This window comes from Ictalurus punctatus, chromosome 21, assembly GCF_001660625.3.
Source record: "Ictalurus punctatus breed USDA103 chromosome 21, Coco_2.0, whole genome shotgun sequence".
Taxonomy (NCBI): Eukaryota; Metazoa; Chordata; class Actinopteri; order Siluriformes; family Ictaluridae; genus Ictalurus; species Ictalurus punctatus.
Genome location: NC_030436.2, coordinates 900,894 through 972,982, shown reverse-complemented (window position 1 = coordinate 972,982; position 72,089 = coordinate 900,894). Strand labels below are relative to the sequence as shown.

At 39.0% G+C, this 72,089-nt stretch overlaps 1 protein-coding gene across 3 annotated transcripts; it reads left to right on the top strand.

Annotated features, from left to right (window-relative positions):
- The first annotated feature begins 31,557 nt into the window (after positions 1-31,557).
- On the top strand, positions 31,558-63,457 carry tmem51b (transmembrane protein 51b). Of its 3 annotated transcripts, XM_017451058.3 has the most exons (4): positions 31,558-31,941; positions 46,965-47,020; positions 56,227-56,672; positions 60,764-63,457. In XM_017451058.3, the coding sequence occupies exons 3-4, from the start codon at positions 56,290-56,292 to the stop codon at positions 61,194-61,196; spliced, it is 816 nt and encodes a 271-aa protein (XP_017306547.1). In that variant the 5' UTR covers positions 31,558-31,941; positions 46,965-47,020; positions 56,227-56,289; the 3' UTR covers positions 61,197-63,457. The 3 variants fall into 3 exon arrangements, with proteins under 3 accessions (XP_017306547.1, XP_017306548.1, XP_017306546.1); XM_017451059.3 differs by lacking the exon at positions 46,965-47,020 and having other exon boundaries at positions 31,559-31,700; XM_017451057.3 differs by lacking the exon at positions 46,965-47,020 and having other exon boundaries at positions 31,561-31,941.
- Positions 63,458-72,089: the final 8,632 nt, after the last annotated feature.

The window sequence follows — 72,089 nt, the reverse complement described above, 5'->3', positions numbered from 1 at the left end:
ACTTTAGCTATTCTGCTGCTTGATAATTACGTCAGCAGACAGAAATCTTTCTCGACACCTTCCATACAATGGCTCGAATACGTTTCTAACACACAGAACCTACCCATTCGACACGCACTGAACGAAGGTGAAGCCAGGTTTGGTAACTATTTTGTAGATGGTTACTGTGAAAATGGACAAATAAGTTTCTTGGTTGTTTTTATCACAGCTGTGAAAAGTGTTTTCCCTCAATGACCCCGCATCCTCTTAACTCATCCAAAGCTACCTTGGGTGATGTCCGTCAAAAATCAATGGAGAAAATTAAGAATTTCCAGACACTCACAATTTGCAAGTCACACTGATGTGGGAACATGAGTGGAATGAAAAGAAGAAAAGTGACAACCGCGTGCTAAACTTTCTAAAAGACTTTGACTTTCCTGAGCGTTTAAACCCATGAGATGCTCTTTACGGCGGTCGAACAAATGCGTTACATTTGCATTATGTAGCTCAGCCCGGTGAGAGAATCGATTATTTCGATTTTACCTTTCTTTACCCATTTGTAAATAAGACAAAGATGTACCCGATCGATCACCTGAAAGCACAAACACCAGAAGAACTTCATCTCCGGTCAGGGTTGTTTCCGGGAGAGAATCCGGTTGTGTATGTTCCGAAGAAGGAAAAAAACACTTTAAAATATCGACAACAAATGTCTTTTCAATTGAAAAAACCCTTCCGTTGCTGAATTAATTATACCGGTCTCCACCCCAAAGTATATATATATGTGTGTGTGTGTGTGTGTGTGTGTGTGTGTGTGTGTATACACACACAGTATCTGACAAAAGTGAGTACACCCCTCACAGTTTTGTAAATATATGATGATATCTTTTGATGTGACAACACTGAAGAAATGAAACTTTGCTACAATGTAAAGTAGTGAGTGTACAGCTTGTGTAACAGTGTAAATTTACCGTCCCCTCAAAATAACTCAACACACAGCCATTAATGTCTAAACCGCTGGCAACAAAAGTGAGTACACCCCTAAGTGAAAATGTTCAAACTTCCAGTGACCAGTATGAGGGAGTGTGAGAGCAATGGCACCAAATTTAACACACCTGCTCCCCATTCACACATTTTCACTTAGGGGTGTACTCACTTTTGTGAACCACCTCAACTGGCTCCTTTCAACGCAAAGGAGCAACGGCTCTAGTCTGAGTTCCTCTCGGATAACCGAGCTTCTCACCCTATCTCTAAGGGAGAGGCCACCCTCCTGAGAAAATACATTTCGGCCGCTTGTACCCGCGATCTAATTCTTTCTTCTTTCGGTCACTAGGGTAAAATCTTTCTTTTCTTTTCTTTTTTTTTTTTTTTTTAAAATCAGACATTACATCCTAGGCAAATGTTTATTTTAATATTTACAAATATATAGCTATAATTGCATCAGTCTTCACAATGTTTGACATTCAGTACGTTTACATGGACAACAGTATTCAGATATTAACCCGATAAAGACGATACTCTGATTAAGAAACCAGCATGTAAACAGTGATTATTGATGACCTTTATCTGACTAAGGTCATACTCGGAGTAAACAAATATCGAATTGATACATGTGGAGTATTCCTGTTTTAGTCGCATTATCGACGTGCATTATTGACTACATTTACGTGTACAGCAGTGATCTAATTTTTGACATTATTCTGATTAATACAGTACTGTGATTAAGGTGTTTACATGAGTCGTTTTTAGAATACTCCTTTCATGTTCCTGTTTTACGTGTTATAGAACAGAGATCGATTAAGGGCACACATCATTGCATCCCCACACCACCCCGTCTGACGTCCCTCCAGAATTTCACGTATCAACATACAGTTGGTCTTCGTTATGGGACCGTATACAGTTTTGGATGTTTTTAATTTTTAATTTTACGAAAGCTTCAAGTGCAGTTAATTATGTCATGCTGTACATGCAAATAGACAACTGCTTGAAGCCATGGGCTGTGTCCCAAACCGCGTACTTGCGTGTATTTCACTTACTATATAGTACGTAAGTACGTGGTTTGGGACGCAGCCATGCTCTCTTGTTTACCGTCAGACAGTTGAGTACGTGTGTGTACGTGTCCTGTCGCACAATGCGGTGAAAATTCACACACAATGTTAATGGTGTGATTAAAGTGTGTACTTTGTACCTTATACCTGTGTACCTTAGGTGTGTTTCTTCCGCCACACTGAGAAGTTGTTGACCGCGACCGATTTGGAAAACCGCTTCAAAGCAGAACTCAGCCCAGCAGGTAGTAACCAGAGGCAAAAAGAATAAAAATATCATACTGAATCACGTCACACAATCGATTGTCAGAGCACATTTGATGAAAACTGACTTTCTTCACTTCAATTCTCACTTTTTTCACCTTTTTATACTTTATCATCATGTTATAGATTTTAATGTAAACAGTCATATTTCGTATCATTTTATGTCAGGAACATGCATAGTATCATATTATGCCATAAATATGTTATACTTCATATTGTTATACGTCATCACGTCACTCAATTGATTGTACGCTGTCTCACTCCAAAAGTATTGGGATGCTATCTTGCTCTAAAATTGTTGGGACGCTGTCTAGCTCCAAAAGTACTGGAACACAGTCTATTTTCAAAAGTATTGGGACTCGTCAAGCTCCAAAAGTATTGGGACACTAGACTAGACACTACAAAGTGTCCCAGTACTTTGGAGCTAGACAGTGTTCCAATACTTTTGAAAGTAGACGGCTACATTCAAAAGTATTGGAGCACTGTCTAGCTCCAAAAGTATTGGGATACTCTCTGGCTCCAAAAGTATTGGAACACCGTCTAGCCGCAAAGTATTGGAAGCGGTCTAGCTTCAAAAGCATTGGGACTCTCTCTCGCTCCAAAAGTATTGGAACACAGTCTAGGTTCAAACGTGTTCAAAATATTTGAACTCATATGACTCATACTATCATATGATGTCATAAATATGTTATAATATGCAGCATAGTTTCAAACATGTTGGGACACTCTCTGGCTTCAAAAGTATTGAAACACTGTCTCTCTCAAAAAAGTATTGGGGCAAAGTCTAGTTTCAAAAGTATTGGAACGCTGTTTAGCTCCAAAAAGTATTGGGGTGCAGTCTAGTTTCAATATCTGAAAAATGTCATAGTATCATATGACGTCATAAATATGTTTTAAAATGTCATTCTGTCTTGTATGATGTCATTTGATGTCATAAAAATGGGATTAGCATCATATGTCATAAATATTTGAAAAATGTCATATTGGGGCACTGTCTAGTGCCAAAAGTATTGGAACACCATCTAGTTTAAAAAGTATTTGGGACACTCTCTAGCTTCAAAAGTATTGGAAATCTGTCTAGCTCTAAAAAGTATTGGGACACTAGACTAGACACTAGAAACTAGACTGTGTTTCAGTACTTTGGAGCTAGATGGTGTTCCAATACTTTTGAAAGCAGACTGCTACTTTCAAATGTATTGGGATGCTCTAGCTCCAAAAGCATTGGAACTCAGTTGAGTTTCAAAAGTATTGGGACACACTCTAGCTCCAAAAGCATTGGAACTCTGTCGAGTTTCAAAAGTATTGGGGCACTCTCTAGTTCCAAAAGCAAAGTATTGGGACACAGTGTGCTTTCAAAAGTACGGGATGCAGTCTAGTTTCAAACGTTTTGGGACACACTTAAGCTTCAAAAGTATTGGAACACTGTCTGGCTCCAAAATGTATTGGGACACTCTCTAGATCTAAAAGTATTGGAACACAGTCCTGTTTCAAAAGTATGGGATACAGTCTAGGTTCAAACGTGTTGGGACATTCTAGCTACAGAAGTATTGGTACACCATCTAGCTCTAAAGTAGCTCGGAAGTATTGGAAATCAGTGTAGCTCCAAAAGTATCGGGACACAGTCTGGTTTTGAAAGTATTGGAACACGGTCTAGCTCCAAAAGTATTGGGATGAAGTCTGGTTTCAAAAGTATTGGAACACGCTCTAGCTCAAAAAGTATTTGGAACACTGCCTGGCTCCAAAAAGTATTGGGATGCAGTCTAGTTTCAAAAGTATTGGAACTCACATGACGCATAGTATCATGATGTCAAATATTTGAAAAATGTCATAGTATATAATGTCATAAATGTTTCAAATGTTATTGTATCCTATACAATATCATAAAAATGTGAAAAACGTCATGTTATCATATGTCATAAATATGTGAAAAATATCATATTGGAGCACGTCACGCAATTGACGTGAAAAAACGCAATATGCGTTTGTTAGGAAAAACACTTTCCCTTGCTCCTGGCTTGAAACTCACTGTACAGCGATTTAAGCCAAGGGCGCGCACCCATGTGTCTGCACACAGAGGGGGAATGAAAAGACGCTTTTTCAGAGCACATTTGATGAAAAGTGACTTTCTGCCTTTCAAATCTCACATTTTTCCCCTTATCATACTTTGTCATATAAGGATTTTAATGTAAACAATCCTATTTCGTATAGTTTTACATCAGAAACCTGCAAAGTATCTAATTATGTGAAAACACGTCATATTGGAGCAAGTCAAGCAAATGATCATATGCGTTTGTTAGAAAAACTACTTTCACTTGCTCCCAAAGGCTTGAAACTGGCTATATAGTGATTTAAACCATAGGAGCGCACCCGTCCCTGATGAAAAAAAACCAGCTAAAATCAGCCTAAGCGGGTTGGCTGGTCTTAGCTGGTAGAGCAGGCTGGTTTTAGAGGGGTTTTGGCCACTTTTTTTTTTTTAAGCTGGTCAGGCTGGTCTTAGATGGTTGGGCTGGTCTTAGCTGGTCAGTGTTGGTCAAGCTGGTAATAGCCAACCAGACTTAACTGCTGATGTTGGCTGGGTAACATATGGACTAGTTCATTGTATTTTTTAAATAGATTTAAATAGATTTTAAACAGATTGACAGTCTGTTTGATTAACTGATCACACACTGCAAATTTTAGTGTTATATTCACACTCACAGTGTGAAAATTAACACTTATCCAGAGTTTATATGGGTCCACACTAAGTAGAGTTAAATTGACACTTTAAATAGTGTTATGTTTTCTACACTCACAGTGCTTTTTCAACACTATGAAAGTGTTCACTGTTAACACCATTGGTGTAGTTTTTTTTACTCCTCACAGGCTCCATTTACACTAAATTTGTCAACAGCTCAATACTAAGGGAGTTATTTTCAACACTAGTGTTCATACCCATACTGAGGTAATTAAATGTAATCTACACCCTTTCTGCCTAAAAATGCATACCTTTTAAAATGTGTGTACTCGTCAATAAAAGAACAGCTAACATATTAGTTGCTGCATCAAGTTGAACTTTTATTTTCAACACGGTATCTTAGATGTAACAAACCAGCATGAACTGAGGTACAATATATTCACCATCATCTGACCCATATGGACACTGTAGATCAAAAGGCCTGTAGAACTTCAAACTCCGGGCTTTTACAAGTTCACCCAAGTCACATATATGTACATTAAATGTATGGTGATGCTCTGAGAAATTTTCTGTGAAAAGTTTGTCCGCAAAACTGTCGGCTACAGCCACCCTGCACACGTAATAACTTAAACTTTAACGAAGGATAGAAACTGTGCGTGGCTCTCATGGCTATTTGCATGCAGACTTTGACAACAGAAATGCTAAAATTTAACCTAGTTCAAAAGCTTTGCACACAATTCCTTTACTCCGGGAGACTCACTGATAAGACCACCATCAATGTTGTAGATTGTCGTCTGCAGGAAGGTAAAGATGTTGACAAGGGCTTCCTCATACGACAGGTTGCACACATAGTGGACTTTGAAAAGTTCATCTATAGCACTCAAGGAGCTGGTTCCTGTGCAAAGGAGGAGGTGCTTATCCTCAACCATGTAGAATTTGTCAATCCTGACCTTGATCCTTCATAATGCCAGTAGATACGGCTGGCGGCCCTCCCCAGCACTGAGACGGCTTTCAATACTGGTGGATGACTAGGAAAAAAAACTAGAATAAAATGTGGGGCTTAGTGGTTAAGGCTCTGGGTTACTGATCACAAGGTCGGGGGTTCAAGCCCCAGCACTGCCAAGCTGCCACTGTTGGGCCCTTGAGCAAAGCCCTTAACCGTCTCCGCTCCAGGGGCGCTGTATCATGGCTGACCCTGCACTCTGACCCCGCACTCTGACCCCAACTTCCTGACATGCTGGGGTATATGAAAAAAATTATTTCACTGTTCTGTAATGTATATGTGACTAATAAAGACTCATTATCATTATTATAATGTGCAATGATGCAATCTGTAAAATGAAATTTTAGGGACATATTTGTCCCCTTTCCAACAAAAATATATGATGTTGATATCCATCTTTTCACACCGAGGACAACTGAGGGACTCGTACACGACTATTACAAAAGGTGCAAACATTCACTGATGCTCATGAATGCAACACAATACATTAAGAGCCAGGGCGATGTAAACCTTTGAACAGGATGATCGGTGTAAATTGTTATTTTATTTAAAGATCTTACTTACAGAGGACAAAATAACAATTTACACCAATCATCTTGTTCAAAAGTTTATACCCCACTGGCTCTTAATGTATTGTGTTGCCTTCTGGAAAGGGGTCAAATATGCAGAAATATGCAGAATAATAAAAGTAAACATCAACAGTCAAATGCAGGTTTAAAAAAATATGTCTTGGGTTGAGCTTTAAAAATGCCAAAGGTCTGAGGTTCCCCAAGTTCGATAGGAAGAGAGTTCCAAAGGGCAGGAGCATAGACAGAAGAAGCCCTGTCAGCCATATATTTTAAGCGGGTTTGTGGAACAGTAAAAATATTACACTGTGAGGAGCGCAGTCTGTGATTTGGGGTGTAAGGAATTAATAAAGAAAATAAGTAATGAGCCGCAGAGTTTTGTACATATTGCAGTTTATTGATTGTGGATTTAGACACTCCAGGTAAAATGGCATTACAGTAATTTTAGCATAGCACAGAAGTTTAGCATAGGGCGCAGTCTTACTATATTTCTGATATGAAAAAAGGATGTTTTAACAGTGCTCTGAACAAAAGAATCTAATGTAAGGCTGGTATCAAAAATGACTCCAAGGTTCCTCATCTTACTTTGAGTCTCTAGAACAGAGCCAACAAACAGAGACAGTGGAGCAGCTTTGAGAATATAATGATGGGAACCTATAAGCATAACTTCAGTTTTCCCGCTATCCAGGCACAGAAAATTATTATTCATCCATGTTTTCATCTCAGAAATACAGTCAGGAAAAAAAAAACCATCAAGGTTTTCACCAGGTTTTGAGTGAATGTAGATTTGGATATCGTCAGCATAAAAGTGATGATGGAGGCAGAGCGTTCGCAGCAGATGCCCAAGTGGAGATAGATAAATATTGAAGAGTAGAGGGCCTAAAACTGATCCCTGAGGAACACCAGTGAGCACAGAGCTAGTGTCATACCTGTAGCCACCCATAGAAATAAACTGGGAACTGTCAGTAAAATAGGATTTAAACCAGTTTAAAACTGTCCCAGACACACCAAAAACACTTTCAAGGCAGGTAAGGAAAAGACCGTGATCCACAGTATTGAAAGCAGCTCTAAGCAGCTCTTCTCTATCAAGAAGAATAAGAATGGAAGTAGCTCCAGAATCAGAGGCCATCAACAAGTCATTGGTAACTCTGACCAACGCCGTTTCAGTACTGTGAGATTTATGAAAACCTGACTGAAGGGGTTCAAAGAGGTTATTAATTGTAAGATGATTACACAGTTGAGAGGCAAGAAAATGCTAAAGTATTTTTGCCAAAAACGGAAGATTTGAGATGGGACGAAAATTGTTAAAATCATCCACGGCATCATTTTCCTTCTTTGGTACAGGTGTAACAGCAGCAGACTTTAGTACTGCTGGAACGACCCCAGTCTCCAACGATTCATTTATAATACCGAGGATAGCAGGGCACCAAACATCGAAGCATGATTTAAATAGGTTTGTTGGAATTGGATCAAGCAAGCAAGTGGTTGATTTCATGCTGGATTCCTCCCTTGTGAGAGCCTCAGAATCAAGCAGGGAGAAATGAGTGAAAGAAACACCAGTGAACCCAGATGGATGAAGGAGTGAAGAGGCAGAGTCAGGTGTGACAGGAATTTCTTTGTGAACATTATCAATCTTAGAATTAAAAAACTGAAGGAAAAAATGACATAGCTGCTGAGAAACAGGCAAAGTGGTAACAGCATTAACTTGAAGCAATCTGTTCACGATTTGGAACAAATGTCTGGGTTTAATGCTCTGTAATCACCGAGAAGATCCTTCCACGCTTGATTTTTTACGTTCCATTTTCCAACAAGCAGCCTTTCTAGAGCGCAGATAGTCATTATACCCGGGAACAGAGTGGGCGAATGTAACCTTACAGAACAATCAAGTAGCGACAGAAATTCCTTAACCACCACAGAATCACTCCGGTCCACATGAATGTTAAAATCTCCCACAATTAGAATTCTGTCAAACTTCATTCTCAACACTGACAGGAAGTCAGCAAACTCTGACATAAAAGCTGCATGTGTCTTAGCCTTAGGTCGTTTATAGACTGTAGCGATGATGGTAGATATAGGAGCAGAAATACTCAAGACCAGGCATTCAAATGATTGAAAGTGGGGAACGGACAGAGAGCTCATGCTGAACTTCAGATTGTAAACCACAAGATAACCTTGTGCCAGATAACCACAGGAGATCTAATACTCCAAAGCCCGCTGGAGTGATCTGGTTAAACAGGAGTCCATCATTTTCTTTATCCCAGGTTTCGGATAAAAACAACAAGTCCAGCTTTTTATCTGTAATAAAATCTGATAAAAGCAGCGCCTTGTTATTCACGGACTGCGAATTGAATAATGCGGCATAAACCAGGCTCTGAGGTGGAGACGACAATGGTTTAATCTCCACGCGGGGAACCGATATTAAATTACTGTGATCAACACCAGTATGAAGCCGTTTGTTGGTCTTACTTCGACAGCTAGGGACAAAGATGCTAGGAGATGATGACACAGCAAAACTGCGCCTCAAACCCTGATGGACATATGGTTTAGGACGTAGCAATACAGCATCTCGATAGAGTTTGTAAGAGTCTTTGGCTAGACACTAAGAGCTCTGTTTTAAAGTCAGAAGTTGGCATGTACTGTACCTTAAGCCCATGGTCATTAAGTGCACATTCACAGCCAGGCCAAGGCGTTGATACTCCGAAGCATACTGTGAGAACAAAGTTGTACAATCCAGAAACGCAGCTGGACCGAGGCATTGATTCCCCGCTGCACGCTGCAGGTTATTCCAGGTGGAACACAGAAGTAAAAACAACAGTCCAAAGTATAGAAAATGGCAACACCACATTGCAACTGTAGGGGCACTGAAAACAAAATAACTTAAATAACTCACTGTTATTTACAACAATATGACTTAAATAAACAAACAAAAAATGGTGACAGGAGCGGCAGCAAAACACACCAGCGTACCCTGTCAACTGGAACTGGAAAATCCTAACCTATACAAATTCCAGTAAGATCGCTGACAACAAATCACTGTTGTCCCTACCTTGTTGTGATGATTACTGGGGACCCCTCGTAAAGTCTGACAGCGATACAAGACAACACTGTGTTAAGGGAAGTGAGGAAAAATGTTCTACAAAATGAATACCTACAAAAGAAAGTCAGTCAGTAAGCAGAAGAATACACTCACATGGTATATCCTCCATCGGCTGCCAGTTCTGCAGCATCTCTGTGAACGAGCCGTGTGCTGCTGCTGGCGGTGGTGTAGCTGGTAAAGTGGTGGTGGGAACAGGGGTGAAATTGGTGTTTGGGGTGACTGTGGGGAAGTTAACAGTGGGGGCGGGTGGAAGAATTTGTTTGGGTGGTGTGGCACACATCCTCTGAATCGAACAAACAATGACCTGACCTCCAGGGGGGCAAATCCAGACACTCTTCTTTAAAAAAAGAAATTGATCAAAACTAAAATGTACACTTCTAAAATATTGACTATATTGCCAAATTCTTCACTGTTTCATAAAAAATACGTCTTTAAATACGGCCTCAAAGCATCAAGGAATAGTAATAGTGATGTGCGGGACAAATATCCGTCTGTTTTACGGCTTGGTGGTCTTTTCCCAGACACTTCTGCGTCTGACTGGAGGTCTGATCAGGTCCGGCCCTCTTTGGCCTTCCTTCATTCCTCCTGCCCTCTTCATAGCTGTCTGTAAAATACAGTTGCATTTAAAAATTATTCAGTCCCTTCGGGATCGCTTAATGAGAAACATTTAGTACGTTGCTAGACTCAGGTTAAGAATTGCACAAACGCTATAAGAAATACAGTGTTTAGCCAAACAACGGGTCCGTTATGCTGCCAAGTGGACAATATAATCTAATAACGGGACCACAGCATGCTGCATACTGTGTGGATTTTTTGACAGAACATATTAAATTAGCATTAGCTCCATACTCCAGAAAGTTCTAACCAAACATTCAGGAAAAAAAAAAGATGATCGGAACAAAAATTTTTTTTTAAAAAAAGGAGTAAAAGAGGAAAGGGAAGGAATAAACAAGGAGTTCATGTCTTAGTTGTAGAGTTATAAAAACTGTTTTTCAAAGTGTAGATTGTGAGAATCAGCGTTTGTCACGACAATGCCAAACGCTCTACGTCTCCCGACTGCTGTTATCCCGAAGAAAAACTGAGAGATCAAGGTTCTTCAGCCAAGCTTTCCCCCCTACCTTTTTATGCTACGCTAACAGCTCCCGTGAAGACGGCTACCACCTGACCGGTTCTGAGCTCTACGCTCCGAAACACCCAGAGAAATCAGCCTAGCGCTAGTTAATGACACTTCATTAGCACAGGCCTGGATGCTAATGGAGGCTTGAGGAACTGTGGCTGTATCATCATTTCTGCCCGATGATTAGTGCGTTAGCTTTCCTGAGGTAGCTATTCAAATCAATAAAAACAAAAAAACATCAGGATCTACTGCATGAATGAATACACAATTTGGGCACTTTGTCATGTCCTCCTGCCTCTTATACGCATCATCCGTGTTAGCTAAATTAGCTAGCCAGCTGCTAGTACACCATCTGATGTTATGTTCTCGTTGCCATCACACATGCCATTATAAAGATATAAAAAACATTTTCTTCCTGACATTTTAAACATCAAACAATACTGTAGACTGAAATTACTCAACTAAATTACTTACCTTCTTCAGCTGAAATGACTCCTCTTGAAGACGAAGAATTACTGCAGCCTCGAGGATCCTAACTGATTTAACCGCCAAAACTTTTGTCTTTTTTTCAGGTGGCTGAGCTACTCAATTCTAGCTGTGGCCCGACTGGGCCGTAATGAACTAGGGGAGAAAGTTGATACACACAGCTACAACGAGTATGGAGCTGCTGCAAGTACACCTGCTTTCAGCCGAGATTCACCCACATAGCAAAAACCGTCTGTCAGCCAGAAGTGGTGTGAACAGTCAGCAGGGCTCTAGGCAATTACCTTTTCACCGATGCCGACATTGAGCCGACAGTCGCGCATTTCTACCGGAATCGGCCCAAATGTGCTTGTTATCTGGGTAACCCCTCGACATAAAAATATTTACCGCTCTGACGCCACGCGTTTTACACCTGGGTGTGAACACTCCCATTGACAGACACTGGGGCGTTAAACGGAATGTATTTCGTGCTGCGAAAAACGTCCCGGTGTGAACGGGCCTTAAAGATTAACACATCCTACTGCACAGCCGGAACACCTTCTGCAGGGCTACACCTGCAATTGATGTTTCAGGACATGCTGTGATTTTACACCCCCCCAAGCATCAAAAATATAAAAGCACCTACTTAGAACACAAGAAAATGACCAGCTGCAGTTTCAGCATATTCGAAGATGCTATTTTCACACCCCCTAGCAAGATGGATAGCAATAGCACTGCTCAACAAAGTGCCATTTAAAAGGGATTAAATGAAGTATAGAACTGCTAGAGTGCAGTTGTGAATAGGTGATGTTGGGGATAAAAAAGTCAGCTCTTTTGCAAGTGACCCATCACTATTTAGCTGAGCACAGAGGGAGGTTTTGTGAATTGGTAGCATCGCTGTGAATGAGTTATCTCTAATAACAATTTTAAATTTAAATTACTCTTGCGCTGTGATTACACATGGCAAGGTGTAATCAGTTCAGAACCTCATGTGCAACTCATGGATGGACTAGTGGTTATCGCCATCTAGGGGTCATGAACTTGAAAGTCCCCAAACTAGAATGTTAGCTCTGTGTGTGTTGTGTGTGTGCATGGGGTGAACACTAAAGCCCTGTCTGAAATTGCTCCTTCACTTACTTTCACTTTTTACTATATGGCCTGTTAATGTAGAGCGCTAAATAAAATCACAGCATGGTCTGTACAATTTAAGGGTGCCTTTTGGGGGGTTGCCAGACAGTAAGAGTGCTGATTGCATGGATTTGTTATTTAAGCAGTTGTGAAACCAGTTATAAATCTAGCCATAAATGACCTTTTTTGACATTTCCACTGAAAGAAATGGGAATATGTATGATCCTGATGAGAGAGATGACAAAGTTCATCTCATCTCGCCGAGCTTCTGGGCAAACCACCCAAACCTGAATAGTTAAAACAGTCCAGCAAAGACTCAACATGAAAATAAACATTTGAAACAAAGTCAGAATGAAGGAACAGTTGGCAATTTAAATTCATTCATCAATGACATGGTCCAGCATCTCTTGATGAAACAAGTTTTCCAACCAATAACACCCCCTTTAAAAAATGGTCTAATAATCCACTGTCCATTGATTGAGTGCAATGAGCCTCGCTGAGTTGCCATGAGAAAATATAAATAATGAATAAATAAATAAAGTAGAATTTCAAGAATGGAAGGGAAAAGGAAAGGAGTAGTGCTAAAATGCAAAATGTTAAACACTTTGTTCCTGAGGAAAGCTGAGCATTTTAAGTGAAATAGCTAGTAGCATGTTCATTGTAATGGCTTCTGATGCTTGAGACTTGGACAGCTCCATTAAATAGAAGCCAGATAGGTCAGCTGGCATTTACCATCTGCATCATAGAGCATACAACCACAGGTTAGCCATAGTGATGAATGTGCCCATGGATTAGGCTTACAACATGTCTTGGAACAAGGAAACATACTTTGGCTCATTGATAAGCAAAATGAGATTTCTCTCTACTGATGCAACAATGTAACCTTGCTTTACTTCCACTAAGGGAAATTCCAAGCTTTGATGGAGATCCATTAAGTTACCATGAAAGTATGCACTCATTTGAGGAAGTGGTGGAAAAGAAAGCAAGCAGTTATGGAGATTGTTTGCATTTCCTGGAGCAGTACACCAGAGGGCGACCTAAGGAGCTTATCAGGAGTTGTCAACATATGATTCCTTCACAAGGTTATATAAAGGCAAAGGCTTTGCTCAAAGAACACTTTGTCAATGATGTAAAATTAGCTTCAGCTTATATGGATGAGGCGCTCTCATGGAAAGTCATACAATCTGAAGATGCTAAGGCTCTGCAAAATTATGGTCTCTTTCTCTGAAGTCGCTGCAACGTTATGCAGGACATTCACTACATGAATGAACTGAATCTTGCCACCAACATGCAAGCCATTCTGGCAAAGCTTCCTTAAAAGCTCTGAGATAAATGGCAAAAGGTGGCATATAGTCTACAGGAAAGATGCAATGACTCAGCTAAATGTCCAGATATTCCGGACTTCCTAGAAACACAAGCAAAGGTTGTCATGGATCCGATATTTGGAAACATTCAGGATGGTAAACCCAGAAGTAGTTTTGCTACCACCAGCACGGCAACTGGGGCAGGGGAACACAACAGGACCTCAGGCAACAAAACCTGTCCTTTTTGTGAAGGAGAACATACCTTGGATTCCTGTAATAAGCTTGTCAGAAAACCTCACAGAGAGAAAATGAACTTTTTATAGAAGAAGGGTATCTATTTTGGTTGTTTGGGTACAGGACACATCAGCAGTGATTGTAAAAGTCAAACTATCTGTAGGACATGCAGTCTCAAACACCCAAGTCTTCTACACATTCTTACTCATGAGAAGGGAGACATTGTGGACAAAGGTGACTTGGACTCAAAGCCAACAGGAGGCAGTGCTTTGGTCTCTCTTCAATTCAGTGGTCTTACTGGGGCTGGTAAAGATAATTGTGCATTGTCTATAGTTCTAATATGTGTGAAATCAAATAAAGGAAATCAAGTTGTGATTAGTGGAAAATTTGATATTATTCTGTACCTTTTAAGAAAACTTTATGTTCTTCTTTAACTCGTGTAACCCAATGTTTGAACTGTCTGTAACATTTTGTCCTTTTAGCAGTTTCAGCAGAAGAAATCAGCTCTTGTCACTTCATACTCTATATTGAAGGGACGGGGGACCAAAAGCTTTTGTCATTAAAAGGATTCAATCCTGTTATTGGTATTTTGACTTTTCTATACTAAATTATCCTAGACTAGATCAATAAAGTAAAAAATATCCAACATTACTTGGGGCTTCGTCCGGAGTTAGAATATACTTCGTTTTCTCCTCTCGCAGGATTTGGGGCTGAAACCGTGCAAGGGGGAGTCAAGGACTCCTGAATTATAAATTTCCTTTCTCAGTTTGCTGTATAGGAGGCCAGTCCTGCAGTGAGGGAGAAGCGACGGTGACCTAATCCTGAATCCAGATTTGGGACAGACACCTGACGGTCAGTTTTGTTTCCTTTGGGAGTCTGGAACTGCCTAGGAGTCAGGGGCTCCTTGTGAAACTGCAGTAAATGTCAGGGACCTGTAAAGTAAATGTTTACGAACCATTCTTCTTTGCTACTTTTTAAGACAGTCAGAGACTTGAGTTTGGGTCTTAAGAGAGAAATTGTAAGAAGATGGGTAACAGCATGAGTTCACGCCAGGAACTTTGGGGATTTGCAAAGCAAATGCAGATCAAATATGGGGACCATTCAGTCCGTTATCTAGAGAAGTGGAATAAGTATGGTCATTTACCCATTAGGGGAAGTTTTAAAATAGAAAAGTTAGGAAAAAAGAAAAAAGTTTCAGACTAAGAAGGCTAAAGAGAAAGTGGGGGTGGTCAATTTTTATGTTATGGAAGACTGAAGGAGAGATGATAAATAAGAAACGAGATAAAAGTAAGTTGAAGAGGGAACACATAGAAAGAAAAAATGCTGGTCATTATCACGGTCCGCTTTATTAGGAACACCTGTAAACGTGCACATTCATGCACATATCTAATCAGCCAATCATGTGGCAGCAGCGCAGTGCAAAAAATCAGGCCAACAGCTTAGGTAACTGCATGATAGTGCCGGTGTACAGGTGTTCCTAATAAAGTAGACGGTGAGTGTAAGTGTGTGTATATGAGTGTGTCACCTGTATTATGTGTGTGATCCATTAACAGTGTCGTCTTGATCAGACGTTCTCACGCTTGGTGTGTAAACTGCAGCACAATGGAATAGTGTGTGTCCTTACAGACTCCAGATGTATGTGTTTTCATCCACCTGGACAAAGCCCTGTGTCTTCAGCATCACACACACTTCATCCAGACTGTGGAGTCACAAAGTGTACATACATACATACATACATACATACACAATTGTTATAGGTATGATATCCAGACAGTATAGAAGTGTGTGTGTGTGTGTGTGTGTGTGCATGCGTGCGTGTGTGGATTGCTCTTGAGTGTGTTCACCAAGGCATAGGTGGGTAGTTTGTGTTTTCTCTGTGCTTTTCCTTCACACTTTATGACATAATGTTGCAAAATACACACAAAATCGTGCTTAATTCTGAAGCAAGTCAGTGAGGCCACAGGCTTAGTCCTAAACCTAGTGCGCACACGCACACACACACACACACACACACACACACACACACACACACACACACACACACACACACACGGTATTTGGTGAAAAAGCTACAAATAAATAATAAACTTAGGTAACACACTTTTGAATATTTGTTTGCATAAACGTGAAAAGGCTGTTCTCCACCAGAATCATGTCTATAGGCTCCTCCCTTTCCCCTGTCATTGGCTCTCTGGGTGGGAACTTCCTGTCATGCAGGCCATATAGCATGACCATCACCAAGGCCGTGAGGTCATCACGCTAAACATACAAAAATCCACTGTTCATTTTATACTCAATGATGATTATTAGCATTGTCCAAGAAAAATGCAAATTTACCAGTTGTTGAGCAGACTGGAAGCAGCTGTCAATCAACATGTCCTCCAACAGCACTGGGACTGGGATCAGATAAAAAGTGTCATTTAGTATTCAATAAAATTAGAATACAGTAAAATACTGGCAGCTGAGTTGCCAGCCACTTGTTCTAAGCCAAATGTTCCAAGAATATTTTTATGTTCGTAACGTTACAGTCTAACGCTATAAGGGGAATTAAATACTTCGGGATGTGACATCACACCACCTCATCTTTGATTCTTTTCCTATAAAAGTGAGCTTTGTTCCTTACATAATCACATTCTCTGATACCTGATAGTTGGGTTTGAGCTCAGCTTGAACTTGGATTCTTTCTAAGTAAGTCATTTTGCATAAAAAGTAACCACCAAATCCACTAATGAGGGCTGACAAAAAAAAGCATAAAAATGTAAAAGAAACAGGAATGAATCAGCAGCAGCTTCGTAACATGTACGCGACAGTGTTACACACTGACAAAAGGCTCTCAGTACATGTGGTTTCATATTATATGATATTATATTGTATTATATTATATTATACTGAGAAAGACAGAAACTAACTGCTTCTAGATCATGGTTGAAGTACTTCCTGTTTGTGACGGATGGTGATGATGAAACTCGTCACTCAACAAAATTTACAATCAAGTGACAGTGGTGTGAAAATATTCAAAAGTATTTTAAAAGCGTTTTAAAAGTGTTTTAAACTTATGCCTCTCAATGTATGGTTTAGAATCAACTTCACACCCTGATTTAGTATCAACATAAAGTTGTGTTCAGCATGAACACAACCTTTTTCTTTTCAAATGAACAAGATATGAGTACACAAACACATCACATAAACATATTGGTTTACATTGATGAAAAATTTGTATATATTAAAAAACACAAACAAAAACATTTGTATAAAAAACAAGGAGACGAGAAAAAATATAATACAAATATAAAAATACCTCAAAATTATATATATATAACTTTAATTTACTGTGTCTGTGTGTGTGATTAATTAAAGTACAAAATACCCCTTTATTATTAATATTAATAAATATACATTAATATGTTTTTATTCATTTACTTAAAATGGTAGACCAAAATCCAGAATCTCTCTACACAGTTTATATGGATACAGTATTTAAATATGATTTATTATTTATATATTATTGAAATATATATATATATATATATATATATATATATATATATATATATATATATAGAGAGAGAGAGAGAGAGAGAGAGAGAGAGAGAGAGAGAGAGAGAGAGAATATTATGTGAATAAATTATATATAAAAATTTTAAACAACTGCTACAATACTCGAGAAAGCCATCATTTTTACTTTCATCAATATAAAATAATATCTATAAGACTGAATGAGTAATTGATTCCGGGAGAAACAGCGCGTGCCACTATTGGATGTGACGTCACAGGTCAGGGCGACGGCTTTAAGGCTTTTGCTTGTTCGTAAATGTTTGTTTTCAAAGTTTTAGAATGTTTATTTTCGAACGTTTAGGAGGGTATATAAAGCGAGACTGAGCCATAGCACTTCAGTTCTAAATCTCTGTCTCTCTGGACTACACGTGCGATTTTCACTCTCTGACCGTTTTCTACACGGCGATCTGCAATCAACTCCTGAACCCAGTCTCCGCTACGATCATCCCGGCACCGAGTCTCCGCTACGATCATCCCGGCACCGAGTCTCCGCTACGATCATCCCGGCACCGAGTCCCCGCTACGATCATCCCGGCACCGAGTCTCCGCTACGATCATCCCGGCACCGAGTCTCCGCTACGATCATCCCGGCAGCACTTGCGGCGTCGCAGCGATGATCTTTAGGAGAAAAGAGTTGCCGCAGCTCCTGGAGGATGAGCCTGAGACTGGAGGGGGCGGACTGTCTGACAGCAACGGTAAGTTACCCCTTTTCCTTTCAGCATAACACACACTTCATTTCAGTTAAGCACAAGTGTTTTAAACACAGCCCTGGTAGGACACTGACGGTAGGATGAAGTGTCAGGACACCTGATTTGCTAGTGGTTGATTTAACGTTAGCAACGGTTTTTTTTTTTTAAAGGTTACATAGTTTACTAAAAGTTCACCAAGTTTTGATTCCTTTTTACAAAATGTGGAGATGTATCTCACTCTCTTCATCTCCCTTCACACAGGAACATGGACGGAAGAAACTCCGTCTGACCTGCTGCTTGCCAGTGAGCTCCATTACAACACCGTAGAGGTTAGTGACAATGAGGAGTCCTACAGTCCTGATCAGGTAGGTATCAATTGTTTTGCTGTGGAGGGTGTCCACCAGGGGAGGAGACAGAGGGAGCAGATGAGTGAGGACAACACCGAAGAGGCCCCTCCTAGAAGAAGACAGCGTTTGGAGCAAGACGACGATATCTATGAGGTGATTGACCTCACCAATTCGGAGAGGAGCTCATCCCCTTCAGGGCACTTATCCCCTACCTTGCCATTCTTACCAGCTGTAGAAGCTCCATCCAGCAGTGAGCATTTCTGGTGGATGGGTGTTGAAGAGGACAACGATGAAGAGGACCCTCCTAGAAGTAGACAACATGAGGAGCAAGAAGACACTGAAAATGATTTGGAAATTGATTTGATTTTTCACTTCTTGTCGTTAGTAGAATTACATTAGTTTTCTAGTTACACTTAACTAGTAGTATAGTACTAGCTAAGCTACCATGAGGTAAGCTCCAGCTCCAGTCTTAGGTCATCTCCAGTCATCTCCGGTCTCAATCCGGTTTCCTCCCCCAGTCCAAAGACATGCATGGTAGGCTGATTGGCATGTCCAAAGTGTCCGTAGTGTATGAATGGGTGTGTGATTGTGTATTTTATTGTGCCCTGCGATGGATTGGCACCCTGTCCAGGGTGTACCCCGCCTTGTGCCCCATGCTCCCTGGGATAGGCTCCAGGTTTAGAAGATGGATGGGTGGATGGATATATTAAATGTGTAGGCTAGACATGTTAGTTCTAAAATAGGGTATGTCTATTATTATTATGTTTATTAAATACAATAAACTTTTTATTAAAAATTGCATTTGTTAAATCTGAAATAATCAATAAACAATTATTTTTTTCATAAAAATATGTCTCAAGTGTCTCTTACATTATAAACACTTCTCATTGGTTTCTCATATAATTACAGAGTAGAAATACACCTTCAGTTGAAACGTTGGTGTTCAGAAGTAATTGCACTGTTTTCCTCCCACAAGTATTTAACAACATGGACATTGCTTAAATTCTAATAAGCAAAAATATTCCAACCTGTCAAATCTACATAATTAATAAGCTGGTATTATAACACAGAATAAACAGATAAATACAAAGGTGCAATTTTACTGTAGAAACAAGTTCATTCTCACACGTGATTGCAGAATGTTGGTGAATTTATTAGTTTACAGGTGAAACAGCAGATATCACAGAGATGCAGATAGACCGGAGTGTTTGAATATCCGGTTTCCATTTGATTTCTGTAACACTTAATAGGCTGTGAATATTATTTAACAGATACTGAAGGAAATCTGACTAAAAATGTACTCAGAAATTAAATGAAACAATTTCTGTGTATTCTGCTTCACATATAAGGTGTTTTTATCATCTTTAAAAGCAGCGTTGCAAAGTACAGGATATTACTTTTTAAATAAAAATATAAATATATTCTTTTAAAATAAAAAGGTCACGCAGTGACGTCGCGATCATCTCTTTGTCACTCGTCCTCACGTGATACGATTACGCAGGTCAGAGTTCATCAAATTTGAACTTTGAGTATGGTACGAAAATTCTACGCATGACCTTGCGTTTCCGGTCTGCTGTTTCCGGATGCGTTTGAATGGAAGTCAATGGAGCGCTAAAGCCTAGTGTGACCGCGGCTTTGAACGCGGGCTACGCGCTGAATGAAAGTGCACTTTCACACCCTGACAGGAGATGGCACTTATTGAAAAGCAGAAATACCCCGGTACACAAGGTGGCGCTGCAACTTTCCATTAGTGAAGAGAGCCAGCATTTACGTGTTTGCTAAAAGCATTTCACACACTTTTTGCGAAGTGTTTCAAGCACGCATGCAGTTTTGTGAAATGTAAGGTCTTTGGTGATTTGTTCACTGCAATAAATGCTTATTTAAAGCTAAATCTTTAAGATTCTAATCTTAATCTAAACAGTATACTCTTTTTAAATAAGCAATGATTTGAAATATATAAAAGTCACAGCAATAGCATTGACATACTTGGGGGGATGGGTACACCAGTGACACACGTGTGTCTTCACACAGAGGAGGAATGAAAACACGCTTTGTCAGAGCATATTTGACGAAAAGTGACTTTCTACCTTTCAAATTTCAAATTTTTTACCCTTATACTTTATTGTCATATAATGGATTTTAATGTAAACAGTCATATTACATATCACTTTACATCAGAAAATGACAAACATGTCAGACTATCTTATGTCATAATGTGAAAAATGTCAGAATGGAGCACATCATGCAATTGATTGTCAGAGCACTTTTTTTTAACCATAGAATTTTTATTGGAAAATCGCATTTTACATATTATAACACCCAATCCAACAACTCCCACCACACCCAGCCCCAACAAAATAATCACAGCCAAAACCAAAAGAAAGGGGGAAACAAAAAACAACAAACAAACAAAAAATAAATAAATAGATGAAAAGTAAGATAAATAGTATTTACTGTATACCTCTCCTCAATCCATCTCCAGGGTGCATATATCATTGAAGTAGGTAATAAATTGTTGCCATTTTCACAAAAATGATTCACCCCTGCCTCTGATGTTGTACTTGATTTTTTTCAAGTTTTAAAAAGAACATTAAGCCTATAAAGGGTGTACGGTGGCTTAGTGGTTAGCACGTTCGCCTCACACGTCCGGGGTTCGATTCCTGCCAGGGCCATGTGTGTGTGGAGTTTGCATGTTCTCCCCATGCTGCGGGGGTTTCCTCCGGGTACTCCGGTTTCCTCCCCCAGTCCAAAGACATGCATGGTAGGCTGATTGGCGTGTCTAAAGTGTCCGTAGTGTATGAATGGGTGTGTGAGTGTGTATGTGATTGTGCCCTGCGATGGACTGGCACCCTGTCCAGGGTGTACCCCGCCTTGTGCTCGATGCTCCCTGGCATAGGCTCCAGGTTCCCCGCGACCCTGAAGAAGACATCCAATTTGATTTTAAGAACGTTGGACATAGTTTCGAAGAAAGAGTTCCAAAAGTTCTGCAGTTTGGGACAGAGTGCAAACATATGACTGAGCATTGGGATATATTTTAGACAGTTTACTCCTAGAGAGGTGAGCTCTATGGACCACTTTAAATTGTATGAAACTAAGTCTAGCACAGGACGTGGCAGTACCTATATTATCTAGCGCTCTGCCCCAGTAATCATCCTCAAGCTCCAGGCCCAATTCCTCTTCCCAAGCACTAATGGTTTTGATATTGTAAGAATCATCCTGACCAGATCGTTGCATATACCGGTGAAATAATGCCACCCTTATGAGGATTCAGCTTGAACACCTCTTCCCATGCAGACTTTATAGGTAAGGAGAGAAAACCAGCGAATAGGGAGGAGACACAATGCCTAATTTGAAAGAAACGGAATAGCTGAGACGGAGGCAGACTGAATGACGAGGATAATTCAGAAAAGTTTGCAAACACATTATTAACGAAAAGATCCTCAAAGCATTTCAGACCCTTCTTTTCCCAAATAGAATGTGGAATCTGTAAAGGGGGGGGGGGGGGGGGGGGGCAGAGGTGGTTATTACATATTGGTGCCATGGTTGACTCCGAGATGGATTTAAAATGACAGCAAAACTGATAGAAATTTTTTAGAGAGGTAGATACTATTGGATTATCTGTGTGTTGTGAAAGGGGTATAGGAAGGGAGGAGAACACCATAGCAGAGAGGGAAGTTGAAATAAAAGACTCTGCTTCTAAGTGGCACCATGGGAGAGAGGGGGCCTGCACCCAGAGCACCAGTTTCTGAATATAAGCCACCCAATAATAATAATACATGGGTCACGTAATCCATGTAACGAAGGTTTAGGATGGATGCAATCACAGTTAAGAGCTTTATTGAAGAGAGGCAGGCAGATAAATCCAAATCATGAGACAATAGCATGGTCAAAATAACAGGCAAGGAGTCAGGCGATCAACATACAGACATAAACGAGGCGAGGCAAAGCAAGAATCGAAAACAAGTAACGAGAACTAGGTCAAAACCAGAATAAACAAACATGGAATCAAGGCTTGGAAATGACAGAGACAATGACAACTGCACATGTTACTTTGCAAGGACATTGTGAATGAGCAGTCTCTTTTATTGTGTGGTGTGATTGCGAGTGTGATTGGGAACAGGTGTGTCTGACCAGTGTTCCGGAGAAGGTGAACATGTGTGTGTGGGAAGTGTAGTCCATGGCAGCCATGTTTGTAGGCCACAGTGCATGATGGGAACTATAGTCACTGGTTTGCTGTGACATGACAACATGAAATTGGGCAATGAGAGGCCACCACTTAGTTAACTCTTTTGAAGTGAAAATTTGGAAACCCTGCTATGGCAAAAAGTAAGGGAGACAGAGGACATCCCTGGTGTGTACTGCTGGCTCAAATTTTGCCTATTACCTGAAGACACTTAACATAGAAACAGATACTCACATATTCAATTGGAGAAAGAAAAATAAGACACCAGCCGTGAGTGAGAAGAAGCAAGGGTCCAGCTTTATTTGTTCCGTTCCACCACACGAGATCCACACAGTTTGAGATGGATCTCAAAAACCAGAGCTGAAGCTCTTCTATTTATACGGTTTTCTTAGGGTCATGACCCAGACACCAATATGTTTGGAGTTAGCTGTCCCAAAACATCATTACGTATGTTAACCCTTATCTTGCAGGTGCAGCTTGGCTCCAAAATATATTTTGTTTTGTTTCACTCTTTAACAATAACCTGACCTTGTCTGTGTCACTGTGACTGGATTTTCGTCGAGAACGGACACTTTCAAACACACCATCTCAACATTATGAGTAAATTTTATGTTTGTTCTACATTTCTATTTTTGTTTATAGTGCTTGCATGTACATTACCCTATAAGAGTTTTTCATGAAACAGAATATGAAACAGATTAATTTCTGTTTTCTGCGTACACACCAGGCCTCTGTGTGTGTGTGTGTGTGTGTGTGTGTGTGTGTGTGTGTGTGTGTGTGTGTGTCTTAGGTGAACATCTGTTCATGCACTCCACCAGCCCAGTGAATTCTCAATAAGATTACATATCACTCATACTAGGTCTTCCTCGTGTTTATTTCATGTATATTTTATATACAACAGTACCCCGTGACGAAGTAAAATAGATTTAGCATCGTTGGTATATATGGAAGGTTGCGGTTCCACATGTAATAAACGGATCCATGATATCAGTCCATCCCCAAAGCCAAACTTCTTTAGCACCATAAAAAGATATTCCCATTCTACCCTATCAAACGCCTTTTCTGCTTCCAAAGAAATGACCACTTCAGAGGAGTTGCTGTTTTGTTTTGAATATAAAATTCTAAGAAGAGTATGAATATAAGAAAAGGAATGCCATCCTTTTATAAATCCGGTTTGCTCCTCTAAAATAATGCTAGGGAGAATCCCCTCTAAATGAGAGGCCAAAAGTTTGCCTGAAATCTTGACATCAACATTGAGGAGGCTAACAGTTACATAATTACATAATGTTGGGTCCTTCCCATCTTTAAGCAATAGAGTTATAGATGCTTGTCTCAATGTTTGTGGTAGCGTACCTACTTCTAAGGATTCCTCGAATACAGCCAGAAGTAATGGGGCCAATGTAACATGAAATTTCTTATAAAATTCAGCAGGAAACCCGTCCGGTGATTTCTTAGATTGCAATGAATTGATTGAGTTAGTGATCTCATCTAAGGTGATGGGGCTGTCAAGTTCAGATGCCAATAGAGGGTCAACTCTGGGAAAATCAATATTTCTAAGAAATGGTCCATGTTACCTGAATTGTCAGGAGCTCCAGCTGTGTATAAAGAGGAGTAAAAACGATTAAAAGTTGGATTAATTTCTACAGTCCAGTGGTTAATGCACCACTGGACTGCGTAATCTGAGTAATAGAGCGCGAAGCCGCTCGGCTATGCAGTTGGTGAGCCAACAACTGACCGACCTTATCCCCGTATTCATAATAATTGCTACATGTATGTAACAAAAGCCTCTCCGCCTCACCTGTCGATAACAACTCGAACTCTGCCTGTAAATTAAGCCTTTGTTTATGCAGCTCAGGGGTCGGGTTGAGAGCATATTGGTCTATAGCTCGAATATTATCAGATATCTCTTTTTTTCTTATCCTTACGTTTCTTATTGGCATGAGCAGAATAAGAGATTATCTGTCCCCTTAAGAAGGCCTTTAGAGTTTCCCAAAGTAAAGAGTAAGAGATTGAATCAGTTTGATTAGTAAGAAGAAAATCATCTATTAAAGTAGAAATGTACTTGCAAAATGCTGAATCGGATAAAAGTAGTGATTTAAGCCTCCATGGTGGACGAAAGGTGTGATGCGAAAGTAGAAGAATGCCAGGATTTAAAGGGGCGTAGTCTGAAATAACAGTTGGTAGATATTCAGAGTTTAAAACCCGAGATATTAGAAAGTTATTAATAAAATAGTAATCAATGCGAGAAAAAGATTTATATACGTGTGAAATCGTAGGATCAATGTAACCATTCTGAACCATAAACTCAGAATATCTTTGCCATTGCAGAGAGCCTTTGTAACAGCGCTAGATTTGTCCAAAAATGGGTCAATAACACAGTTTAAATCTCCCCCAAATATCAAGAGATGTGTATTCAAAGCAGAAATTTTTGACAACAAATTCAGAGCAAAAGGAGCGTTATCAAAATTCGGGGCATATACATTCACCAAAACTACTGGCGTTTGTGAAATTTTCCCTTCCACAATCACATATCTACCATTTACATCAGAAATAACGTTATCAGAAGAAAAGGACACAGTCTTACTTATCAGGATAGAAACTCCCCTGGACCTGGAATCAAAATTGGACTGGAACATATGTGATGTCCAGCGAGCCTGGAGTCTGCGTTGATCCCTGAGACGTAGATGAGTTTCCTGAAGAAATGCGACGCCAGGTTTTTGTAGTTTTAAATGTGTCAAAACCTTGGATCTTTTAATGGGGGGACCATTCAGACCTTTCAGATTCCAATTTAGGAATCTGATCGAGCTTCAGGTACTGTCCATCAATTTAGGTTGATACAGAATGAAGTATAGGGAGGTTGATATCAATAGGAAAGAAAGAAAAGAAAAAACAACAACAACAACAACACAGCGTCCCTCTCCACATCCCAACCCACCCTCCGCCACCGTACTCTGAACATCAATTAACTTCTTCTCTCCATTCCAACAATGGAGGCAGAACCCCACAACACTGTAACATGCGACACTTGTAAACCATGCCTATTCTTGTTGTGTGAAGTCACTCCCAAGTATAATAGGTACCACAATTACCATGTATCTCAGACAACCTATAGATTTACATGGAAACTGATATAGTTGCCCACACCCGAGTAGTTTTACAGTCACATGACAGGTATTAATAAATCGGTTAACTGTCATGTAGGCAGCTTAAGATGGAGGAAACCGTCCATTAAACCCTCATTGCGCTTTTTGGGGACAGTCGAATTGCAACCTCTCATCACTGAGGTCTATCCGAAAGCGAGCAGGGTATCTGAGAGAAGACCGCACATTTCTCTCACGCAAACTGTTTCTCACTGCAGCGAAGGCTGCCCTCCTCTTAGCGACGCTAGAGTTGAAGTCAGGAAAGATGAAGACCTTACGGCCGTGAAAAAAAGTTGACTCCAATTCCCGCGTCAAACAACTTTTTCTCTGTCGTGAAAATAGTGAAACCGCACAATCATCACTCTGGGCCTTTGATTCTCTCGCTGCTCCTCCGAGGGGGCAGGACCAATACGGTGCGCTCTATCCAATAGTGGAGCAGTTGGGAAGGCTTCTGATCCGAGGACATCCTGGAAAAATTGTGACATAAACATTACTGGATCACTCCCTTCTTCTCGTTGCGAAATACCGATGACCCGGAGATTGCCAGGTCCTCCACTTTAACGGCGAGTTGTTTGTTAGCCGGATTTAGCTTCAGCACCGTCTGTTCCAGTGCTACAATGCGGTCACTGTAATCGTTCAGGTGCTGGTCAAGCTCGTTAATACGTCGTCCTTGTGATTCAATGCTCGATTTAAAACTCAAAAGACGCAATAACTAGGGCCAGAGCAGAGTCAATAGCTGCTTTCACCTGTACTGCGATGGTAGATGTTAGCTCTGCGATCAAAGCGGTGCGGAGGCTTTCCAGGTCCATCGGTAGCTTGTCGCCGTGACTCACTGTCATGCTCGGTGAAGATTTAGGTTTCCGTAGTCTTTCAGAAGCCATAAGTCCTTTCTGGTTATAATTGTAACGTAAAAGTAATTGAAAAAGAACGCACCAAATGTCTTAGAAAAGATTCGGGTTGCCTGAAAAGCACTCTAGCTTCAAAAGTATTGGGACTCGCTCTAGATCAGAAAATATTGGGACTCTAGCTCCAAAAGTATTGAAACAATATTTAGTTCAAAAGTATTCGAACACTGTCTGGCTCCAAAAAGTATTGGAACACCATCTAGTTTGAAAAGCATTGGGGCACTCTCTAGCTCCAAAAGTATTGGGACCCTCTCTAGCTCTAAAAGTATTTGGACTCTCTCCCACTCCAAAAGTATTGGAACTCATATGACTCATAGTATCATATGATATCATAAATATTTGAAAAATGTCATAGTATCATATAAATATGTTTAAAATGTATAAATCATATAAATATGTTTAAAATGTCATTATATCATGTATGATGTCATAAAAATGTGAAAAAATGTCATAGTAACATATGATGTCATAAATATTTGAAAATGTCAAATTATCATATGATGTCATAAATATGGGAAAGTCACTGTCTAGCGCCAAAAGTATTGGAACTCTGTCTAGCTCCAAAAAGCATTGACTAGACACTAGAAACTACACTGTGTTCCAGTACTTTAGAGCTAGAGAGTGTTCCAATACTTTTGAAAGTAGACTGCTATGTTCAAAAGTATTGGAGCATTGTCTAGCTCCAAAAGTGTTGGGATGCTCTCCAGCTGCAAAAGTATTGGAACACAGTCAAGTTTCACAAGTATTGGGACACGGTCTAGCTTCAAAAATTTTGGAACACGGTCTAGCTTCAAAAGTATTGGCGCACTGTTTAGCTCCAAAAGTACTGGGCCACTCTCTGGCTCCAAAAGCATTGGAATGCAGTCGAGTTTAAAAAGTATTGGGATATGGTCTAGCTCCAAAAAATTTGGAAAGCGGTCTAGCTTCAAAAGTTTTGGGGCATGCTATAGCTCCAAAATTATCGGAACACAGTCTAGCTTCAAAAGTATTGGAAAACTGTCTTGCTCCAAAAAGTATTGGGACACAGTCTAGTTTCAAAACTATCGGAACTCATATGACTCATAGTATCATATGATGTCATACATATTTGAAAAATGTCATGGTATCATTTAATGTCATAAAAATGTAAAAGTATTATGTCAGCTTCAAAAGTATTGGGACACTCTAGCTCCAAAAGTGCTGGGACACGCTCTGGATCCAAAAGTATTGGAACATAGTCTGGTTTCAAAAGTATTGGGGCACTCTAACTCCAAAAGCGTTTGGGACTCTCTCTAGCTCTAAAAGTATTGGGACTCTATCTGGCTCCAACAGTATTGGAACACAGTCTTGTTTCAAAAGTATTGGGATGCAGTCCAGGTTCAAATGTGTTGGGACATGCTCTAGCTTCAAAAGTATTGGAACACTGTCCAGCTCCAAAATGCATTGGGACACAGTTTACTTTCAGAAGTATTGGAACAGTGCCTGGCTCCAAAAGTATTGGAATGCAGGTTGGTTCAAAAAGTATTGGTACACTTTCTTGCTTCAAAAGTATTGGAACACTGTCTGGCTCAAAAAGTATCAGGACACAGTCTGGTTTTGAAAGTATTGGGACACGCTCTAGCTTAAAAAGTATTGGAACACTCTCTAGCTCCAAAATGTATTGGGACGAAGTCTAGTTTCAAAAGTACTGGCACACTCTCTAGCTCCCAAAGTATTGGAAGACTGTCCAACTTCAAAAAGTATTGGAACACCGTCTGGCTCAAAAAGTATTGGAACACAGTCTCATTGGAAAAGTATTGGGACACTCTCTTGCTCCAAAAGTATTGGAACACCCTCCAGCTTCAAAAGTATTAGAACACTGTCTAGCTCAAAACAGTATTGGGATGCAGTCTAGTTTCAAAAGTATTGGAACTCATATGACTCATAGTATCATATGATGTCATAAATATTTGAAAAATGTCATAGTATCATCCATCCATCCATCCATCTTCTACCGCTTACTCCTTTTCAGGGTCACGGGGAACCTGGAGCCTATCCCAGGAAGCATCGGGCACAAGGCGGGGTACACCCTGGACAGGGTGCCAGGTCATAGTATCATATGATGTCATAAATATGTTTAAAATGTCATTGTATCCTATATGATGTCATAAAAATGTGAAAAACCTCATGTTATCATTTGATGTCATAAATATGTGAAAACTGTCACAGTATCATATGATGTCATAAATAGTTGAAAATGTCAAATTATCATATGATGTCATAAACATGTGAAAAATGTCATATTGGAGCATGTCACGTGATTGATTATATTCGTTTGTTAGGAAAAATGCTTTCCCTTGCTTCTGGCTTGAAACTCACTGTATAGCGATTTAAGCCAATGGTGTGCACCCGTGTGTCTGCACACACAGTAGGAATGAAAACACGCTTTGTCAAAGTACATTTGGCGAAAAGTGACTTTCTAAACTTCAAAACTCACCTTTTTCCCCTTTATCATACTGCATTTTCATATAATTGATTTTAATGTAATTAATCCTATTTTGTATCATTTTACGTCAGAAACCTGTATAGGATCATATTATGTGAAAAATGTCATATTGGAGCAGGTCCAGCAAATGATCATATGAGTTTGTTAGAAAAACAACTTTCCCTTGCTCCCAGCGGCTTGAAACTCGCTGTATATTGATTTAAGCCAAAGGAATGCACCTGTGAGTCTGCACACAGAGGAGGAATGAAAACACGCTTTGTCAGAGCGCATTTGATGAAAATGACTTTCTAAACTTCAATTCTCTCTTTTATCACTTTATCATACTTTATTATCATATAATGGATTTTAATGTAAACAATCCTATTTCATATCTATTATTCTATTCCTATATCGTGGCAACCGATAGTTCCAAACACTGAATAGTTCCAACAGTGAATCCCATGCATTTCAATGTTTCCCAAGCACAGTCACTGGTAAGACTATGAAATTATTTAATTTTTTTGACATTTTAATGCATTAAATGACCTCTCATGAGTCAGTCGTGGTATTTTATGTAGCCAGCTTTAGTTAATGTTTATCGTAGATAACAGATAGTTAGATTCTAATTGCAGTTAACTAGTCTGAGCAACACTTCACTAGCTACCATAACCAGATGTCAGTTGGCCAATCTATACCACAAATTAATTGCATTGGCATTCATTAAGATACAAAGTATATATTCAGTGATTACATTTGTTGTTAAAGTAAGACTGTATTACTGTATTTATTATATATATATATATATATATATATATATATATATATATATATATATATATATATATATAATAAATTATATTAATATTTAATACTATAATTTAATACTATAATATTATATTATAGTTTCAGCTCAGTGTACATAATAAACTGGCAGTTGGAATTGCAGCCCAACTTTGATTAGACTGACAAAACATTTATATGTGCACAAAAAGATTTTGTTGAGTGCAACCTCAAGAGAACATTACAGTGTACTTATTGGACCAACACCACTTATTTGGATGTTGGTATGTTGGTTTGGTATTTGGATGATATTTAATCTTACATCACCTTTTTCTCCTCTTTTAGGAGGTGATAGAGAAGTCTAAAGCCACATGCACCTCTACACACATCAGACTGGTCTGCCCTGTTTATGAAGAACATTAAAATTACCGGGGCTCATTAATACTTTCCTTTTTTTTCTCTTTTTTTTTTGCATCTAAATGCTGCACAGCCAACCATTGTAAGACCTTGATCTATAATAGTTATTATTATTATTATTATTTATATATATATATATATAACATTAGCATTATATTTATTGGTTTTTGGCATTGAAAGAACATAGTCATACATACAATAATATTTATAAATATTTATAAACACTCCCCTACCCCACCCTCAAGATTGAACATTCAGGGGGGAAAAAACCTAATAAATAATAATATATAATAATAAAAAGAAGAGATACAGTATTTTTTTTAAATAGACACTCATTTTATTGATCAATTTTACTAATTAATTTCAGCCTAATCACTTTCCAGGAATTGCATAAAAGTGGCCTGCTTTCTGCCATATTTCTCTCCCTGTAGGAGGTCGAATGAGTTTCTATGAAGATTGCCCATTCAAGGAAAAACTTATCTACCCTCTCCATGGATATATTATATAATAAAAAGTTTTGCTGAATGCAGTTGTTTGCCTTGTTAATTTTGCACTATTGACCAAATTTCTTTCTTGAATTAAATTGAGCAGTTACTTGCACTCGATATTCACTTGTTGTGCATGCTTATGTGAATAACATAACATTAGGATGTGTGTAATTATGACCATAGAACCAAGAGAAAATATTAATGTATACTGTAAATGTATTCTATGTTATGGGAGCAATCCCCTTTTCCTCCAAAAGTGAGCACAAAAGAAATGATTAATGCAGTCTCTGCATACCACTTTATCCTTTTCAGGATTACAGGGAACCTGGAGCATCAGGCACAAGGCAGGGTGCCAATCCATCACAATACAGACACACCAATCAACCATACATGTATTTGGACTAGAGGAAGAAACCAGAGTACCCGGAGGGAACCTCCACAGCATTAAGAACATGCAAACTCTGCACGCACAGTGGGAATCGAACCCCCATCCCTGAGGTATGAGGAAAACGTGCTAACCACTAAGCTACTATGCTCTCCCTCACGCCCCAGGGGGGAAAATGCTACTGCAAATGTAGTCAGCGTAGTAAACAAAGCACATTATATGTTAATATTTAACGGAAATTTCTGCAAGTATAGTCACTGCTGCTGTCTGTCCGGTTTAAACACATAAACAGGTTGACAGCGCGGATTTGCTGGGAACTATTCAGAACGACATGAACCACGTGACTGCGTTGCGGTGAGTTCAAAGCGTGTCGCAACTCTCTTTTTTTCAACGGCGCTGACTACAACTATAGGGCGAGATCCTGAATTCGACGTGCTTGAAGACCAAGCAATAAAGTCAGCCGTGTGGAAGCGGGGTTTGGTCCGGCCCCGAGCTCAAGTAGGCAACGTTCTTGTTTCTTTACTTTTTTTGTTGTTGGTTTACTTTTCTACAAAAATAAACCAAACCTCACGGAAAAAGTAGCCTGCAAAAATTACGAATAGGCGTTGAGCGATTTAAAAGAGCAGTGGAAGCAGTTCCTGTTTTTTTTTTTTTTTTTTTTTTTTGAAACACACCTGGTTCAGGTAGTTTGATGACAAACTCCCAAGGGCGTTGAATCGACGCCACGGACATTGTTAAGGTAATTTTACTAGTTTCGTTTTTGAGGCTACGGTCGTTTGTCGTCATTGTGTTTTGAAAGATAATATTTGGTGTGATTTGAAATGAAAGAGGCGCGGTTACTTTTAAGTTACAAGTGGTTTAGGATTAGATACTTGAAAAGTTACTCCCTTCCGGAGTCACTGTTACTTGAGGCAGGTAACAGTGAAAGTCTGCAGTACTGTGTGTGTGTGTGTGTGTGTGTGTGTGTGTGTGTGTGTGTTATATGAAGAAATATGAAAACTGCCATAAAGATCGCTTGACGTTCGATATTTGCAACTTAAGGGACCGTCTCTAAAGTTACATACGACATACACGTTTCTCACTTCAGTGGCATTTGAAGAGAATGAATTAGTCATAACGCCAACTGTAAAGTTTTCATGGATGTGTCAGCTATGATGCACACCTTTTTTAATTTTTGCTCTAAACTGTCAAATCATTTCTAAACATGGTGAGGCTTTTATACTGTATGGACTTGTACACAAAATGTGCCATAACCTAAAGCTCAATAGCATTTGAAGAGAATGAATTACAGTCACAAAACCAAGTGTAAAGAGTTCATGTAGGAGTCAGCTACATTCACACTTAAACAGATTTTAAGTGTGTGAATTTATCCCTATTGAGCAAGATGATGGTGAGGGGAAAAACTCCCTGAGATGATATGAGGAAGAAACCTTGAGAGGAACCAGACTCAGAAGGGAACCCGTCCGCATCTGGGTAACAACGGATAGTGTGAAAGTAAAGGAAAGTTCATTATGGTTTTATGTGAAGTCTGATTTATTGAACTAATCCACTGTTCACTAAAGGAGACTTGAGTGCAAAATTGTATCTGGTAATTGCAGTCCTAAGGCCATCGCAGCAACCACAGAAAAAATGTCCATGTGAAATTGAAGTAAAAAGAGGGAGAGATTGTTAGGTATGCTTATCCATTGTTAGCTATACTATCCCGTACTGGATAAGACTGTGTACTTTGCATAAAAATAAGTCTATTCAACACTGAGACCCGAAGGCTGCTCCATAATTGTGGGGCTTTGTAAGAGAAAGCTCTTCTCCCTGCTGTAGCCTTCGCTATTCAAGGTACGAACAAATATCCTGCACCTTTTTATCCAAGTAGATGTGGTGGATCATAAAATTCCAAAAGTTTGCTCAGGTACTATGCCACGAGACCGTTTAATGCTTTATAGGTCAATAGTAGTATTTTATAATCAATGTGAAGTTTCTCTGGGAGCCAGTGCAGTGTGGATAAGATCGGAGTGATGTGGTCATACTTTCTGGTTCTAGTTAGGACTCTTGCAGCTGCATTCTGGACTAACTGGAGTTTGTTTATGCTCCTACTGGAACATCCAGACAATAATCCAGAACGTTACAGTAATCTAACCTAGTGGTGATGAAAGCATGAACTAATTTTTCTGCATCATGTAGAAACATTATATTTCATATCTTGGCAATATTTCTGAGATGAAAGAAGGCTATCCTAGTAATATTATCTACATGAGCATCAAATTAAAGAGCGGGGTCAATAATCACTCCAGGGTCTTTTACTGCTGTACATGACGAAACAAAGTCCATCCAGAGTTACTATGTAATCAGTAAGCTTACTTCTAGCTACACGTGGTCCTAGTACAAGTACTTCTGTCTTATGAGAATTAAGTAAAAGGAAGTTATCCAACGTCTAATGTCCTTTACACAATCCTCAACTTTATTAAGCTGCTGTCTGTCGTCTGGCTTTGCTAAAACATACAGCTGTGTATCATCAGCATAACAGTGGAAGCTAATTCCATGTTTACAAATAATTTGACTCAGAGGTAGCATATATAAACAGTGGGCCTAAAACAGAACCTTGTTAAACACCAAACTTTACCATGGTATGTGTGGAGAAGTCTCCATTTACATCTATGAACTGATAACGATCGGTCTAATAAGACCTGAGCTAGGAGAGGACCGTTCCCTTAATACCAACAACATTTTCTAGTCTATCAAAGAGAATAGTATAATCAGTACTATCAAAAGCTGCACTAAGGTCAAGTAACACAAGCAGTGAGACACAACCCTGATCAGAGACCAGTAGTAGGTCATTTACTACTTTAACTAACGCTGTCTCTGTGCTATGATGAGGCCTAAATCCTGACTGATACATTTCATGAATGTTGTTCCTATGTAAGTATGAGCATAGCTGCCATGCTGTAATCTTTTCTAAGATCTTGGAGATAAAGGGGGAGATTTGATATTGACCTATTGCTGGACAGTTGACAGGGGTCAAGGTCAGTTTTTTTTTTAATCAGGGGTTTGATAACTGGTAGTTTAAAAGATATGGGTACATAGACAGTGCTAAGGGAAGAATTTATTTTTAGAAGGGGTTCGATTACTCCTGGAATAATGTGTTTGAAGAAACATGTACTTATGGGATCTAGTATACAAGTTGATGAATTCACTGACGAGATTAATGAAGCTAGTTCGGTCTCTACGTCGAGTAAAACATTCTAATCGTTGATCAGATATTGCTATATTATCATCTACAGGGTTAGTTATAATACTGTCTGGTTTTAAATTTAATAGTCGTAATTTCATATCTAATATTTTCAACTTTACCAATGAAAAAAATAATGAAATCATCACTACTATATAATGATTGTGTGCCTGTTTCTGTAGTGGTTTTATCCCTACTTAATTTTGCTACCATGTTGAATAGAAATCTAGGGTTGTTTTTGTTATCTTCAATTACGGTGGAGAGAGAGACTGATCTAGCAGCTCTAAGAGATTTTCTATAGTTCAGTAGGCTCTCCTTCCATGCTGTTTGAAATACTACCAATTTGGTTTGAAGCCATTTACGTTCTAACTGTCGAGTGGTCTGTTTTAAGGTACGTGTTTGATCGCTTTTTTGACAAGTCCTAGTTATCTTTATTAAATGCCCGAGTAATGTTTACTTTAAGTATTTTTTTTTTACATTACTAGAATTCATTTGTGAACCAATAAATCAATATATATAATATGTGTTTGAGAGATAAAGATTTATAGATGCACCGATACTAAATTTCTCATCTGATACCGCTAACTGATTATTCAGAGTGATATCGGCCGATACCGATAGTTCTGCCTTTTATACCTTCTTTTAAGTTAATAATAATTAATTCCACAATTCTGAAAGAAATGCAAATAAAAACTTTATTCTCTCCATTTCAGCAAGTTGTTTGACAGTAACTGGTCTCATAAACAGAGAAAACATTAATTAACATTAACACATGAACTCAATTCTGAAGATTAAAGTAAGATTTCTTAACTTATTGAACGTTATTAATTCAAATTAATAAAAAATTAATTGACTGATTTCTAAAAAAAACTATCGGCCGGGAGCAGGGAAAAATAGTCTTTATACATCAGTGCAACCCTAATCTATCTCTCTCTCTCTCTCTCTCTCTCTCTCTCTCTCTCTCAACATAAGTCAGTAACATTGACCAACAATATTTTATATACAAATATTTTTATTCAAAGATTGAGCTCAATTAATTAAAATGAACAGATAAAACAAAAAGGTTAATGAATGATAACACCCATTCAACCATCTGTCCACATTTCTCTTTTACTTTTCATCTTTGTTTCTCCATGTCTAGCCTATGTCCTGATCTATCTGCCTTTCCATATCGCCATCTCTTTAGTTCTGTTTCTCTTTCACTATTATAGGTGATGTTTTCAGTATAATAATGGAACGGTTTCAGAACACACTAATTTGCTGCACAATGAGCAGAAAGCACATGTTTGAGATTTCACTTTCAATCAGCAACACTGTATTATACTTTAACATTTCTATATTATAAAAACCATTACACTTTACCTTATTTTTGTGCCTGCAACCCTACTCAGTGCCCACTTGGTGCCTGTAACCCCACTTGAACATGGCCAAGAGTGTAGAAGACCAGTTTTTGCAAAAAGGTTTGCTCCAGGTGAATTGTGGTTATCCTCCTCAATTCATCCTTCTCAACCATCTAAGATGGTTTAAAACAAAATGTCACATATTAGAGTGATTGATTATTCAAAGATTGCCATACTTTTATTCTCTACACTTTGTTGTATGGATTCAACTTATTAAAAAATCAAATTACACTTTTTTTTTTTTGCCAACCATGTACATACCATACTGATGAGATGAAATTTTAAATTAATTTTGAGTGCAGAAATTTGATTTCTGATATTCTTGCAGCCATACTTGAATAAAGCTCTACACATTGCGATAAAGGCAAAGGATATAAGAAGAATGGAGATTTAACTCCGATTCAAAAAAAGAGCTGGGGGCCTTCATGAGGCCTTTGACAGCAGGGCAGTGCCTTAATGACCTCTAATCTTCTAGATGAGAGAGTCTTCTCCATTATCTAAACAATTAACTTTTTGTGGGTTTTCTTCTGAATTTCTTTAAGTAGATCAACTCTCTACTTCAGCCTTCCTGGGTGAGCCTTTTCATTTGTCATCTTTGTTTTCAAAGAGTTCACCTCCAGCTCTGGACAACAAAGTTGACTGCCTCTTAATTTCGCTCGATAATTGCCCATCTTATATTTTATCCTTTATTACCATCCATACTGTCCATTAAATGACCCTGGCTCTTTGAGGCATGGGTACTTTTCAATAAAGATGTCTACTACATTCATAATTTGTATACCTGTTGTAACAAAATATTGTCTGTGCTAGTGTCTCAAGGACACTACTGGTCACTCTTGGATTGTTCAAGAGGGTGCTGTCCTTTTGGTAGACTTTGTTTCCTTCCACAAGAATGAGCTCCACATTAAAGAAGAAGTAGGTATTTAAAACTTTGCTTGCCACATCTGAGAACGGCATGATGTGGCACTTTCAGAGGAAGACAAAATCGTGTCCTGAGAACTGCACGACCTGAAATCATATTCATCTGGTAGAGTGTGATCCTTCCACAGCACTGAGGTTTAGGCTGATTGGTTCATTTTGTACCACTTTTAGAGTACATTATCTTCCATTTAGTTTTATGAGAAAAATCTGGCCCCTGAATTCCATGTCTTCATACATCAGTAAAGCAGTCTGGAATATTAAATGTCCTTGGATAATGCTTTTTAAGGTCCTGAAGAGTACTGGGGATGCCTGAGTGCAGAACCAGTTTGCGGATGTCATTCTCCTAAACAATTCGGAGCTTTGCTGGGGTACACATTCGGAAAGAGAGAAAAAAATTAACTCATGCTTTTCATATAAAAATACTGATACAGTACAGCATTAACGTTTATAATCATGCACCTAAAAAGACAGGCAAATCTAGTGCTTCAAAGTAGCCACTTGTCTTCCTGCAATAGTGTAAGCAGTCAGGGGATTGTAATCAACAATTGTTTTCTGCTCCAGCAACTGCATGTTGCCTGTGTGATCCAACTTGTAGCTCCTGCGGTGCTCATTGTACTATGTGCTTAGTAGTCTGACAACAAAGGCCAGTTCATCACAAACCAAGATAATCTGTAACACCTCAGCAAAGTTTAGCAAGTTTCCAGTGGAACCATGACATACCCTGGTGTAGTAGAAGGCAGTAGAGCAGGGAGCGTATTGTGCTGTTTTGTCATTAAATCCCTCCGCGTTTTGGGAGTGCGTTCCTATAGCTCTGTATCAACCAATCAATCCAGGATTTTGAGGCTGCTTTTTTTTCAAAATTTGCGATGCAAATTGCAGAGGATTTTATGCTTTTTTGCAGAAAACTATTTGAATTGGTGAAATTGCAGTTGCGTGAAATTGTTTTGCGTGGTTTTTCACAGTGATGTTTGTTGGGTAAACAAGACCTTTTAGCTGCATTTATTAGTGTTGGGTCCGAGTCCACCTTTGTCGAGTTTGAGTCGAGAACAAGTCCTTAACCAGTCGAGTCCGTGTCAGAGTCCAACCCAAAGTCCGACCCCAAAAGGGGCCGAATTGGACTAAAGCACCGCATCGTTAATGGCCAAATCAGAGTCGAATCCAACTGAGTCCAGAAAGTAATTAAATTGAAAAAAATTTGAAATTGCATTTATAAATGTAACACTGAGCACAAACCAATTGTCATTTAATATTTTTTTCATGTCATCAGCACCTCAACTAGTTTCCTATGAAAAAATGGTTTCAAGGAAAAAAGGTATATAGAGTTATGTAGAACTTATTATATTGCAAGTGTATGAAAATACAAATTAACCTGTTTTGTTATTGTATCACACTATATTGTGTCCTCCAGTTCGTGTTATTTGTTGCCTCTTCTCCCACAGTTATATAGGCTGAGAGAGTATAGAGCTCTTGTAACTTTTTTCATTTTAATAAAAAAAAAAAATCCCTATCACCAGGGTTTGATATTTATTACATTATGTAGTACATTTGACATGAAATTCGAGACTGGAATCACCAAATGCTAATATTTAGAGGTGGGCGATATGACCGAAATCTTATTTCACGATAACAATACGTTTTCTCAGGTAGGACGATCAGTAGTGTTCAAGTAAGAAATACTACAGAAATTGAAATAATTATAAGGCCAGTGCTCGTCAACACGCTTTAAGCATTGATTCTTACGCATTGATCAAATGCTGCTTACGGGCCTTGGTTAGTGCTGCCACTATGCCCTCCATATCTAAATAACCGCATTCTATTATTTACTGTTATACTTAAACAATCGTCATTATCTGATCCACTTCCTACTGTCCTGCTATCTTTTTTCCTCATTCTCTTTTTTTATCTTTCTTTTTTCACTTTCTGACAGAAACGTTGATGGGAATGACATGGGGCTCCTTTCAGGAGGTTTCCAATGGTCATGTCATTGCAAGTCATCCATTGTCACTGCGGTTGCCACATTTTGAGACATTGCCATGGAGTAATGTTTGTCAGCCCTTGGAGGGCCCGTAATGGCCTGTGGCCTCAAGCAGTTGCCTGCCTTGCCTGTTCACAAGCTGTGCCCCTGCTTGTTATCTTAATTATGTTATTTTAAATTTTTTTTATCTGTTTCATGTTACACAAGACACAAACTCATTTACCAAATTTACCTGAGTGCGTGACGAGTCAGTGTTCTTCATAATTGGACTCGAGTCCGGACTCAACTCTACCCCAACTCTAGTACTCCTGTCCGAGGGATGTGAATTAAAGAGAGCTTTTGACTGAATGCGTTTTGTGATGACGTCACAGGATGAGTCTTGGTCCAAATCTGCTGAAAATCTGGGGTAATTTTGAATAATTCTAAGCTCCTCTGAATATTGCAAAGTTTGCTTGATTTTGTGTTAATTTCTGCAATTGCAAAATCCTGGAAGGGCTGAATGAACAGAACACTGCAAAGGCAGTCATGGATTTTAATTAGATTAATAACTGACTGTTTTATAGCCACTGTGTTGTTTATGCTGAGTCTGCAGCGGGAGAGTGGGGAATAGCAAGTTATAACGAATACCTTCTAAATGATTAGTTAAATGATATTCACGCTCTCTCTCTCGCTCTCTCTCTTTGTCAAAGTGACCTGAAAGAGGATGTAGACCATTCACTGAAAAATGATTCAGTGGTTTAGTCAATATTACATCGCTGCACAAATTAATATTTATTTTCCCCATTCCCTTCATTTTCCAGAAACTGTTTTAGTTCGCTCTCTTTGTGTTTCTCAGTCATGTGTATGAGCTGTGTGCATGCACAAATTGATTACTTTTAGTGAATTCACGTTTTCTGTATATCATCTCTCTCTCTTCTCCCATATGAGTACATTTTCCCTTCTGATGGCTTTATTTTGTAAGTCATTTGTAATTTATTTTTGTTAAATGGCTAACAAACTTCTCATACAACTCAAACCAGCAATGGTACAGTTTTTATAATGACTAAATTGGCAGGATCTAACCCATCACAACCACATAATCAGGTTGGTGTGGGGTGGCACGGGCACGTTGTGTTGGAGTTAAATTTGTGTGCTTTTATGTTGTTTGGATTCTTATTATTAAACTTGATGTTCAGCCTTTTCCCACCTCCTCCTTGCCAGTCCTTGATGGTTGATATAATGGTTCCAAAACCCAGGAAGGAGGAAGGACACGCCGCTGTGGGAGGATCTCTGAGGATGGAGGAGAGCAGAAATATAGAAGCCATACCACAAGATGCAAATCACTCATTGGCAGTACGAATCACAAAAACAGATTGGAATTCACAAAGAAATACAGAGATAAGCCACAAGTTCTGGAACCAAGATTAGCCTCTACCAAAGTCATGGAAAGTCCAAGGTGTGGAGAAATAAAGGATCGGCTCATGATCTAACACGTACAAGCTCATCTGTGAAACATGGTGGAGGTAGTGTCATGCGCTGTGGCTTGCATGGCTGCTTCTGGAACAGGCTCACTAATCTTTATTAATGTTATAACTCATTATGGTAGCAGTGGAATGAATTCACAAGTTTACATGAACATTTTGCCTGCCAATTTACAGAGAAATGCATGCAAATTAATTGTGGGACCTTTTATCATGCAGCAAGACAATGATTCAAAGCACACTGCCAACTGAACAAAGGACTTTCCCAGGGGGGGAAAATTGGAATGTTATAGACTTGCCAAGTCACAGACCAGACCTTAACCTAATCGAGCATGCATTCCACTTCCTGAAAAGGAGACTAGAGGTAGAAACCCCCCAAAACAAACAACTGAAAGAGGTTGCAGTAAAAGCCTGGAAAAGTATCACAAAAGAAGAAACCAACAATTTTATGTCAATGAGCCGCATGCAACCAAATATTTTGGCAGCAACAGTCTGACTATGAATGGGATAAAGTGCAGATATGTGCAGTTATTTGTGCAATATAATGCTGTACAACTTTAAGCTGAGGTAGTTGTATTAAAATTGCCCACATATGATATATTTATAAACACAGAGTAATGTAGGATAAAGTGGTTACTGAAGCTGAATTAATAAAATATGTATTAAAGAAACGAATGTAGGTGGTTAGAGTGTTGTGTAAGCAAGTACAAGTTCTAGTCCTTGGTGTGAGGGCCCTGAATGTCCTGTGGGAAGAAGCTCCTCCTCATTTTCACTTGGAGTGCAAGCGCTTCCCTGACCATACCAGAGAAGAATCCATTGTTTGGATGGCGGAAGTCCTTCGATATCTTCCTGGTCTTGATCTGGCACTGCTTTCTGTAGCTTGACTGCAGCTCAGGGAGCTCAGTGCAGATGATGTGCTCAGCTGATCGCACAACCTTCTAGAGAGCCCTCCTATCCTGCTTGGTGCTGTTCCCGAACCAGGATGTGATGCTTTCTGTCAGGATTCTCTTGATTGCGCAGGTGTAAAAGTTCCTTGGGCAGCTGTGGCTCAGGTGGTAGAGCGGGTTGTCCACTAATCATAGGGTTGGTGGTTTGATTCCTGGCCCACATGACTCCACATGCTGAAGTGTCCCTGGGCAAGACCAATATAGTGTCATTAGCAATCTTGACAATGGTGGTAGTGTTGAAAGTGGCCACACAGTCACAAGTTTACATTGAGTACAGCAGGGGGCTCAGGACACAACCCTGGGGGCACCAGTGCTGAGGATGAGGGAGGGTGAGACATGTCTGCCAAACAGCATTTTAACATAATTTCCCTCCCTGGTGTCCAGATGGCTCAGGGTTGTGTGTAGGAGGTGTATGATGGTGTCGTCGGTAGCGTGGTTTGGATGGTATAGGTCCAAGATGTCAGGTAATGAAGAGATGAAGTTTCTGACCGGAACACATGAACAGGTACATGTATTACATTAATCATGTACATTTAAATACGGTGCACATGGATTTAAAATTGCTTTATGTCACACAAAATATTCTGGGATGGATTCAGGGATCGATAAGGGCCAGTGTGGGAATTTCGCCAGGACATCGGGGTTATATCCCTACTCTTTACGAGAAGTGTCCTGGGTAATGTTTGGCATGCAGCAAAGTCTTATTCAAAGTGGTATTGTATAATATTATGTAATGTCACGTTAAAAGTGAATGATGACTGGTCATTTTACTATCTGTCAGACATGCGTGTCATGTCTGAGTGGGAATTTTAGCCAGAATAAGGAAGAGTGTTTGGCTCATCTGACAGAGAAGGATTCCGCATTCACCATTCTGGAGGATGGTGGTTTTGTAGTCCATTATCATTCTCAGTCCCTGCCACAGACTCCTAGAGCCACTCTCTTGGAACTGTGACTATAGTTTTCCCTTGTAACGCCTCCTTTACCACTCTGCCCACATCGTAGGATGTAGCCTTGTACTCGTCCATGTTCCTGTTGGCAAGCCCTGCATTATAGGCAGCGATGTGAGATCTCGGCGCATAGCAGATGGAGCCTTTCTCCCCTGGTGAGACAGGTGACATGTTGGTGGAAGTTTGGCACTGTGTGTTTGAGGTTGGTGAAGTCCTTTGCTACAATGAGCACATCATCCTGGTGATGAGTGAGAGCCTCATGCAGTTCACATAAATGTGTCTGTGTCTGTGACTGAGTTGGAATATAAACAGCACTATGACTGAGGTCAATTCCAGAGGAAGGTAGAAAGGATGACATTTGATGGCTAGAAGTGCCAGGTAGGGTGTGCAGAAGTTTGTGAGGGGAGCAATGCTTGCACTGTTACACCAGCAGCTGTTCACAATCAGACAAACTCCACTGCCCCTTGACTTCCCAACTGCATTGTTCTGTCCATGGGGTAAACCAAGAAGAACTCAGCTGGCTCAATGGCATGGTCTGGTACCTCTGGATTCAGCCATGACTCTGTGAAGCAGAGGACGTCACAGTCTTGAATGTCCCTCTGGAAATTATCTATGGCTCTGAGGTCATTGAGCTTGTTCTCCAGAAACTGGACATTGGCTAAAAGGATACTAGGCAGGGGAGCATGGTGTGCACAAGCCTTCAGCCTGTTCGTGATGCCAGCTTGCTTGGCCAGCACTGATACAGTGTGAAGAAAAACATTGATAGGTGAGTGGATTTTAAACCAATAGAAATGAGTATTTCTGTTGCAACTGATAGTAGCCATGGTGAGGAGAAAAAGAGGTTAAAGTAAGGAAAATTGCAAAAAATAAACAAAAACAAAGTATGATTGGAGCAGTTGTGACGGCAGCCAACCTCACCAGTGCCATCTTGGACCAACTCTTCTCATATCCATCTTTTTGTTTCAAACCCAAATGAATTGGCCTTGCTGTTCCAATAGTTTTGGAGGGGAGATATATAGTGGTGCTTGAAAGTTTGTGAATTTTCTATATTTCTGCATAAATATAAACTAAAACATCAGATTTTCACACAAGTCCTAAAAGTAGATAGAGAACCCAATAAAACAAATGATGCAGAAATATTATGCTTGGTCATTTATTTACTGAGAAAATGATCCAATATTACATACCTGTGGGTGGCAAAAGTATGTGAACCTTTGCTTTCGGTATCTATCTATCTATTTCGGTATCGGTGACCCCTTGTGCAGCAATAACTGCAACTAAACATTTCCGGTACCTGTTTCAGTTCTGCACATTGGCCTGGAGGAGTTTTAGCCCATTCCTCAGGGCATAACAGCTTCAACTTGCATGAACTGCTTGCTTCAGGTCCTTCCACAGCATATGTATTGGATTTAAGGTCAAGACTTTGACTTGGCCATTCCAAAACATTAAATGTATTCTTCTTAAACCATTCTTTGCTAGAATAACTTACATTTACATTTATTCATTTAGCAGACGCTTTTATCCAAAGCGACTTACAAATGAGGAAATACAAGCAATGCGATATTAAGCAGAGAACAATACAAGTAGTGCTACCATACAAGATCCGTTAATTGAGAGTAAGGGTTTTTAAATTTATATATATATATATATATATATATATATATATATAATATATAAAAATTTATGAGTTGGTTAGGTGTTCACGGTAGAGGTGGGTCTTTAGCTGTTTCTTGAAGATGGTGACAGATTCTGTGGTCCAGATTGAGGTTGGAAGTTCTTTCCACCACTGAGGAACAGTTAGTTTGAAGGTTTTTGAAAGGGACCTTGAGCCACGCTGAGTAGGTACTACTAAGCGTCGGTCGTTGATTGATCGCAGATTACATGAGGGAACATAAGCCTTCAGAGAGAATTGAGGTAGGAGGGTGCTCTTGTGTGCTTAGGGTCACTGTCTTGCTGCATGACCAACTTTTTCTCTTGAGATTCAGTTCATGAATAAATTTCCTGATATATTCCTTTAGAATTCACTGGTATAATTCAGAATTCATTGTTCCATCAGTGATGGCAAGTCGTCCTGGCCCAGGTGCAGCAAAACGGGCCAAAACTGTGATACTACCACCATTTTTCACAGATGGGATAAGGTTCTTATGCTGGAATGCAGTGTTTTCCTTTCTCCAAACATAATACTTCTCATCCATCCACAAAACATTTTTCCAACAGCCTTCTTGGTTGTTTAGGTGAGCTTTAGCAAATGGCTGGTGGGCAGCATTGTACTTTTTGGAGAGCAGTGGCTTTCTCCTTGCAACCCTGCCATGCACACCATTTATTGTTCAGTGACTCATGAACATTAACATTACTCAATGTGGGAGAGGCCTTTAGTTGCTTAGAAGTTACCCTGGTTTCCTTTGTGACCTTGTGGACTATTACATCTTGCTCTTGGAGTGATCTTTGGTCGGCCAGTCCTGGGGAGGGTAGTAATGTCTTGATTTTTCCTCTGATTCGTACACAATCTGTCAAAGGCTAACGTGTCAAAGTAACACATGAATGCCAGGGCCAAAGAACCAGCAGAATATTTGCCCAGAGCATCACACTCCCTCCATCGGCTTGCCTTCTTCCCATAGTGCATCCTGGTGCCATAACTTCCCCAGGTAAGTGACGCACATCCAACCGGCCGTCCACTTGATATAAAAGAAAATGTGATCCATTGGACCAGGCCATCTTCTTCCATTGCTCCATGATCCAGTTCTGATGCTCAAGTGCTTTCAGTGATGGACAGGTATCAGCATGGGCACACTGACTGTTCTGTGACTATACGGCCCCACGCAGAGTAAGCTGTGATGCACTGTGTTCTGACCCCGTTCTATCATAGCCAGCATTAACATTTTCAGCAGTTTGTGCTACAGTAGCTGTTCTGTGGGATCAGAACACAATGACTAGCTTTCGCTCCCCATGCTCATCAGTGAGCCTTGGGTGCCAACGACGCTGGCACTGGTTACCCTGATGTCCTTCCTTGGACCACTTTTGGTAGGTACTAACCATTGCATTCTGGGAACACACAACAAGACCTGTCATTTTAGAGATGCTTTGACGTGGTCATCTATCAATCACAATTTGTCCCTTGTTAAAGTCACTCAGATCCATAAACTTGCCCATTTTTCCTGCTTTCAACACATCAACTTCAAGAACTGACTGCTCACTTGCTGCTTAATATTCAGTGGTTTTAATGTTATGGCTGATATGGTTGTGTGTGTGTGTGTGTGTGTGTGTGTGTGTGTGTGTGTGTGTGTGTGTGTGTGTGTGTGTGCGTGCGTGCTATCGCAGAAGTAACATAAAATCAAGCTCATTATTCAGAGGTGCTTACAATTTTTCAAAATTACCACAGATTTTTCATAGATTTGGACCAAGACGCACCATGTGACACCATCACAACGCACATTCGGCCAAAACAATTTAAAAATGTGTTGCAAGGTAACATTCAGGTGCAATCTAGTTGAAACCATAAATGTTATTAGCAGCTGTGTCACAAAGTAATATTTTTCATTAGCGGAAAGTTTTCTTGTTCTTGCTTGTTTATTGCATTGATAGGCCTGTAGTTGATTTGATTTATGGTTTTTGAAGTGTTTAAAAAAATGTTTGCATAGTAAATGCTTAAAATGGTTAATGTTTGTTTCTGAAGCTAATGAGAAGGAAGTGTTATGCCATATGTCAAATACAAATGTTGAACTTGGAAAAAATAATACTGAAATGGCCTGTAATGCACTTCATTTTCAACATTTTCCAGAATCAACAGCATATTCTTAACATTACCATCCAAAAGTATTTACCATAAAAACACCATATAATAGAGCTGTAAGCAGCAATGGCGGATTCCTCCTCAATGTTGCGGACCATTTCAAAATCGACATGGTACAGAAATGTATCCCATAGATGCAACATTTCAACGTGTTTGGGTCAACGGCATATTTTAAGTTCATTTTTGTAGTTTTCCACAAATGATCATTGTAGAGAAAAACCAGGAGTCAATAAGAATTTTGGAGAATTACTTTGGGCTGATACAACCCTACTTTAACATTATTTAAAATTTATTCCGGCTGCTATAGCATTCATTTGATTTACTGTGTTGCTATCTAAATCTAAGACAAAATTCGCCATCTAGTGGATGATAAATATATTGTTAAACATAATATAATGGATATTATCAATAATATTCCTAAAAAATAATTCCTATAAAATAATATTCCTTTTAAAATCATTGTTGCCATCGCACATGTTAACATACTGCAGTGTTCTCTTTGTGTGGCACAGATCAAGTCCATAGGCGAATATTCCAGTGATTTATGGACACGAGAAAGACATGCAACAGTTGTCAATTCACCAGTATGTAATTAATTGAGCCAATTTTTATTTGATTCCTTATTACTTATCATTATATAGAAAGACATGTATCCCACACATATGTACCACAGTTCAAGTCAATCAGACCTATGGTTCATGAGGAAAAGATTTTTGTAGATTTGGGCAAATTTTCAATGTAGGCTAAAATCAATCGCTGCTGGGTCCCAAAGGCTTTTTTGTTCGCCTTGAGAAATAAGGCATGTGTACCGATTTTCATACGTTTTGGACTTATGGGGTGGTGGGAGATTCTCATAGATTTTGTGTGTGGCCTGTAGTGCTCATGTGAGCCATTTGTGGTGTGGCAGTTTCTCATGGCCTGTACTTTCAATGCACAAAAATTGAAAAAAATTTTACCATTCAGATCTGGGGTTATTGGGCACTTGAGTGAGATGAGGAAAATAATAATAATAATAATAATAATAATAAGAATACTAACAATAACAATAGGTTTCCTTCTGATGGAGGAATTCTAAATATGTGCACTCTGGTTTCTACAGCCTTGACCATGGTCTGAAGTAGGGATCAAAATCAACTCCTGTGTGCTCATCTTGATGTAAATCACACTCAGTCTACCACATCATTCTAGGCTTGTGAGTCCTTTACACAATTAAATAGTTATTCGCAAAAGGGTTGACTAAACAAATAGTTTTCAGCCTAGACCTACACACTGAGACTGTATCTAAATCCTGAACACTAATTGGAAGGCTGTTCCATAACTGTTGTACTTTGTAAGAGAATGCTCTGCCCCCTGCTGTAGCCTTCACTGTTCGAGGTACCAACAAATAGCCTTTTTATCAAAGTAGGCGTGGTGGATAATAAAAGTTAACTTGGGTAGTGTGGTGCAAGACTATTCAGTGCTTCATAGGTCAATAGTAGTATTTTATAATCAATGCGAAATTTGATTGGGAGCCAATGCAGTATGGATAAGATAGGGGTCATGTGGTCATATCTTTTGGTTCTAGTAAGGACACTTGCTGCTGCATTTTGGACAAACTGGAGCTTGTTTTATGCACCTACTGGAAGATCCAGATAGTAAGGCATCACAATAATCCAAACCAAAGAGGATTGTTAGTTGGATTATTGTAATGCCTTACTGTGTTACAGTAGTATGAACTAGTTTTTGTGCATTGAATAGTGACATTTCTTATTTATGCAATATTTTTGAGATGAAGAAGGCTAACCTAGTAATATTATCTACATGAGCTTCAAATGTAAGACTGGAGTCAATAATCACAACAATGTCTTTTACTGCTGCAAAAAAGCCATCCAGAGTTTCTCTGTAATCAGAAAACTTACTTTTGGCTGCATGTGGTCCTAGTATAAGTACTTCTGTCTTAACATGTTAATAATTGGGGAAAATTACATTTTGTATTAGAAATCCTGATCATCAGGGTGCAAGTGCGCTGATCGTCCTCTTCTTGGCAAGTTGGTGTGTTTTTATTTTTTAATTTTTTTGTATGTTTGTTTTGTTTGTTTGTTTTTGTTTTTACTTTTACTATTTGCTCAAAGAGCCAGATCTATTATGAGTCAACTGGTGTTTCAAATCAGGTGTGCAAGAGGCCTGCGGGCTAGTAACCCTTTGTTCCCCATCCAAAAAAAAAAAAAAAAGGCTCGGTTGAATTGTTATAAATCAGCCAATGCATGAAAATAGACAACGAGTAAAGGATCTGTGTATATTAGAGGTGAACATCTGTGGCATGCAATAAAACATTGGCGAACTCAGCAACTTTTGTCAAGTAGAGAAACCAACTGTGAACCTTCCAGGATGCTAGCATTCCAGATCTAGCTGACTGCATCATAATGCCTGGCTACAATCTCTGCCGTCAACGAGACCGTGAGGATAAACCTGGTGGAGGTATTGCTGTTTACTGCTTTGGATGGAGTTCATGGGGATTCACCATGACCCAAGGAGGGACCGAGATTTTGAAACTGATGTGGTTCACCATTGCCTTAAAATCATGCACTTTTGAAAATCACAACTTCTGACTGATGCTGTTTATTGACCAAATTGCAACTCTGTCATAAGATGTTACCTTGACTCATAGACCCATTTCAGATTGAGAGTATGAGGCCAACTCCATCCTGCTTATCTGTGACTTTAATGTCCACCACGAAGAGTGGCTTGGAAGTCACAACACTGACGCAGCTAGACAATTGGTCCTGCAGGTGTCCAGCTGTCTTGACCTTTAACAGGAAACTAGATACTAGAGACCAGATATTTGATTGAGCTCTTGCAGATCTTTCTGCAAAAGTTATAGTCTCTGCAAGCCTGGGTACATGTGATCACATTACAGTGATGATAATCCTAGACATTCCAGTTCATTATGAAATAAAATACCACAGGAAAGTTCATCTTTCCTCACTCAGCTGTTCACATTTGTACAGACGGGTCTATAAGTATTTGGAAAGTGACAACTTTCGTAATTATGCCTCTTGTACAACACCACAATGGATTTGAAATAAAGCAGTTAAGATGTGATTGAAGTGTAGACTTTCAACTTTAATTTGAGGAGATTAACAAAAATGTTGCATTAATTGTTTAGGAATTATAGCTCAATTGTTTGGAATCTTTTTTGCAGAGTCCCTTCATTTTCACAGGTTCAAAAGTAATTGGACAAACCAACAATCCTAAATATTAGGATTATTTTTTAATACTTGGATGCAAATCCTTTGCAGTCAATAACTACCAGAAATCTGGAACCCATGTACATCACCAAATGCTGAGTTTCCTTCTTTGAGATGCTTTAACAGGTCTTTAGTACAGCTGCCTTCAGTTACTGCTTGTTTGTGGGTCTTTCTGCCTTCAGTTTTGTCTTTTAAGTGAAAAGCATGCTCAATTTGGTTGAGGTCATTGGACATTTAAGAACAATCTTTTTAAGACAATTTAAGGCAATCTTTGCCTTACGAAGCCCTTAGGTTGCCTTCGCAGTATGTTTTGGGTCATTATCTATCTATCTAGCGGGAGGCGGCGGCTTGGTGGCGGCGGCTTGGTGGCTAGGGCTCTGGGTTACTGATAGGAAGGCCGGGGGTTCAAAGCCCAGCTGCCACTGTTGGGCCCTTGAGCAAGGCCCTTAGCCCTTTCTGCTTCAGGGGTGCTGTATCATGGCTGATCCTGAGCTCTGACCCCAGCTTCCTAACATGCTGGGGTATGCGAAGGAAAGAATTTCACTGTGCATATGTATGTGATTAATAAAAACTCATTATCTGTACTGCGACGCATCGTCCTATTAGTTTTGCAGCATTTTACTGAATTGGAGCAGAAAGTATCTCTATTCTATGCTATAGAATTCATCCTGCTACTTCTAAATCATGAATAAACACTAGTGACCCAGTGACATGACATGGCCTTCTTAAGCATTATCCTCTGATGAGAATGAAACAGAACAAGAACAAAACTATTACAAAGTAAAAATTAATAATTTCCCTCACAATGCCCTTGCCATAACACTTCCTCCACATGTTGTGGATGATGTGGTATGCTTTGGATCACAAGCCCTTTCTTTCCTTCTCCATGCTCTTCTCTTCCAATCATTTTAAGTACAAGTTAATCTTGCATCAGAACTGGTCAAGCTTTTTTATTTATTTATTTTTTATTATTATTTTTTTTTATAGAAGTTTTTCAGCCAAGTCTAATTTGGCCTTTCTGTTCATCAGTGTTACCAGTGGTTTGCATCTTGAGGTAAACTATCTGTATTTATAATCATGAAGGTGCCAGTTGATTGTAGACTTTGACAGTGATATGCCTACCTCATCCAGAGTGTTCCTGACTTGGCTAGTTGTTGTGAAGGTGTTTTTCTTTAAAATTCAAAGAAAGAATTCTGCATTCATTTACTTTACTTGTCTTTCATAGTGTTCCAGGCCTTTTGAGGTTGCTGAGCTCCCCAATGTATTCTCTTTCTCTCTCTCTCTTGTATGTGTGTGTGTGTGTGTGTGTATATATATATGTGTGTGTGTGTGTGTGTGTATATATATATATATATATATATATATATATATATATATATATATATATATATATATATATAAAATGTGTGTGTATATAATATTATTATTATTATTATTATTATTATTATTATTAGTAGTAGTAGTATATATTATTTTTAAAGAATGTACCAAATTGTTGATTTGGCCAGTCCTGAAGTTTCTCTATCCCTCTGATGGGTCTAATGATTCAGCCTAATGATTGCTTCATGTGCATAAGCACCTCTTTGGACAGAATATTGAGCGTTCCCATGAACAGTGACCAAATCAGTTACCAAATCAACACATGTAATAAACTCCAGACCTTCTATTTCCTTAATTTGTCATGAAATAATGAGGAAACGGGCCTCACCTGGCCATGAAACTATTTGCTGTATCAGTCAGCTGTCCAGTTACTTTTGAGCCTGTGAAAATGGGCCTGCACTTTTGACTCTCTCTCTCTCTCTCTCTCTCTCTCTATATATATATATATATATATATATATATATATATATATATATATATATATATATATATATATATATATATATAAATAATAAAAAAGACTCAAATAATTCCTAAACAGTTAATGAAATCTATTGCATTAAAGCTGAAAGTCTATACTTCAGTCACATCTTGATTGCTTAATTTCAAATCCATTGTGGTGGTATACAGAGGCACAATTCTGAAAATTGTGTCACTGTCCAAATAAGAGAAGGTTTGCAGTGATGTCACACTTACATTCCTGGAGGTTATGGACCTCTTCATTCCAAGCAAAGCAATTGCCAAGAAGCCTAGTGACAAAGCCTGGTTTGGTGACTATTGCAACCAGGCTGCCAGTAGGTGATGATTAACTATTCAACCAAAGAAATGTTTCAACAAGCAAGGTGCAACTACATCATTGCTGAAAAGCTTGATAGAATAAACTACAATAGAAAACAGAAAGACAGCAACATTACCAGCAGAAAGTGGTGGCAGATTGTAAACAGCCTAAGTGGGTGGTCCAGTCAAAATTACATCCCTGTGATTGAGGAAAACAATAGTGTGTTCATCACTGCTAAGGTCAAATCAGAAGTCTTCTGAGAAACCTTTTTCAATTCAATTTTATTTGTATAGCGCTTTTTACAATAGACATTGTCTCAAAGCAGCTTTACAGAAATATCAACATGGTATACAGATATTAAAGGTGCGAATTTATCCCAACTGAGCAAGCCACTGAGTGGCGACGGTGGCGAGGAAAAACTCCCTAAGATGTTTTAAGAGGAAGAAACCTTGAGAGGAACCCGACTCAGAAGGGAACCCATCCTCATCTGGGTAACAACAGTTAGTGTGAAAAAGTTCATTATGGATTTATATGAAGTCTGTATGGCGTTAGGAGCAGCCGTAGTCCCAGCAGTCTGGAATTAAAGAAGATTTGAGCTCCATCCAGAGGCAGAAAGGATCTGGATCTCTAGTATCTCCATAAAATCGTGTGGGGCTTGGCGAAAGGAGAGAGGGAGAAAAACGATTATTATGACTGTGAAGTAGTAGAACAGAATCTAGTCAGGGTAGGCTTGAGTAAACAAATACGTTTTAAGCCTAGACTTAAACACTGAGACTGTGTCTGAGTCCCGAAGACTAATAGGAAGACATAACTGTGGGGCTCTATAAGAGAAAGCTCTTCCCCCTGCTGTAGCCTTCACTATTCGAGGTACCGTCAGATAGCCTGCATCTTTTGACCTAAGTAGGTGTGGCGGATCATATAAAACCAAAAGATCGCTTAGATATTGTGGCGCGAGACCGTTTAGTGCTTTATAGGTTAATAAAAGTATTTTATAGTTAATGCGAGATTTTACTGGGAGCCAGTGCAGTATTGATAATATCGGTGTGATATGGTCGTACCTTCTAGTTCTAGTTGGGACTCTAGCAGCTGCATTCTGGACTAACTGGAGCTTATTTATATTCCTACTGGAACATCCAGACAGTAAGACATTACAGTAATCTAATCTAGAGGTGACGAATACATGAACTAGTATTTCCGCATCATGTAGTGACAATATGTTTCTTATTTTAGAAATATTTTTGAGATGAAAGAAGGCTATCCTAGTAATATTATCTACATGAGCATCAAATGATAGACTGGAGTCAATAATCACACCAAGGTCTTTAACTGCTGTACATGATGAAACAAAGTCCATTCAGAGTAACCATGTGATCAGAAAGATTACTTCTAGCTACACGTGGGCCTAATAAAAGTATTTCTGTTTTATCAGAATTAAGTAGAAGGAAGTAAGTTAACATCCAATGTCTAATGTCCTTTACACAATCCTCAACTTTACTAAGCTTCTGTCTGTCCTCTGGCTTCGCTGAAACATACAACTGTGTATGATTTGACCTAGGGGTAGCATATATAAAGTAAAGAGCAGTGGGCCTAAAACAGAACCCTGTGGAACTCCCAAAAGTAACCTCAGTACGCATGTAGAAATCACCATTTACATCTACAAACTGATAACGATCGGTCAGATAAGACCTGAGCCAGGAGAGGACTGTTCCCTTAATACCAACAACATTTTCTAATCTATCAAGGAGAATAGTGTGATCTATAGTATCAAAAGCTGCACTAAGGTCGAGTAACACAAGCAGCGAGACACAACCCTGATCGTAGGTCAGTAGAAGGTCATTTACTACTTTAACTAACGCTATGTGCTATGATGAGGTCTAAATCCTGACTGATAAATTTCATGAATGTTATTCCTATCTGTTATTCCTTTGATGAATGCCCTCTGCTTGGCCTAGTTGTTCAGAACTAATCTGATCGGATTTTGACTATCGGATTGTATCTAATTATGAAAATGTGTTGTTCAAAAGAAAAAAAGGATTCTCAAATCAGATTAGATCATGTAATCCAATCTTGGTTTTGATCTGGATCAAAACTTCAGTTTGTGATCCAAACGTTTTAATATGATTGGGATCCAAAAAAATCAGGATTATCCTGATCCTAGCAGAAGGGTGGATTCAGGGAGGATTTCAGCAAGAAAATGTAACAAAACTTTAAAACTGGTCAAATAATACAATGTTTATATCATGTAGTGTATATACGTTTATTTATACACTTGATTTGTTTAACTGTTACAGTGGTAAAGTAGATAAAGTAGGTTACCAATTATGCCTTTCAGGACAGTAAAGAAAAAAGATTTTGTCCCCATAAATAATCCCCCAAACAGTCGTCAATATCAAACAAAAATAATATATTTTAATTTTAACTGTCATTTGTCACTGTATATCAAGTACAATGACACAATCATCAGAGATCAACCAGTCAAAAGTAGTTTCTAGCAATTGCATCCCTTATTGCTCTCCAGCACATGAAGAAATCTGAACGCTCTTATTTTGTGAACTATTGGACATTTAGACATTTTAATGATTTAAAACGTGTTCAAAATATTCACAATGTATTTGTGAATAATGTATATTTGTTTGTGGGAAGGGGATGTTTGTATTGTTTATTGTGCTGTTTTTTGTATCTTCAAATAAAAACACTTAGTGACCACATGTTGCCTAAACTACCTGTTGTTCTTTACGTAACTGATAGCCTACATTGTGATATGTAGTTTGATTTAGAGCACTGGTAATCTGGTTTTGGTAATCTTGAAAGGTGTGGATCATGATGATCCAATCCAATGTTGCGTTGAAAAACTGACACAAAAGTAAGATGGATTACTTGATGCTGGACAGCATGGGAATGCTCTATCCTACACCCTCTGCTATTCTCAGTTTTCATCAATGACTTGTTAAAGGTGTGCGAAAACCAGCTATTCATATATGCTGACGAGTCTACCCTGTTTGCACTGATCACATCTGTTAAAGACCTACAGCAGGTACAGACAAGTCTGAATGCCTACTTAATGAGGATCAAGGACTGGGCTGACAAATGGAAGGTAACATTTGAACCAAGCAAGTGCAAGGCCATGGTTGTCTCCAGAAAATTAGCCCCTTCTCAAATCAGTCTGCTTTTCTAAAAATACAATGTATTGATATTGCAGTGGTTTTAGTTTTTGTTACAAAATATTTGTCATACTTGTTTCAGTATTGTCTTGTCAATATTGTCTCATAAATCCTGTATCAGGTTATGTCTTGTATTGTGTCTAGTGCATCAGGCCATACCTTGTAGTTGGCTTTTTCAGCCAAAACAGCAGTCATACCAAACTTGAATAAAAGGAAAGGGAAAGAAAGCAGGATGTACGTTTGCTTCTGGTGGCCGAATCTTCTTAGGGGAAAGTAACTAATGCATGCTAGAACTTAAAAGGTGATAGTCATACAATTAGTCATACAATAATTTGCTTGTTCACTGAATCATCATGGTAGTTTGCATATCAGAATATGTTGCTGTATATAAAGGACAATTTTCTGAAGGTAGAATAGAGTAATAGAAAAGAATAGATTATAATAATAGATTATAACGTGTTCCTTATAGAATGCCTTTGGTCATGGCATCATATGAACTACAGTCATGGGGGAAAAAGAAAGAATTGAAGGAGGGTGTACTAATGTTTTTTATTTATTAGGGCCTAAATAACAACTGTGTGGTCCTCACCAACTTCTATAAACAAACAAATAGTCTCAGGTGACAACAAAAAACGCAACAGATATCAATGTGTAAACCAAAATTCAGAAACCGGGGGGGCAACCTATAATACAGTAACATTTAGAAGCATCTTTAGCAACAATAACTTGAAGTAAATGTCTTCTGTAAGAGTTTCAGTCTCACATCGTTTTGGAGAAATTGGCCCAATCTTCTTTACAACATTGCTTAAGTTCTTTGTTGATTGAAGGGCATTCATTTATGCACAACTCTTAAGAACCCTCCACAGCGTTTCAATAGGCTTGAGGTCTGGACTTTGAATTGGCCATTCCAAGACCTTGATTTTTCCAACACCTTGATTGACATTCAGATGTAATTTGGCTGCTTTCTTTGGGATCATTGTACCATTGCATCCACTTTCAGCCCTGCTTAAGCTGCTGGATAGATGGCCTCACATTTGTCTCAAGAATATTCTGGTATAAAGTGGAATCCCAGAGAAAATTTGTGGATTGAACTGAAAAATGCATGTATGACCCACGAGGCTTACAAACCTGACTGAGGTACACCAGTTCTGTCAGGACAAACGTCTGACAAAATTGTGGTAATGTAATGTGAGAATCTTGAGGAAGGTTACTCCTAAGTGTTTTGTGGGCTACCACAAAAGTAAAAATAAATAAATAAATAAATAAAAGGCAATGCCAACAAATACTGATGAACTGTATGTAAACATTTGACCCCCATGAAAATCTGATATGGTAAATAAAAGCTGAAATAAATCTGTCTCTTGGCTATTACTTTTGTAATGACCACTTATGGAAATAAAGACTTAACTCATTAATTGACTTAACTAATTAAATGAATGGTAATATAAAATCTGTGGAGTTGTAAAAAAAATTAGCAAAAATTTAGCCTTCTTGTATGTAATGAACAAAAAACTGTCTGTGTTTCTGCAGAGTGGATAAATAAGTTACCTCTTACATATGCTGCTTCATCAGTACCATATGATCTTGTGGTATTCACACATCCAGTACAGAAATGGTGTATTTTTATATTAGTACTTGATTTTCTACAAGCATATTTATAAGCCATCCCATTTTATCATATCTTTATCATACAATCATTATAAAAAATCTTCTTAATGAAAAAGAATGTCCGTTTGTGGATAGAAACAATTAAGATGTTTGCAAGATTTGCTTTGCTTTTTGTCTGTGAACTAATTTACTTGTCCGATTCCCCAGGTTTGGACTGTTTCTGAAACATTCTTCTCTGAGACTGCGGTGTGCAGGGTGTGGTGTGGTGCCATGTGTTTAAGTGGGCAGCCTTTGTGCTCAGGCAGGGGCCATGTGCGACCTAACTCCTCTTCTAGTGAGGGCAGCAGCTCAAGCTCTCAGTATGCATTCTGTGCCCTGGGTGTGGGCCTGGTGGCGCTTGGAGTTGTCATGATTCTGTGGAGCATGGTGCCACCGGAGGTGCGTTGGAATAACACAGGTGTGCAACATGATGCTGTTCCCAATGATAGCAAGCAGAAGACCTCAGCTGTGGCTTTTGTGCTGGTTGGGGCTGGACTGGCCTTGCTGCTATTGGCTGTGTGCCTCGGAGTGAGAAACAAGCACAGACGGAGCAGTGTGACAACAGCCACTGGTACTCAGTACACAGACCGTGTGCCTGAAGAAGCAGGAGAGACGTGAGTTCTTTACTACATTTTCAGTTGGTTACTGAGCAAATTGATCATTACAAACAAAATAGAATACATAACATTCATCAAATTAATCACAAACTACTACAGCAGAAACAATGCAAATTATATATAAGATCCAAAAAAAAAATGCTCAGTGGTGGTCCTCAGTGCAGGTGCAGGATCAGTAATTGTATAACTTAAGTATGCACCTACTGTATATTGTGTGTTCAGTGAGTTACAACAAAATGTATATATTCTACATAGAGTATGAGGATGAAAATGGTAGACATAATGGGTAGTTAATGTGTTGGCTGTAACCACAAATGTTCATAGATCCTATAGTTCATGCATTAGGTAGAGAAGGATTGCAGGATTATTATAGGGATTACCAATGATGAAGCTTTATTAGGGGCCAAGCACTGAAGGTGTGTAGGCACCTATTGTAATCATTAGTTTTCTTATTATTCGCCCTTTGGGGCTTGACCCCTATTGTCCAAAGTTGCACTCACATTTGTTAACTTTTTAATCATGCGTCCTAGAAACAAAATAATTTTTTTCTCTGATTCCTTGGCTAAAGATGTTGCCCTCTATGCAGTCATTCGATTTGATTGATGTCATTTTCTTTCAGGAAAATTTTTCTGCCATTTTTATAAAAGCACGTTTTTGCTTAGAACTTCAGAACAGTTTGTTATAAAAACATCATATTGGTCTCAATAGATTCCGTGGGGCATACCAAATCCAAGAATATGACAAAGTCAACCTTTTTGGTTGTCGACCATTTTGAATTTAGACATAAAATGCTGTATTTTACGAACAACTTGGGGTATCGCCATGAACCTCAGTAAGTGCCTTTGGCACCATACTCTGAAGAGACTCAAAGACTCAAAATTATAATTCTATTTTTTTAAAATGCTAATAGCTATTGATTCCATTTGCCTTCTTTCATGAGACTGGTCTTGATAGATTCCATGGGTCAGGCAGAGAACAAAGATACCAATTATGTCATAATTGACCAAACTTCCTGACCGCCATTTTTAAGTGTTTTGAAAACCTACTTTTTCGAACTCCTCCTAGACCGTTTGTCTGATTCGCACAAAAATTGGTGTGCATCATCTCGAGGCACTCATGAAAAAATGTGATGAACCATACCATTTTCAAATGGCACTTCAATGAATTTGACGAAGAACGTGCAAAAAGGGATTGTGACAAAACTTGGCATGTTTCATCACCCTTAGGCCCCAGGGTTAACTGCAGCTTTTTGGCACACTGCCCCCTATTGGTCAGGAGATAGCAAAAATGGGTTTTTTGGCTTGTAATACTTGACTGCCATGCATGATACTGTTATGCCCAGATGCTATCTGAGCAGTTTCAAAACAGTACCACATACTGGACAAAATTTCTAAGTAAGTAGCTATTTTTAGTTATTTTTTTAAATAAATGTTTTTTTTATGATATTAAAGTTTACTTTTTCTAACTCATACATTGTTTATTGGACTCTAACCAAAAAAAGTCACCAAGCTTCTTTTGCTGCTCATGGTGCCTATAATTGGCTTTACCCAAGTATTGCTGTTTGCAGCTATATTTAGCACAGAAGGTGCGTGGGCACCTCTTGTAATCATTAGTGGTCTTCTTCTTCTTCCTCTTCTTCTTCTTATTGTTATTATTCCGCTGTGAAAGTCTATGGCAGCCCATAGAACCGTATGGTAAAAATTTGTGAAACGTGGCACATTGATAGAGAATCTCTATGTATCTACGTTGGCATATTGACATTAATCTTTGTGTCATTGAAACTGCACACTGAACACATCAATATTGATCAAATATGATAATCAGTTAAATCATATAATAATTAATTCTATTTATGAATGTTCAACCATTTTGCCTACATCATATACAAATGTCTAAATTGCTCTTTTTTGCATTTGGTCTTGATGCCCCCTATCATGCCTAATTAGCTCCTCATTTAGGCACTTCAGTGCTTGGGCCCCTTAATTGCTGCTTACAGCTATATTTAGGGGCCAAGCACCGAAGGGTCGTAAGCTGCTGCTTCTTCTTCCTCTTCCTCTTCTTCTTATTCTTCTTCTTCTTCTTATTATTATTATTATTATTATTATTATCTTTCTTCCGCTCTAGAAGTCTATGGCAGCCTATAGAACCATATGGTAAAAAGTAGTGAAAGTTGGCGCACTGATAGAGGAGAACCTGAACATTTAATTACAACAATTTTGGCGCCTCTAACTCAATCCCTTTAGTGTCACCAACAGTCCAAATTTGCACGCCTTTATGTTAATAACTTTTGAACCATGAGTTCTATAAACAAAATTCTTGTTTCGTTCTGATTCCTTGGCTCAAGCTGATTTGAATGTATGTCATTTTCCATCATGAAAGTTTTCCGCCATTTTTAATTGCTTGAAAAACCTACTTTTTTTTAACTCGTCCTACATGGTTCTTCCTATTTTCATCGTCTTCAGACTATGCTGGCAAAAAAGTTATTAAAAGCTTTTTGATGAACCCAACCATTATCGAAAAACCGGTGAATGAATACGACGAAGAGCACGCCAAATTGGACACAAGGCTGTATCTCCGCAGTGCTTTAGCATATTGAGAGAAAACTTGGTAAATGTCATCACAACCATGACATGAGGCTACCGGCAGAGTTTAGTCATAGTGCCAACTAGTGGTCAGGAGATATGAAAAATGTACATTTTTGCTTATAACATCTGAACGGTTTGGCCAAAAATCACAAACCTGGTCTCTTTAGATTCAGTACACCCATTTTGAGCGAAACGAGCCCCAATGTTCCCATGTTGGCCATTTTGGGCATCAGCCATTTTGAATTTTGACATAAAATGCTATTTTTTATGAATGCCTTGGCATTCGAAACTTGGTTGGTGACTTTGGCACCATGCCCTAAAGGTACTCGAAAAGTTTCAACGCAGTGCCATCTTCTTTTCAAAAATTATAATGAAATTTTAATAAATGCTAATTGCTTTTGATTAATTTTGCCTGTTGTAATGAAACTGGACTTATGGTCATGCTGAGAACAGAGATACCAATTTTGGCATAGTTGGCCAAACTTCTTGTCTGCTGTTTTGATTTCTTTAAAAACTTTTTCAAAATCCTCCTTGACCATTTGTCTGATTTTCACGAAATTCAAAGACGTATTCACACGATTCTGGCAAAAATTTATCAAAACTTTTTGATAGACCAAACCGTTCTCAAACAACGTGGAAACAAATAAGACATTGAGCATGCCAAAATGGACATGAGGCTAAATTTCCATTGTGCATTTGTGTATTTAGACCAAACTTGGTACCTGTACCTCCTAGTGTTTTTTAAAACGGTCAAAAACTGTAATGCAAATTTAAAAAATGCTAGTAACGTTTGATTACATTTGGCTATTGTTATGACTGGTCTTGATAGATTCCTTGAGTCATGCTGAGAACAGTGATACCAGTTATGCCATGGTCAATCAAACTTGCTGTCCACTGTTTTGAATTTCGTTGAAAACCTTCTTTTTCGAACTCGAACGCTTCTAGAGCATTGGCCTGATTTTCACCAGATTTGATTCAGATCACCTTCAGACCATGCCAGCAAAAATGTATGGATTTTGTTCATATACTAAACTGTTATTGCATAACGCATCAACAATTTTGATGGCATAATACCAAGACTATTCAGAGGCTGAATCTCTGCAAGGCTTTGGCATATTGGCACCAAATTTTGTGTGTCATTGGGACCCCACACTGACCACATCACATCAATTTGGTCATAGCGCCACCTATTGGTCAAAAATGATAAACAATAAAATCATAGAACAATTGAATGTATTTATGAATGTTCAACCATTTTGCCTAAAATCATACGCATTTCTAAAATTGCTTTATTTTACAGTTGATCCTTCCTGCCATGTTTGTTTAGCTCTAGGAGCCTTCTTAGTGTTTCACCCCTTAATTGCTGCTTGCAACTATATTTGATAATTATATTTATTAATATTATGTAGTGTTTTAGGTCATATTCTAAACAGACCACTAGTGGAACTGTATTTTTGTATAAAGTTGTTTGATTGACCTGCTTCTTCTGTGTGTTTGCTGCAGCTTGGCTCCTACCCCAAACTATGATGTGCCTAGCTATGATGAAGCTGTGACTAGTGGGCGTTATCCTATCCGCCAGAGCAACCTGCAACACAGTACCTCACAGCTACCTTCTTATGATGACCTGGTTGCTGCAGTGGAGAATGAAGGAGAAGGACCAGGTTCTGCGAGCGGTCAAAATGCTTCTTCTCCTGTTCCTCGCGTTAGTGCCGCAGCAGATGAAACCAGTGCAAAGCCGGCTCGCAGCAGCAGCCGAGCTAGCAACATCTTCAGACCCCTCCGTGTGCGCAGGATTAAATCAGAAAAGCTCCATGTCAAAGATATCCGGATGAACATTCAGAGCCCACCACAGGGAGGACGAGTGACCATTGAGCCCCTGACACCTCCACCACAGTACGTGGACAAAGTGCCCGAGTTCCCCACAGAACCAGTGTGATGGATTGAGCTGTGTATGAATACTGTCCTGGTGTATATCTTTCTTCACCTGTGCTGTTATTGCACTTGGCAGTGCTTAAGTCTAGAATAGGGTAGTATAGGTCTGCTTCAAAGAATTGCTGTAAAGAAGTGGTGTAGTTGTGAAATGGTATGAAATTTTATTTTACTTTTGAATGTGATCATCCACAAGCCCTGTGCTTCTTCTAGGACAAAATGTTAGCGTTTTTATCTACAGTCCCCTCTGAAACTATTGAAATGGCAAGGCCTATTCGTTTGTTTGTGCTACACAAAGACATTTTGGTTTGTGATCAAAAGATTGATATGAGACGAGAGTTGAGGATTAATTTTTTATTTCCTGGTATTTACATCTAAATGTGTTTAAACAACATAAAACATAAAACCTTTTGCATCAGACCACCCAATTTTTAGGTGAGAAAAAGTATAGCCACAGATTAGTCTTGAAATAAATTACATAAAGTAAATAACACTTAATTTTTGGTTGCATATCCATTTATAATAATAATAAATAATAATAATAATAATAAATAATAATAATAATAATAATAATAATAAAGTCTGTGACTCACTGACATCACCAAGTTGTTGGTTTTTTCTTTTGTGATGCTTTCCAGGCTTTAACTGCCACCTCTTTTAGTTGTTTTGGGCATTTCTCTTTTTGGTCTGCTCTTCAGGAAGTGAAGTGCATGCTTGATTGGGTTAAGGTCTGGTGATTGACTTGCTGAGTCTATAACATTCCACTTTTTTCCCCCTGACAAAGTCCTTTGTTCAGTTGGCAGTGTGCTTTGGATCATTATCTATAATCGAGAGGAACTTTAATTTGCATGCAGTTCTCTGTAAATTGGCAGTCAAAATGTTCCTGTAAACTTCTGAATTCATTCTGCTGCTACCATCATGAGTTCATCATCCATAAATATTAGTGAGCCTGTTCCAGAAGCAGCCATGCAAGCCCAAGCCCATGACACTACCTCCACCATGTTTCACAATGAGCTTGTATGTTTTAGATCATGAGCAGATTCTTTATTTCTCCACACCTTGGCCTTTCCTTGACTTTGGTAGAAGATAATCTTGGTTCCAGAACTTTTGTGGCTGACCTCTGTTTCTTTGTGAATTTCATTCTGTTCTTCTGATTCCTACTGCTGATGAGTGGTTTGCATCTTGCGGTATGGACTCTATATTTTTGCTCTCAATGTCTTCTTCCAACCATGGCTTGTGATGCCTTTACCCCTGCCCTGTGGTGGTTGCTGGTGATGTCACTGACTGTTTTTGGGTTTTCATCACAGCTCTCACGTTCATGTTGTTTTCCTGTTGTTTTCCATGGCAGACCCATTTGTTCAGTACACCAGTGGTTTCAAACATTTAAAATTGTTGTATTGGCTATGCCCAATGTTTGTGCAATGTGTCTGATTTGATATTCCCTCTGTTCTCAGCTTCAAAATGACTTGCTTTTCTCCAAAAGACAGCATTCTGATCATGTTGGCTTATCCTTTTTAACAACAAATGCAGTCTTCACAGGTAAAACTGAAGGTTAAAACCAAGAGTAGATAGATGTTCAGTGCTATTTATTGTTTAAACAAGCAAACAGGGTACAAAAGAAACGCCTGTTCCAATATTTTTGCTCACCTACAAATTGGGTGGTCTGATAAGTCATAGCACATTTTGTATGTCGTTTAACACATCTACATATCTATATACCGTTAAATAAATGCTGAAATTCTAAACACTCTTCTCATATTCATCTTTTGATTGCAAACCCAAATATAATTTGTGTATAGCACAAAAAATGTGAATTGACCTTTCATTTCCAACAGTTTCAGAGGGAACTAAATGGGTTTATTTGGATGTATGTTCTTTGATATTGTGTTGCTGATTTCATACTGATTTGTGATCGTCATTATATTATCAAAAAGAGCTCCGTCATCTCATCTGTACTCAAACTCGGATTATGGATGTCTACCTGTCTGTCATTATTATTATTCATTGTTTGAACAATGAGCTTGAACAAATATGTTAATTTGCTATTAGCATGGTGTCTTTCACATAATGCTAATTGGTGGCATTAGTATTTTGGACAATTGTTCATTAACTGGAAAAGGGGCAGCATGGGTATACATTAACAGACCATTATGTGTGTTATTAATGTGCCAGTGTGTGGTAGGGGGGCTTATGTGACCGCCTTTATTTCAGAAACATTTTCACAATGTTTTGGGTCTTGTATGTAATAATAAATGTGGTGTTTTCCTATTCTTTGGGTTTTTTTTTTTTTATCTTTCTTTCAATAATTGGAACTGTCCTACTTACATGTTTAATGTGCTCTATAGTTGATGACTGGAGAAAATATAAAAATATTACTGTACATAAGACATGTTTACCAAAGGTGGTTGTTGGTGGTGGTGATGTTGATGATAAAGCAAACACAGTTTATTTAGGGTGCTATATTTTCATACATTTTACATTTGTCATTTGGCAGACACCCTTATCCAGAGTGACTTACCAAAGTGCTTTGAAGTCTATCAATAAATTCATCCTGATACTGGTTCACTAGGTCACGGAGTAAGAATAATACCATCAGTCTTAAAACTCTATTGGGATGTAATATAGTAAGGTAAATGCAGACAACACAACAATTATAATTTTTATTATTTTAATGAAAAGTGCTCATTTAAGTACTTTAGGAAGAGAGAGGTCTTTAGAGGTCATTTGAGTGACCGCCAGTGATTCAGCCATTTGAAGATCTAGGGGAAGTTCTTTCGACCACCTAGGTGCCAGAACATCTAATTTAACTTGCGTATTGTAATGCACACTGACCTTTCTGTAGTTATTTTGGTCCTAAATATACAGGTCTTTCTCTGTGTGTGTGTGTACGTATTATTTATATATATAATTCAATTCAATTTTATTTGTATAGTGCTTTTTACAATAGACATTGTCTCAAAGCAGCTTTACAGAAATATCAACATGGTATACAGATATTAAAGGTGTGAATTTATCCCAACTGAGCAAGACACTGAGTGGCGACGGTGGCGAGGAAAAACTCCCTAAGATGTTTTAAGAGGAAGAAACTTTGAGAGGAACCCGACTCAGAAGGGAACCCATCCTCATCTGGGTAACAACAGTTAGTGTGAAATAGTTCATCATGGATTTATATGAAGTCTGTATGGCGTTAGGAGCAGCCGTAGTCCCAGCAGTCTGGAATTAAAGAAGATTTGAGCTCCATCCAGAGGCAGAAAGGATCTGGATCTCAAATCTCCATAAATTCGTGTGGGGCTCGGCAAAAGGAGAGAGGGAGAAAAAAGATTATATATATATATATATATATAAGTGGACTATGCTATATATTTTTATGTGGGGTGTAATAACAGAAAAAAAAACCATAGCATAGGTACGTGTATCACACCTGTTTGTTCATGGTTGCACAATGACATTGCCCCCATGGAGTCTGACTTCTTTGACTTCCTCAGCCATTTCACAGGTGAGACCTGGTTTGGCATTCTCATTGTTTAACTTGTCACAGTAGTCTTCATCTGTATAGAAGCAGGGTGAAGATTCTTGTCTTTTTACTTCAACAGATAATGAGTCTTTTATTGGTCACGTATACATTACAGCACAGTGAAATTCTTTTTTTCCCCCGCATAACTCAGTATGCCAGGAAGTTGGGGTCAGCCATGATACAGCACCCCAGGAGCAGAGAGGGTTAAGGGCCTTCCGATCAGTAAACCGGAGCCTTAACCGCTAAGCCACCACTGATGAGGTCATTTCTTAGTCTGCAAGCTTACATAGGTATTTCTTGAAATTAAGTCCTGGACCACTGTAAAATAATTCCATTTTTCAAAAACATTGATGTTATAATTTGTTGCCTTCTTATCCCTGCAGGTGTTGGCCCTAAACTCAACATTTGGTCTGGTCAGGTGGTCAGCTGCACCTGGTGAATTTTTACACTAGTACTGCTGGCCTATTACTTCTCCAATATCAGCTCTAGTTAGCGTTTAGACTCATCACCCCTAACGATATAGGGTTTTGAGCACTTGGCCAACCAGGATGGTTGTGGCACTATGGAAAATGCTAATAAAAATAAAGAGGAGTGATTTGTAAATGTTCTTTGACTTGTATTTAAACAAAAAAAGTATGAAGACAAGGTTTATATGTTTGCAGTTGCTTGGATGTTTTACCTAATTAACTGCAGAGTTTTTTTAAGATAAATGTTCATTTTGAAATTGATGCATGCAACAGGTTCCAAAAAAGTTGGGACGGGGCAATTTAGAACTAAAGGCCCACTGAGCGCGACACGTTAAAGCGAAGTGATGCTCTACAAGAACGGTGCTTTCACACCGAATGCTAAATGATTGATCGACTTCGGCAAATTCATGCCTGCACGATAGGTGGCGCTGAGTGAGAATGCACTTTTCGCCTGCAGACTAGGTGGCGCAACTCACTATTCACCTGATCAGCCTATTGTCTTTGACCACTGAGAAGAAGAATCACTTAAATGTTGGGGCATAGCAACAGAAGGCAAGAAAAACTGTTAAGAAGCACAGGAAAATAAAGAAAATGGAATTGAGAATGGATTTTGCTGTGACTTTGAGAACAGAGAACTTTTTGAGAAAATACCCATGATGACAAAATCCAGGGGTATAATCTGGCCTGGGCATTTGAGCAAGATTTTTTCTTTAGCCCCAAATAATTCTCCACTTGAAGCTGTTTGTCACCATGTAACTAAACCTCAGTAAAAGAGGACAGCCTGTAATTTTGAGGCGAGACCAATCAGACAGTGAGTACAGGAAAATACATGGAAATACTCATGTCTTATTGGCTGATGGGTCTCACTTCTGCCAAACGCTAGCTCACACAATCAGTGTGCAGAAAAACTGGATATACGCTGATTTATTGGGGTTTTTTTTAAACCAGTAAATGGGTTGAAACCGAAACACTCATGCTGAGTAAGAAAACAAGTTGTGTAAATATTTGAGTTTGTGAATATGCATAAAATAGGTGAATATGATATGAGCAGAGCATAAGGACAGATAACGCACTTTTCATGGCACTGTAGCAGCTAACCACATACAGTGATAGCTTGGTTGTGTCTCCCATTGGCTAGCGACACCAAACTAGACTATTCTTGTTTTAGATGGCCAAAAAGTTTTATATTTTATCAGTCTGGTAGTCTGATATAGTGATAACACCTGAGACATGTTTTTTGATAAATCCAACTTTTCGTCCATTTTTTTCAGTTTTTTTTTTTTTTTTTTTTTAAAAAGCAATTAGCCCTCACATGCATGCAAACAGTCTACTGAAAAGTCCATTTTAAAGTTTTTTGTTTGAGAAGAGTCTGGGTTCAGCTCCGGATGATTAACAGTTCAGCTAACGCCCCTCACAAGAACTCAACATCTATTCTCTTCTCTGTTCCCGTATACTTTTCTTCAGGGCACATGATATAAAGCTCAAATCTAACCGGACAACCCGTTTCATGGCAGAGTGACGGGAAAAATTGACATACTGGTTGAAATTTTTTTTTTAGAATGTTCTCGCCTGAGGTGAATAGCTCTATAGGGATCTATTGTTTCGATTCAAGAGCGTAATCATGTTGGATATTCACGTTGCATAATCACGCTCAGTGTGAAAGGCCCTTAATAGCCATGTGACAAGTTGAAATAAGAAGGTGATGTGAAAAAGGTGAGGCAATCTACTAATCATAGTCTATAAAGAGCCTCCACAAAAGGCCTAGTCTCACCAATCAACAGATGCGTCGGCAAATAATCCAACACTTTGAGAAGAACATTCTCCAAAGACAAATCGGTAGGATTTGGAGCATTTCACCTTCTACATTCGACAATATAATTAAAAGATTCAAGGAATCCACTCAAACCTCGGTGCATAAAAGGCGAGGCCGAAAACCACTTCTGACTGTGCCTGATCTCCGTTCCTTCAGATGTCACTGTCTTAAAAACTGTAAGAGATATCTTGCGTCTGGAATGGAGATCCTGACATAGGCTCAGGAATACTTTAGTAAACCTGTCAGTCAACACCATTAGCAGTTGCATCCACAGATGCAAGTTAAGGCTTTACTATGCCAAGCAGAAGCCATGTATCAACACTGTCCAGAAGCGCCACGACTTCTCTGAGCTCAGCCTCATCTGAGATGGACAGTAGCAGAGTGGAATTGTGTTATGTGTTCTAAGGAGTGAACATTTCAAATACTTTTTGGACAAAACATCCATTGTGTTGCAAGATATTTTGCTCCTTCAACCTACATTGACCCTGCTAGCTCACAAATTAAAATTTTAACATCAATTACATTATCTGGCTTGTTCTTAAGAAAAATAAAATAGCTGAACTCACGAAGACTGGATTCAGATGAGGTAGGTTTATTTAGCAGTCAAGCAAGACAGCAAAACAAACCACTGGTACCAGGAATGCATGAAGATATAACTTGGACTGAGGTTCTGTTGGTTACAGTGTTCTTTATATACACTTGGCATGGTACCATATCTAACTTTATCCAATCACACATTTCCTCTTTTTGCACATCCATCCGCAATTCTCCACATTTATCCCAGTTGTATAATTTCCCATTATCTCCAAGAGACCTTAGGTTTACCCATTAATGCAGCTCTAAATTTCACACGATATTTTCAGTGGTTTGCTTTTTACATCATAATTTGCTGAAGGGTTTATTGTTTCCCTAGCTTTCTACTTCCTTATTTACTTTGGAGCCATCTCTGCCAAGAACGAGCAATAGACTTATCTCCTCTCATGGGTGAGTAAACATTCTAAGGTTTATGGTAAATGGTCTGCACTTATATAGGGCTTTTTTAACCTTAGTGGTTCTACAAATCGCTTTACACTGGTTCTCATTCACCCATTCACACACTCTCACACACCAATGGTAGCAGAGCTGCCATGCAAAGCGCTAGCTTGCCATCGGGAGCAACTTGGGGTTCAGGGTCTTGCCCAAGGCATGTGGAGTCACGTGGGCCGGGAATCGAACAGCCAACCCTACGATTAGTGGACAACCCACTCCACTACCTGAGCCACAGCCACCCGTATCCATTTATCATGGGTCGTTTGCTGGGCCAGACTCGTGCTCTTTAACAGATTTTCTATGTTTCATGTGTTTTTAGTGTTGCTAGACGTAAGGTCAAACAGTGTAAATCCTGGACCTTCCAAGAGCAACTCTGGGCATCCCCCGAATTGGCCCTCCAAGAAGAAGGAAAGAGCTGATGTATTTACTCAAACACGTTTTAAATTGTGTCTGAGTACACAGACTCCCAAGTACCATTCTGCATCTAAATGTACTCAATCACCCAGATTCCCTGGAAGGTTAACAAAAGAATGTTGTGTCTCATGAAATTTTATGTGAAACCATTTCTTGTTTAAAAAACAAACAAACAAACAAAAAAAGTTCTTTTATGTATCTGTTGTGTCAATACACAAATCTTATTCACAATTTAATAATTCAAACAATTACACTGACAAACAATTGATCTGACTTGTTCTTAAGAAAAGTAAAACAGCCAAACTAAGACTGGATTCAGATGAGGTAGGTTTATTTAGCAGTCAAACAAGACAGCAAAACAAACCACTGGTACCAGTAACGCATGCCATATGAAGTTACAACTTGCACTGAGGTTCAGTTGGTTACAATGTTCTTTATATACACTTCAGGCATGGCACAATATCTAACTTTAACCAATCACACACATTTCCCCTTTTTGCACATCCAATCACAATTTTCCACACATATCCCAATTGCATAATTTCCCATTATCTCCAAGAGACCCATTTAGTGCAGCTCTAAATTTCAACTAAATTCAGTTTTATTTGTATAACGGTTTTAACAATGGACATTGTCCCAAAGCAGCTTAACAGAAATTCATGATATAGATTTTAACACTCTAGAGTCTGAGGCCTTTCAGACACTTTTGAGGTAGTCTGACATGCCTTTACATTTGAATATTTCACCTATCTAAACAAAACATTAATCCAAAAAATGCTAAATATGCTTATATTTACTTCAAACTCACCAACAGTAATTTGAGAGCAGTAAGAATGTCATGAATATAGATTTTGTTTAAATCAACTGTAAATTGACACTTTTCAAAAACCTATTTTCAGAGGTGTTGGGGATACTGTGATAAACACGTTATAAATATTTTTTTAAAAGACCTTTGAGCTCTGAACCTTGTAAGCATAGGTGTTGGCTACACATAGGTGATTAAATCATGTTGAAATGTCATGTGGTCTGACTAAAAAAGTTGTAGAACTTTGAAGTGACTTTTTCAAAGCCAGTGGCTTACACAATGAATATTGATGAGATAGGTGTCAACACCTGTAATAGTTTGCTGGCATATTTTTTATATGTTGCTTGGAATACATCAGTGTAAAACATGTCGCTTCCTGTTGGAAGCAGGTGGTGCTCTGACTATAACTGAATATTGGAATGTAGATATCTTTTGGGCAGGATTTGTATGAAACGTGAAGTTTGGTGCAGATTGAACATTGTATGTCTGAGTTAGTGTAAAACTTGTCAGTTCATGCTGCCAGCAGGTGGCAGTATGACTATAACTGAACACTGGCATGTAGATAGTCTCAGGCCCAGATTCGTATCAAATTGGTGAAATTTGGTACAGATTGAACATTGTATGTTTGCATTATAACAACTAACAATGCCTGTATTGTGGCATTAATTGTGTGCTTTAGTGCTTAGCTAAGTGTTGCTAGCATGTTGTAACATGTTTCTAGTATGTTAATAGCATATTTACCACTTGCTGGCATATTTTAATATGTTGGAAGGAGGGAATCACAGTGTAAAACACGTCACTTCCTGTTGTCAGCAGGTGGCGCTATGACTATAACTGAATATTGGCATTTGGATGACTTCAGGTAAGGATTCATATAAACATGTGAAGTTTGGTACAGTTGAACATTGTATGTTTGAGTTATGATAACTTCCTGTTTAATAGCAGTAATAGCACACTATCACTTATCTAAGTATTGCTAGCATGTTTCATCATGTTTCTACCATGTTGCTAGGATATTTAGAATTTGCTGGCATATTTTTATATGTTGCTAGGAATACATCAGTGTAAAACATGTCACTTCCTGTTGTCAGCAGGTGGCACTATGACTATAACTGAATATTGGCCTGAAGATGTCTTCAGGTCAGGATTCGTATCAAATATTTGAAGTTTGGAGCAGATTGGACATTGTATGTTTGACTTTTAACAACTTCCTTTTTCATGGTGAAACATCGAAATTTGTGAGACCACCACACCCACACTGTGTAGCGAAAAATTCAAAAGCTTCGCACTTTAGAGGACGAGTTTAGAGCATGGGTTCAAAAGACTTTTCTGTACGTATTGGCATGTTACACATGTTTACCGAATTTCGTACATGTAGGTGAAACGTAGCGCTTGGCTGACACGGTTGCAAAACATAATGGTTTGCAGCAACGTTAGGGGGAGGAAATTCCATTGTAATTATTTTTTGTTGGGTAAATTTTTTCTTTCAGTTGACAAACAGGGCAGTGTTATTACCTATCTAATCCTGATTTGTAAAATAATATAATACCCTGATTTTGCTCATAGAAAGAAAATATACTCATCAGATGATGAGCCTCATGATACCTCCTGTTACGAAACAGGAAATAAGTCTCTATTTACACTTAAGGCAGGAAACACTCGTTCAACTAAGGCAGGAAACACTCGTTTAACTAAGGAATAAACACTTGTTCAACTATGGCATGAACACGAATTTAACCATGGCATGAACAAGCATTAAACTACGGCATGAACAATCATTTAACTACGGCATGAACACCCTTTCCACTATGGCATGAACACTCTTTTAACTACGGCATGAACACTCTTCTAACTAGTGCATGAAACTAGGAACAGGAAACTAGACAGAGCATGGACACATTATCGCCTGGCACCATTATACATTCCGTCTTTCCTTCAGTCCGTCTTTACTCTATGCTAATACCGCCTGACGTGTTTAGAAACGCAAGGAGTTTAAATAACCAGTCACAATTACCTTAATTGCTGACAGCTGGCAACACTTCACAACACACCCTCGCACCTCCGCCAATAACTGAACTGGGCGGGGACAGAACAGGAACCAAAACAAGTGCACATGCCCATTGTAAACCCAGTCTTCGCGTCCATGCGCACTTCAAGCACGTGCACTCCAACTGCTCGTGCATATTGTTGCCGCAGCGCCATCTGCCGGCAAGACTGTGACAAACCCCCCCTCGAAAGGCGCTCCTCCTGGAACGCCAAAGAGCACCCCCCCTCCAACGGTGGTCTTGGGCCCCTGTGTAATCTGTCCTTTAATGTATCAGGAAACAGGGTGGCTTCTGCCAGGCAGCAGACAGGTGGAGCACTGCCCCCAGCGGGGCTGGGGCATTGGGCGACGTCCACCGCGGGCCTGGAGCTTGGGGCAACGTCCTCGGCGGGGCTGGAACTCTGAGCGTCCTCGGCGGGACAGGACAGCGGGACAGCTTCCTCGGCGGGACAGGACAGCAGGGCAGCTTCCTGGGTTTCAGAGACCTCCCTGCAGGTCTCTGGCTGGAGCTCCGAGGTCGCCAAGTTGATCTCGGGCTGCAGCTCCGAGGTCGCCGTGTTGACCTCGGGCGGCAGCTCTGAAGCTGAGACCTCCCCATAGGTCTCAAGGCGTAACTATAGCCATATGCATTACAATGTTTTGCTGGTATGTGACATTAATAAATAAAAAAAAAAACAAAACAAAAAAAAACATTATTGTTCAATAGTTACATTTAAAAATAAACAATTTTAAAAGCTTATTAATTGTATTATAACTCATAATAAGTATTTATTAGGCAAAACAACACAACTATCAACAATAATAAAATAATTCA

Coding starts and splice junctions, on each gene's coding strand:
- tmem51b (XM_017451058.3), top strand. CDS start 56,290: ATGTGTTTAAGTGGGCAGCCTTTGTGCTCAGGCAGGGGCCATGTGCGA. Junction 56,673..60,763: donor CCTGAAGAAGCAGGAGAGAC/GTGAGTTCTTTA, acceptor TGTTTGCTGCAG/CTTGGCTCCTACCCCAAACT.